The 70,600-nt window shown below is 46.6% G+C and overlaps 5 protein-coding genes across 6 annotated transcripts in view; 3 read left to right on the top strand and 2 right to left on the bottom strand.

Annotated features, from left to right (window-relative positions):
* Positions 1 to 7,734, bottom strand: part of LOC135822278 (uncharacterized) — a 25,907-nt gene extending 18,173 nt beyond the window's left edge. Inside the window, exons 1-3 of the mRNA XM_065335009.1 lie at positions 6,028 to 7,734; positions 4,203 to 4,347; positions 2,766 to 2,951 (exon numbers count right to left, since the gene is read on the bottom strand). Coding sequence (XP_065191081.1) covers positions 2,766 to 2,951; positions 4,203 to 4,347; positions 6,028 to 7,607 — 1,911 coding nt within the window. The 5' untranslated portion in view covers positions 7,608 to 7,734. The remainder of the gene's footprint in view (positions 1 to 2,765; positions 2,952 to 4,202; positions 4,348 to 6,027) is intronic.
* A 3,944-nt stretch (positions 7,735 to 11,678) lies between these two features.
* LOC135822276 (uncharacterized) lies at positions 11,679 to 25,660 on the top strand. Its single transcript, XM_065335007.1, has 4 exons — positions 11,679 to 12,227; positions 13,477 to 13,626; positions 15,677 to 15,827; positions 22,684 to 25,660. The coding sequence occupies exons 1-4, from the start codon at positions 12,015 to 12,017 to the stop codon at positions 24,951 to 24,953; spliced, it is 2,784 nt and encodes a 927-aa protein (XP_065191079.1). The 5' UTR covers positions 11,679 to 12,014; the 3' UTR covers positions 24,954 to 25,660.
* A 3,189-nt stretch (positions 25,661 to 28,849) lies between these two features.
* LOC135822275 (uncharacterized) lies at positions 28,850 to 35,935 on the top strand. 2 transcript variants are annotated; one of them, XM_065335006.1, is made up of 5 exons: positions 28,850 to 29,437; positions 31,793 to 31,910; positions 32,671 to 33,780; positions 34,195 to 34,398; positions 34,758 to 35,935. In XM_065335006.1, exons 2-5 carry the CDS (start codon positions 31,812 to 31,814, stop codon positions 34,983 to 34,985), a joined length of 1,641 nt encoding a protein of 546 aa, XP_065191078.1. In that variant the 5' UTR covers positions 28,850 to 29,437; positions 31,793 to 31,811; the 3' UTR covers positions 34,986 to 35,935. The 2 variants fall into 2 exon arrangements, with proteins under 2 accessions (XP_065191078.1, XP_065191077.1); XM_065335005.1 differs by having other exon boundaries at positions 31,735 to 31,910.
* An 84-nt stretch (positions 35,936 to 36,019) lies between these two features.
* Positions 36,020 to 39,543, bottom strand: LOC135822274 (protein FAM161B-like). The gene is made up of 2 exons (XM_065335004.1): positions 37,376 to 39,543; positions 36,020 to 36,707 (listed from the first exon to the last, which is right to left on the bottom strand). The coding sequence occupies exons 1-2, from the start codon at positions 39,361 to 39,363 to the stop codon at positions 36,446 to 36,448; spliced, it is 2,250 nt and encodes a 749-aa protein (XP_065191076.1). The 5' UTR covers positions 39,364 to 39,543; the 3' UTR covers positions 36,020 to 36,445.
* Positions 39,544 to 44,189: 4,646 nt separating this feature from the next.
* On the top strand, positions 44,190 to 58,568 carry LOC135822272 (hemicentin-1-like). The gene is made up of 11 exons (XM_065335000.1): positions 44,190 to 44,709; positions 46,689 to 46,776; positions 50,122 to 50,329; positions 51,047 to 51,276; positions 52,188 to 52,731; positions 53,173 to 53,451; positions 53,764 to 54,069; positions 55,532 to 55,855; positions 56,251 to 56,319; positions 57,059 to 57,208; positions 57,927 to 58,568. The coding sequence occupies exons 2-11, from the start codon at positions 46,711 to 46,713 to the stop codon at positions 58,016 to 58,018; spliced, it is 2,268 nt and encodes a 755-aa protein (XP_065191072.1). The 5' UTR covers positions 44,190 to 44,709; positions 46,689 to 46,710; the 3' UTR covers positions 58,019 to 58,568.
* Positions 58,569 to 70,600: the final 12,032 nt, after the last annotated feature.

The following is a 70,600-nucleotide window of genomic DNA, read 5'->3' as shown; positions in this document are numbered from 1 at the left end:
GCCCTGCGCATGACTGCACGTTGTCATAGCAACCTTGGAAACCTCAAGCCGGTTACCAACAAGCTAGGAATCAGACCAAGCCGCCGAATGCCCCCGCCGGCCCCCGGCGCTTCATTGCAATTGAATTAATATTTGTCCAGAATAGTGAGCTAGGACAGATCAAGAGGCGTGGGTGGGAGGGAGAAATTGCAAAACAGTTGGATGCACGCAGCAGCACAGCTAGCAAGAGAAAGAGCCGTGGATGGGTTTGTTCCTGTTTTTGATGGCTGTGGCCATCCGTTGGCCCAGCGGTCTCGTGTGAGTACGGTGTTTGTTCGTGCTGCCAGCTCGCGCCCGGCATTTGTTTGCGCTGGCAGCTCGGGCCCGGTGCGCGAGTGAAACCGAACCGTGACAAAAGGCTTTCGCTCTTTAGTGCTAAGGTAGACTCCCTCTAATTCGAATACGGTATAATTCGAACATTCCGTGTAATTCGAACTTTTTCGTCGTACCGATCTTCTGCAAGTCACTTCAAGTCAAAATCGAATGCATAATTCGAAGTACGAAAAGTGCGCCGGTTGGATAATTCGAACCCAGTCTTCGTACAGAAGAGCTGTTTACAGTACATTGGCTATGTCCTTTGAACGCTTATTTCGAAGTGAGATTGAGTTGCAATCCTTGTAATTCGAAGTTCATTCTTTTCTCCTTCTCTAGCCAAGAGTAGCTCAAAAATCGATCGATGGTCCGCTGCAGGATCGACTATAGCGTTCAAGAAACCCACCTTCTCTCGAAATTTGATTCAAGCCCGTGCGAGGCAAATTGCAAAGGTTTGATTGAAGACGACTTCTTCCTGGTGGCTGACTCTCTTCGCGGATCTCGATGGCCTTTCTTACCGCGCCAGCTCGTGCGCGGAGATGTTGGCGCACAACAACACTATTGTCGTAAATATTGTCTATGCCTTTGCTCCACTTCCGTTCTTCAGAACGACGTGCTGCTGTCCAACGGCCTTTCATGACGCCGATTAGGCAGCGCAGTTCTTTTCCGTTGAAATTGTTTCAGGAAAGCTGCAGTGACTGACAACTTCTTCACTAGAAGATGTCAAAATGGTTTTGTGTCGATCCAGTGTTTTGATGATCCGTTGTACATGACACGTACCTATGTTTCATTGATGCAAATAAAAATGTGCAAAAAATATTCAGCAAGCGATTTCAAGCATTTTGACATACATATCATGTGCATGGGGCTGCATTTGGATAATAAGAAGTTCTGGATAATTCGAAGTCAGGGCCTGGCAATTTGAGGTTCGAATTAAAGGGAGTCTACATGGTTGAACAAGCGGTCACCTGCTCCTGGGTGCCCAAATCACCTGGTCACCACGCCAGCAGGCGACAACTTTCACACCAAGGTTCAACTCGAGTTCAACTCGAGTGACAGGACTGCACCCAAAAAAGGTCAAACAGGCTAGTAAGTTGTACCCTGCAGGCACGGTGACCAGGTGACTGGCGTACGCAGGAGCACGTGACCGCTTGTTCAACCATGTTCGATTGGGAATAAAGGAGGAATGCTGCATCGCAGCGTTTTCGGACCAAAACCAGTCAACTCAGCGTCCAAAAGAGTACAACATATGGGCCAATCGCGGTCATCCATGCTTTTATAAGAACGAAATGGCGCTTTTAGTGACATTTTGCATACAAATCCCCATCTAGTAGGGCGCAGTCACCCAGTTTCGGTGGAAGTGCGCGAGTTCGATTGGGATTCAAGTAGGAAGGGAGCGTCTCAGCTTCCTCGGACCACGACCATTCGACTCAGCACCCCGAAGACTACAACTGGTGAAATTTTTATTTTTGCCTTAACTTCCCCTTTAAAGCCAGGTGTTCTTTAGAGCCAGGTCTCATGCATTCGTGGCATATCGGATTGTGTATGTAGTATACATACAAGTGCATGATTGTATTTCCATGTACTCGTATCGACAGGTGTGGAGCATAGAATACTTTCGTGTAGGCAAAGCAAGCCTCACTCGACTTCTCAAGTGCATGCAGTGCTAGCGCATCCTGCACTGTCACTTCTGTTGACTGCATGCACTTGCTTCAGAGTGCACTTCAACCCTGTTTCCCTGCCAGCCAAGATGGCACTTTTGGCTAGTTTTCGGTCACTGTGTGCAGGTCCAGTGTGGCACGTTGTACACTGAAAGTCGGTCGCTGGTCGCGCAAGGCAGGTGGTCGCTGTGTCCGGGGCAGATGCTGTGTAGAACTGTCGGTGCATGGAAAAACGGTGGTTAAAAGCAGGCGGTCGCTAAAACCAGAGGTCGCTAAAACCAGAGGTCGCTAAAACCAGAGGTTGCTAAAACCAGAGGTCGCTAAAACCAGAGGTCGCTAAAACCAGAGGTCGCTAAAACCAGAGGTCGCTAAAAGCAGAGGTCGCTAAAACCAGAGGTCGCTAAAACCAGAGGTTGCTAAAACCAGAGGTTGCTAAAACCAGAGGTCGCTAAAACCAGAGGTCGCTAAAACCAGAGGTCGCTAAAACCAGAGGTCGCTAAAACCAGAGGTCGCTAAAAGCAGAGGTCGCTAAAAGCAGAGGTGGCTAAAACCAGAGAGGCAGAGGTTGCTTACACCGGGTTTTACTGTATATAGAAACTTGCATGGCAAAAATGACATCGTCCAAGCATAACGGGACATACACGGCAGACTGCTGTAACACATACTCCAGACATACATTGATCGCAAACACTCCAGACATGCGTTGATCGCAAAACTCCAGACATACATTTATTGCAAATACTCCAGACATACCTTTATTGCTCTTTCACGAACTGTTGGGTCTGTAGGAAATTGTATTGCACATCGAGAAGTCTTCATGCTAGTCCTTCCGGGAGAATGAACAATCTCCTGGAGAGTAGCTGCGGATGACATTTCATCAGCATACACAGCAGATCCCAAAGAAGTGGCCCTGTTTCCAGTAATCAGGAACTCCTCGGCCTTCAACACACAGAGTAGTGGCAACATGGCAGCAAGAAGAATACATTTGGACTAAGAGTACAATAGCGTATGCTACGAGCACCTCAGCCCCTAGACACTGTGGTCATGCTTTAAATGGAGGTGAGGCAGATGAGCGAATCCAATCTGTTGGTCAAACAACTTTTACACGGAGAAAGGCACCTCAAATTGGCCAACATGTCAGCCCCTGAAGCAGTATGGCTTTGTTTGCCACAAAAGTTCTTTCCGCTGTGCTCTTTACCTGCGATTTGGTTGGGCGTCCCAACGCCTGCCGTCCACCTGCGTCTGCAGAAATGGATTCAACATAAGCCATGCTCTGTCCTGTTAACCTAGCATGCACCTCTAGACACGAGCAACTGATTCGACAAGCCAACAAAGCACGGGTTCGGGAGTTAGAGCATGCATCTCATCTTTGCCGCTTGTGTTTGGTGAGTCTGGAGGATGTGGCATCGAGGCAGCACATATTTGCCTCGAACATCTAGGCAACATGATTGCTGAGAAGCAGAATGACAAGTACTCCACAGCTATGTCCTTGATTTACTCCCTGGTGTCCTTCACATTGGTGAGCTCATGGAGCATCAGCCTACATGGCCACCGCGCCTCTGTGAATCTCTGTTGAGTGGATGCTGCCAGTGATGTTACCGTGACAAATTTTAATTCTAATTTCACAAGGCACACATGCTCCACTGCAGCCACTTGACAACATGGAAAACCCAAACGATCATCAATGCACATGGTTATAGAGGTTACCGTATTTTTCGGAGTATAGTGTGCCCATTAGATGTGCTTTTTTAGGCCCTAAATCGCAGGTGCGCACTATGCGCCGAATATGAAATGCATGTACTTCAATGCAGATTGAAGTGCGCACCTCCAATGAAGATTGGGGGTGCGCGTTATACAAAGGTGCGCACTATACTCCGAAAATACGGTATGCAAATGATTTAACCGCGTATTTTATAAGGAGCGGTTAGTGTACCAGCGGATTTTCTAATGGGCGGCAAGTGTACAGCATGAGTCAGCGGATTTTCTAATTGGCGCTATGTATGCAGAGAGATAGTCACTAGTGCGAGAGCAGCGACTTCGCCAAAGCATGTCAACTGATGATGTAATCGCATAACCTCCATAGACGTGGATGCTGTGCTGTGCTGTCTGCACTCGCACAGTGCATTTGAAACATGCTGGGGGGGGGGGGGGGGGGGACAAGGCACATGGTGCACTGTGTGCGTACTTTACCTTTGTGGCGTCCATGATGGAGTTCTGTTCAAGACGAATAGCTCCTCCTGTGGAGGCAATGTTGTTTGAGATGGTTAAGTTACCGCTGACATTGGCTCTGGCGTCACTCAATGCTAAGGCCGTTAATTTGTTGCCACTGATCACACTAAGCCAGGAAAGCACACGTAAAACGCAAGAAAAAGGAAGCAAGTCTTACGGAATTTTCCATTTGGATTGAAACACCTTGGTGCTATGTTCAGAAGGAAGTCTAGAATTGCCTAAAGATTCACAAGGTACAACGAGAGCCAGAAGTTCCAACATAGTCAAGAAATACGTCTATTCCTTCTCCTGACTAACTATCCCTGTACAAACAGACAAAGTGTCCGACATCACGTCGGTCAAATCATACACCAAAAGACGGCAGGACTCAATTTTCTCCATGGATTTTTTGTAGACAGTTCAAACTGAAGTACAAATCAAATGAAGCTTGAAATACTCGCAGCTTTCCGCTTTCAGACTCAAAATTAAAGCAGATACAAAACGGGTTCCATGTACATGTACGACCCTCTAGTGATTTTGATTAAAGGGGAAGTGCATCGATTTTTCGAGTATGGTCCAGAAGAAACACAATTTGATATCGGTTCGAATGGCATATCTCTCGCTTTCATACGATAAGCCAAACTTGCCAAATCGCCAATTGTATACTCACGTTGCCATAGCGACCAGCGCAGTGATGACGTACGAAAGGCTTAGCTCCACCACAGAGAAGATCGATCACTGCAGAATTTGGTCATTTTCAATCGGTTTATTGTATTCACGAAGTGAAAGAAGGGCTGTGTTCAATGCTGTTAGTGCAGTGAACTGTTTGTTAGTAGTCCTCTCGGTTGTGTACTGGGACGTGACACCGACAGGAGAAAGCTGGAGTGCGGAGACACCAGCAGACAAGCGAAAATAGTGACGAACAAAATGCTGAAATCTTGGTTGGGACAAATCAGACGTTCAGCATTTCCCCCAACCAAGGACCATGCCGTTTGCTCTTTCCACCTTCTGAAGATGAATGAGATGCTTCCTGGCGACTCTCCTATCTCTCGTAACATCTTCTGAAGCCAGGTGAGACGACGGATGGTGGAGATTGACGAATGAAATAATGTCGTAGGTTTGAAAGTTTGCTGAAAATGTCTCAGGAGAGATGGCGAATTCCAAGCATCTTGTCCTGGAGGAAACCATTTCCTAGGCACAGTCAGCCTAGGGAAATGCATGAGAAGGGCGATAAATAGTTCACGGCACTAACAGCATTGAACACAGCACTTCTTTCACATCGTAAATACAATAAGACAATTGAAAAATGACCAATTTATGCAGTGATCGACCTTCTCTGTGGAGGAGCTAAGCCTTTCATACGTCATCACTGCTCTGGTTGCTATGGCAACGTGAGCATACAATTGGCGATTTGGCAAGTTTGGCTTATCGTATGGAAGTGAGAGATATGCCATTCGAACCGATATCAAATTGTCTTTCTTCTGGACCCTACTAGAAAAATTGATGCACTTCCCCTTTAAGCTGTGTTGGCGGTACCACCAACAAAGCATCAGGATAGTGAATGTGCCACACCGTACTCTTCGGTTTGGCACGCCAACACAATGTTGATACCGTCCACAAGCATAGGCACTAGGAGCTGATGTGCACGGCATTCCAAGGTTCTATGGTGAGGTGAGTCAGCTGCCGGTGGCAAAAAGGACGGAATTTTGAGATTTGACTGCAGATATCTGTCTGCAAGGTATCCCTTCCCAAATGCGTGAAAACCCATCAGTGACCCATTGTCACTGTGTTTCTTGTTTGCACTTACTTGCTACCGCTGAAGACAATTGTGGTACGTACAATATGGATGGCCCCAAAGCCTACGTTGTCCAATACGGAGCAGTTCTCTAAGTGCACGATGCTGACTTTCCTCAGGCTCTGTGGCGTTCCTCTGGAGCGTGCAGGGTCATACTCTGCCACTGCAATGATGGCACCGCCGGGTGTCGGAAAGCCAAACACTCCAGCTTGGTTTTCAATGAATCGTGAATTTCTAATGTGCACTTGGTTGCCAAGCTTCGCGCTTTGACCTGCAAAGTAGATGCCAACACCACCGCCTTCATTTCTGCCTACATTGCTATCAAATACTGTATCATCAATTTCCAGTATATTGTTAGCTGCAGAAGGGGAAAAGTGACTAAGCACTGCTCCAGACTGCATACCCTCGTTGGAAATGAATCTGCACTTCCGAATACTGATGGTGTTGTCTTTGCTGTAAGCCGAGCCGAAGCTGATTCCTACTGGACTGGTTCTGGGTGAACGATTGAAGTCAAATGTACAATCCAATATGCTCAGATGATAACGCTGTGCTTCTGATAAAACAATATAAAGGGCGATTCCAGTGGCTGTGTACGGACCAGTGCGGTTGAGGTTCTGATCCATAAGTCCTGGATTGCCACCGATGGCAACAAACTGACAGAGGAAAAATAATGCAGCTTGTGTCTGTATTTTACCATCCTTACTTTGGGCCTGGTCTAGGGGACTCCACACAGTTTCTAACCAAGTTGATGCCACAGTGCTGTCATCAAGCTCCTCCACATGCTCTTCGCATCCATCTGAAATGTGCATTTGAACTGCAGCTACGATCTGCTGCTCACTGTCAAGGTGGCCACCGAGAAGTGCCAGAACCAAGCGACCATCAAACAAACATGCTCGGAACTTGAGCACAGAAGAGCACGATGTGTTGACTAGGACTTGCTGGAGACTACGTTGTGGGAAGTGCACATTGTCAAAGGAGATTCCAATGGAGGACTGGATGTCCACTAGCGCACGCAGGGCGTTATCTGGACCAGCATCACGAAATGAGAGTGTTATATGCTTGAATACTATCAAGGAGCTGTTGAAAATGTAGACAAAGCTTCTATTGGATGTCTTACTATAATATGATGGATCACGCTCGATGTCTTGATAGGAAGCTGCGATATGCGTTCTGAAGCAACCTCGGCTCTGGTCTCCCTCAATGACTACACGCAGAGAGGCACGATTCATCACCGAGATGAGGGCGGGGTCTGATGAGTTTAACGCTGTTGTCCTGGCTTCAACAGCACAGTTGGTCTCATTGCTTGACATGAGTCGAATGATGATATCATGGCTCAGGCTGGCACCACCGCTGCTGCTGCTGCTGCTACTCCGCAGTATGTATACAGTTTCCAGTGCATCTTCAAGGCTCTGGCAGCGTCGGCGGTGATGCTCAGAAGTACCACATGGTACACTGGCTGTGGTACTGTCATTGTTGGCTGCTACATAGAAGCTGTCCCCAACTTCTAGCAGAACTGGAGCAGGTTCAACATGCCACGGGACAGAGATTGAAAAGACAAACAGAGATAACAGCAGATGTGAGCAAAGCTGCATTTTCAGCACAATCACCTTAGCTGTATGTAAGGCCAGGAAAAAAACCCATCACACTCCTTTAGACTGAGTTTCCAAAGCTTGTTTCCCACTGTCAAACTGCCTAGCCTGAAGGATTTATAGCAACTAAAATCCTGTAGTGTAGGCTGCCATACTATCTATTTCTTGTTTGTTTTTGTCGAACCGAATATCAGCAGGTGTGTTTGCCCGTACATTCGACTCTCTTTCCATTGAATGACCATGCACATCTGGCTATCACTTGCACAGTTTTAGCAGATTAGCAAACTGCTCATTCACCCATGGCAACTGCAGTGTAGTAACGTCACACACATATAACGATACGTACTTCTACGTAGAGGACAAGGGTTCTGCAGCCATAGCTAACTCTGCGAGGATATATTAATTCAATTTAATTGGCATAACTCATGGTATTCATCACGTCATGAGCTACAGTACGGCTCAATGAAATCCAACCAAATAGGTTAATGTTGCCCTGGGCACTGTGCGGCCCCCAGTCTGTAAACACCAGGCTATGGAGTCTACAAGCGAAGGGTCGCGGCAAACTTATTCATGAGTTGCACAACTGTACCTGCACCCAACAAGTGTGCATGTAATGAGCTAATTACTACTGTCCACCGGGACTTTGAAAACCTAGTCAAGGTCATACATTTTGAAAGTTTGAATTAAAAAAGCTCGAAGCCCGACTATGAAATTGGAAGTGGGTTTCGGGGGCGATACACAAAGCATTGGGTGATGTAAGACTTGACCTGGCAGGAAATTGACTTCCTTCATGGTTCACTTGTCTGAACACAAATCATGACAGTCATGGCTAGGAAAAGGTTTGCCAGAAGCACATTTTGGAAAATTCAAGGTTTAGAGATCTTTGGTTAATATCAAGTTCACGCCTCTTTACTCGGACGGTGTATGATAATAACTCTCGAATCCCCATCTAGATTCAACGGATTGGACAGATCTGAATGTTCCATTTGTCAGGACTAGGTCAGGGTTCAACGGGTTTGAATCTGAGCAATCCACCTAATGATCTTGTTAGGATAGCTCGGATTCTTCCGGTTCAAATTTCTACTCGTGGAAAAGTGGATACCCTGAGAGAGCTTCGTAACATGACTCTCCACCTCAAGCCAATGAACTGTGGACCATGGTGAACGTGCTTGTGCTTGCGCTGTGGTGTCATTGACACTGCATTGAAACACATGTGCGATGACAATCCTGGAGCAAAGCCTTGGTGCTCGATATGTTTGTGGGCGTACGTGAAATCAGACCAATCCAATGCTAATCCCGATTCGACATTAAGTACATTCCCGCAGTCTCAACTCACATTCTGATAAGAAAACTCAAGTGCTTCTGGCCTGCACGCTGCCTGGATGAGGTTGGCTGGGAGGAGGGAAGATCGCAGGGGTTCTTTCATGCATTTTTTTTACATCTGAGGCTTGTTCGGAGCGAGGATGAGCACCGGCAAACAAACCGAAATAAACAAACCGAAATGAAAGAGGATAGCCAAGTCAAGCCTTCCTAACTTTGCCATACTCCGTGTTGTGGAACGCAGTTGTACATGTGTGCTGGTGGCATTCGCAATAATGCGCAGCAAAACGGATACATCTACCATCAGTAATGACGTTGTTTGCCGGTTTAGACTAAGACTAAAAGTTGGGGAACATTTCGGTAGAGCAGCGCACGCCTATGCTCGCCAGGGATACTACCATGGTTGACTAGCTTACCTTCCACGACAGTCTAGTCCCTTCTGCAGATCTACATGCCGTCTCCCGTCGAGTCGTCCAAAGCTAATGACAAGTACCAGACTTTGGGATTGCTTTGCCGCGCAGGTTTCAAACACCTGCCATCATCCCAGGCAGAGAGCAGAACTGCAAGAATCCCCTTGCTCATAGAGTCTTCCGTGTGCTGCAAATATTTTATGGAGCGGCAGGAAGCATGCCATGACGCACCAATCATTACTACAGTAGTTTAGTCTGGACGTCTGAACTAACTACCGGTATGTTACTTCCGTGTTCCGTTACTCAACACACACACATACACACACACACACACACACACACACACATACGCGCGCGCGCGTGCATACACACACACACACACACACACACACACACATTATAGAGAGGTTTTGCAGAGCGATCGTTCGCGCGAATTTTCGTTTGACGTCACGAAAAGCGAAACTTCGTGCGAACGTTCGCAGTTTTGAACGCGAAAGTTGCAGGAAACGCGAAACAAACTTTCGCAGTAATTTTCGCTCTTTGTGGACCGCTGGTCAGCCTGGTGCACGGTGGTGAGCGACCCTCAATCTTCATGTTTGTGCTGGATCTCTACTCTTGGCTTGGTCCGCGAGTGCTAGCTTTCCGATACTTTTGGCAGCCCTTGTTTCATCTCCAGAACCATTACATCTCCGATCTCCTGCTTGCTCGTCTTCTCACTGCTCAGAATCGGTTACATCCATCAATGATGCCTTTTTGAATCTCAGGTGTTGATGCGCAAGATTACGGCACAAGCCAACCCGGCCCGTTTGTCTGTGGGTCTCCGGCCATGGACAACGTAGTCAAAGAGCTCTCGTCTCAGGCCGTGACTCAGGGTACCCGGTGCGCGTGCCGCCACTCGCAACAAACAAATAATCGGATGGAGAACACTTCTCAACAACAAGCGAGTGCACACGAAATTTTCTTGGAGCGAGAAACATGCAAACGTTCGCAGTAATTTTCGCTCTTTGTGGACTGTTCGTGCGCGGTGAGCCACCCTCAATCCTCATGTTTGTGCTTGATCTCTACTCTTGCCGGGCTTGGTCCGCGGGTGCTAGCTTTCCTATACTTGTGGCAGCCCGTGTTGCTTCATCTCCGGAACCATCCCCGATCTCCTTCCTGCTCGTCTTCTCACTGCTCAGAGTCGGTTACATCAACGATGCCTTTTTGAATTTCAGGTGTTGATGCGCCAGATTACGGCACAAGCCAACCCGTTTGTCTGTGAGTCTCTGGCCATGGACAAGCCACAAGGTAGTCAAAGAGCTCTCGTCTCAGGCCATGACTCAGGGTGCCGTCACTCGCAACAACAAAATAATCCGATGAAGACCACTTCTCAAACAAGCGAGTGCACGCGAAAATTCCTGGGAGCGAAAAACATGCAAAACACAAATTTCGCGCGAACGTTCGCAATAGTTTTCGCAACCCGGAACGCGAAAATCATTGCGAACGTTCGCTCTGCAAAACCTCTCTAAGGGCCTGGTCAGACTGCGGCAAAATCGAAATAATCCTAGGATTATAATCCGAATCTCCATAGTAACTTGCCGCCAGAGCGGCAAAAGCGAGAGTTGACGCTCCAAAAAAAAAGCAAGAACGGACCACGCTTTTCCGCTCCAAACAGGATTTGACGCTGATACGCCATTGACGCTGATAATCACTGATTTTTTCATCTCGATATCGAGGAGCTAATTGGCCACGGAGAACAACAAAACTCATAAGGATGGTTGCAAGGATTGCACTGAAGGTGTTGGCGATCCCCAAGGTGAAGGAATTTGACGTTGTTCGTGGAGATTACCACTTGACGCTCGAAATGAAGTTTGAATTTTCACTCTCCCAACATGTGTAGTGTGATCGCGATTCAAATTCTGGACGCTGTTCTGTTTTCGTCAGGCAACCAAAATTTGCCGCAGTCTGACCAGGCCCTTATCATTGCACAACGACGTATTCATGGCGCGGCGATAAAAATAATTTTAAATGAGGGAACATCATCACACGCTTGGTGCTATGACCGTGATCGACTGTTTGTTGTGTCTGTTCGCCAGACGCCGGCCCTACATGTAGCAAGTGCGAAGTGGTCGTGGCGTAAGTGGTTTCCGACTTTCCGCGTTCGCACATGTAGCTGGTTACTTGGGACAGGTAGATCTACAGAGTCAGTCATGTACATCTACTATAGTATTACCAGGGAGTCGTATAGACCCTATACGACTCCCTGGTATTACGTCTAGATTCTACAATGATTGTATCCGGTAGACCATACCATATACCGGTAAGCATAATCATTTTCACATGTTCACCTCTGGATATCGTGCGTGTCCTGGGCTGGTGTCGGCTTGCAGCTAGCTAGCGGTGTCTTCGAGTTGCACTTGCAGCCTCGATACGTAGGTAGATCTACGTAAATGTACAATGTAGATCATTATTTTGCTCTGTGACTCCCTGGTTCAAATACGACTGACTTCGTCCGAAGATACTACAATTGAATTCTTCTTGGAGCGAGTGGGATATTCGCGGCCTTGTCTCCTCTTCTCCATCACCAAGCAGGACCAGATACAGTAATCAGACGACAGCGCGTACTCCGAGTACGGCTCTCATGCCGTAAGTTGCGAGTTGAGTCAGGTCTACCTACAACCCTAGCCTACAGTTCTCCGCGATGGAGCACACGGACGAAAGTCCGTTGCTGTTAGAGGAGATTCGTGCCGACTACCTCGGTCAGTTGCACACTGCGTTCGGCACTGCGGAGGACATTCGCGGACGCGTGCGAAGGAGGCGAGGAGAGCGACACGTGCGTGGCCACGACTCGGTACCTACCAGATCCCGCCTTGGTGGTTTGGCTTCCAAGCATGGAAACTCCAGCGTAGCTGTGGTATGTGACAACCTGTCTCTGCTACTTGTACAAGTCGAATGATTTTCAAGGCTCCTAAAATGGGACACGCTGCCCTTGGATGCCAACCAGAATATTATTGATATGGGCGATCGCGGCAATCTTCCTCATGTGGCGATGCTGTGCGATTGTAATGAATGTCACAAAATCAATGTTTCAAGGCATCAGGCAAGCATATAAGCCAACACGTGCGGGTTGTACTTTGCATTATCATGATTATGCTGACCTTTCATACAAACTTCCAGTCAACTTGCCCATCATGCTGGCGGCTCATACTGGGCATATAACCTCATACAAACCCCATACAAACCCCATATAGACCGCCACCATAGAAACAGGAAGAAGTAACTGTCAGTTTGTATAAAGGTCAGCATAAGTATAATACATCCCACTAGTACGCTTGTACGTGAAATATAAACCATCATACAAACCTCGGCTTCGCCTCAGTTTGTATGTCGGTTTATATTTCACGTACAAGCGTACTGTTGGGTTGTATTATATACATATTGACAATTATTTGTGCACGTCACTCAGTGCATGCTTTCATTTAGAGTGATTGTTTGGTGCAGAGTATACGAGTATAATCATGCACATTTCAAGCTGGGACTGCATGCCCTCATGGCTGCGCCGTTCTGACTTTTACCGGCCGGCTTTTCCTTTGTAAGCACTCTCAGGCGGGTAGCCATAGTAGCCTACTTTACCGCGGAAGTGGCAAAACACATATCTGCTGCTGTACAATCCTTCGTCGGGTTATTGTCGAATCACTAAAATTTAATGTCCTTTTCCTGATAGGCCAGCACTGCACAGCATGTAACTGTTGTGTCTGCAAGAGTATAGATGCCTCCCCCCCCCCCCCCCCCCCCCGTGTTGGACTGAACAAAGTCTGACCAAACAAAGAGTTCAACGCACTGCTCTACTGCACACAGATCAGGCTTTGAAGTGCCGGTGATTTTGTTTTGTCAGCAAAGCGATGTCACACAACTTTGCAAGCGCATTTCTGCATTTGCAAGGCTGATATGCAGTTGGGGAGTCGTGTGAACAACTCACGATCCTTACATACTTCAGTATGCCCGGAGTAGCATATTGCCACCCCCCCCCCCCCCCACACACAAACACACATACAGACACATCCGCACAATGTATCAAAACCAGGCAAGTAAGACCTGTGTATGTTTAGGTGAGGTTTAGTGTGAAAACTTGTGTGTTCCCTTTGCTCGCACCGTAACTGCAGGTTCTCAGTGGCTTATCAGGCGTTGGCAAGTCCAGCATCACAGACACATTTTCCAGGCAGGCTCAAGGACGGGGTCATTATGCGCGAGGTGTGCTGAGAATCAATGCGGCCAGTGCCTGTACTCTTCAGTCTTCAATCCGGGAATTGATCGTAAGATTGGTGCAGGGTATTATATCTTGTTTGTCGTTTAATTGATGTGATCATGTTAAGTCCTCTTACGACAAATGTGTTTGATACAGTGGAGCTTCAATACAATGACTCTCCAGCATGTAGTGAAAAACCCCTCCAGGTACAGTGTATTCATATTCCAGATAGATCATTTTTGCGGGATCTTTCATCCCAGGCTCAATATAATAATACTGTTCGGGTCATTGTTGGTGCTATTACACTTACTAGTACTCAGTACTGTTGAGTTACTGAAGTACACAGTGAAACCTCGTTAGGAAGAACACTGATAAGACAAATGTTTGTTTAAGAAGAACTAGTATTCGTAACTCCATTGGATAAATCACTGTGTATTCACTGGGTATACCATACGGATAAGAAGAACTCCCGTTATTGCAAACAAATATCATTGGTCTCTTGGTGTTCGTCCTAAAGAGGTTTGACTCTAAGTATTTGTTCTGCCTTGTGTAGTACGCTCTGCCCTTGTTAGGTATTGAGCACTATTTGCAGCAAGGACCTCAGACACTTTGTCTAAGTACTTGTAACCACATAAAATAGTCAATAAAGCAATGAGTACAAACTCGGATAATAAGCAAACCTGGTGTGCACCTGTGCACAATTAGCAGTGCGGCACTGTTACGACAGACTTTGGTAAAACAGACCTTCTGCACTAATCATCCTGCTCAGGTGGTCTCCAGAAGGAACAGCCCCTCATAGCACATGTATACATACATACCAGACCATCTGGTAAAAGGAGAGCAATCGCTCTTGCGCGCCTTCGCTCTCCTTATTTTCATTTTGGGCGCACTTTTCGTCGCGCTCCTTGAGAATTTCGAGCGCGTCCGCATCACTATGAAGTCCATTCTGCAAACACTCAAATATCTCGTAACTCGGCTTTCCCTGAACGGAATTGAGTAATGGAAAGGTCTATTCGCATTAGAAAGTTCTCAGCTGTCGGCTCCCACAAATCTGAAGTCGATCCGAGGTGGAGTCGCGGCACTCGCGAGGTATTTTACGTCCCGTTGCAAATTTTCACTTCCGCACTAGGGTGGCAATCATAATTTTGACATAAAGGATTTCCCTCTGTTGCGTGACAGTCCGCGGATATCCCCGGATCCGGGCATGCATACTATACCTGTGTGACGTCAGGCACAGGTCTTTAGCGGTTAGCTACAAAAGAAACGGAGTGCTAGCACTCTACGATGAATACTACAAAAAAAAACATGGATCTTAGCGAATTGTCTCAATTTTCCGTTGCTCGTGTCTTCCCAGCTCCCTAGGCTATAGTGCCATTGCAGTAACACTCCAGCTGGTGAAAATCCCACTGGTGTGTTCCTCTTGCCAATAGCTTTCCAGAATGCTTGAGATTCATTGTTGAAATTGATGAAGGGAAACTAAAGTTGTGGTCCGAACAGCTTCCATTTGTAGTGCGTACGGCGATTTTCCAGAACGAATTTGGCAGCTATTGGGTATTGAATCCGATTGGAGTATGGCAAGATGTTCAAAAAACCCCGTATTGTGCTCGCCTTGGATAGATAAGGCGAGCAATTTGGGGGGGGGGGGGGGGGACTGCTCTCCCACCACTCTCCTTGAGAGGATAGGGAGAGTGATTGTTCACTCTCCTGGATTTTTCTTACACGAAGGTCTGCATACATGTGTTGTGTCTGGAGTAAATCTACCTCTATAGTGGCTGTCAAGATTCAACTAGTCAAGCTGTGGACAATTCTACCAATACCTTAATTGCATACATACGTTGTGCTCTATGTACTTGCATGTAACACCAGCCACAATAGTCATAGCAGTCATCTAAAAAAAGTATGAGTCATTTGACATAGTGGATGCATAGATGAGTCGTGTGCGAGGCTCGTGAGACAAACCTGGCCTACAAGTACCCCAAGTACTCAGTAATTCTCCCCATCATTTCCCTGACAGGATTTGTTGTACCAGGGCTGCGTTGAGTTAGCAATGTCACTGTACATTGCACCTGCAACCAAGCCTAGCTGTATTACGGTAATTTTCTCTGATATGTTTTCAGATCTCTGCTGGTGCATCACATCTTCTGCGTAGCACTTCTGACATAGCAAGTGACAGGCACTGGTCTCAAGTTCTGGCTGCACTGCACCCTACTGCTGGTACGCTGTTCATAGTGGACAATGTGCAAGATGAGAACAGTATGAGGCTGTCTGGTAAGGCTGGCTTGAGTATATTGGTGCTTGTATTGGTGTGTGCATGTGTGTGTGTGTGTGTGTTTGTGTGTGTGTGTGTGTGTGTGTGTGTGTGCATGCGTGTGTGTATTGGTGTATGCGTGTGTGTGCGTGCTCGCGCACGTGCGCGTGTGTGGTTTCGAGTGTGCTAGCGTGCGTGCATGCGTGTGCTGTCAACTTCCATGATATTATAGTATCAGATTTGGCCTCATTGCTCCGTGTTTCGGGTATTATTCCACAAGGGAAGCGACACGTTGTTTGCAGATTGAAGTAATTGTTCCTGGTCAAAGAGTGCTTTTTGGGCACTAGGAGCGGAGGGAACTTCCGTTGTCAATCCCTGCGCTGCAATTGCATAGGAATGTATTGGGGAGAGGGGGGGGGGGGGGGGAGCGGGAAATGCAGCACCAGTGAGGGCAGGTGCAAAAACCACACATGGAGCAAGCAAGCAGAAAACAGGTAACATGGCAAACCTGCAAAAACCAGTAACTTGTACCTTTTTTAACATAATAATCGCTTCAAGTACAGTACAGGCTAAGAGTGCAGTGTAATGGTGGAGGTGACTCAACATTTTCTTCAATGGCCGAGAGCTCTGTCGCACCATGTAATAACACTTCAAGTACCTTAAAAAATCTCACCAGAGCACCCCTACCTCCGCCACCCTTCGAGTAGGTCCGGGTGGGGAGGGACGGAAGGGCGAGTCCTACTTGCCGCATTCGGTACTACAGTTGAACATCGATTATCCGCACATCGACTATCCGACCATTCGATTATCCGTAACAGTTTTTTTGGGCGCACGTGCCGTAGAGTACGCACTGTGCATGTAGTGAGCCATTCAAAAAATACGAAAATTTTGAAAAGTAAAAAAGTAAAAAAGGTCGTGCGGCTAGTAATAACCACTGAAAGTGTGTGAGTGACAGTTTTTTCTTATCCAGAACATTAGCCTTATCTGAACACCGCCTGACAGTTGTCTGCCCAGAGGTGGTCGGATAATCGATGTTCAACTGTACATGAAAAAGTACTCAACCTTCGATAACTGTGCGTGTGTCTCGTACACAGACCGAAGGTCATGAGCAGGAAGTCGTACAGACCCATCAAAACCGAGGGTTTGTGCGATCCCTGGTCAAGAGGGTGTGGACTGTTGCGTACGTTTCCGACCGGGTCGAGCAAGCGTCTGCAGTGCGGTACGGCATCACACTTCACAGAGTCATACGAGGATTTTCATTTCCCTGACAAGAAGTCAGGGAGGGGCGCATGGGAGAGACTGGGCACTCTGACGGGATTTTCCGGTACTGTAAGACATGGCTCCTCGTTGGAGCAACCAACTTCATGACTGTAAGACATGGTATTATAACGAGTCGCAAATTTAACGATTGTCCAAAATTCATAGGTTAATGAGAAGATATGCTAACGATCTTGCAGTATTCCGCCATATCCACACACGACATATATGAAGCCACACGGCCTAAACAGATCTCATTATAACGAAGAAAAGCGTTAGAGTTACTTCCTCGTTATATAAACATGTCTTATAGTATATGTTTTCATGATGACTCTTAGACAAGAGGTCGTCGACCTTCTTTTGAGGGAACGTTGATTATCGGTTTGGGCAATCTTCTGCTAAATGATAAAAACATGTCTTGCAGCACTTAGTAGGGAGTGATGAGGAGAGCAGTGCCTTGTTATAATACTTCAAAGTTGTTCACTCTTTGCCTCGCTGAGAACAAATTTTATCTTTTGCAATTTTGTTCTCAAAGTCCCGGGGAAAGTGCTCGTAACCATGGAACCTGCCTCCCACTTGATTGTGCCGGGATCAATTTTTTTAAGAACTGATGCTACTTGGCTCCTGGCTCCCAGCTTCCAGCTCACAGTATCTTTGCCTGGTACATGCATATGCACGGTGCACCAGATTTCCTCCTATAGCTTTCACCTCCTCACCTCAATCCCCATTTTATGTTCAGATCACCTATTTTCACACTAGTCACCGGATGAGCTTGTACGACATTAAACACTTTGCGAGCTCTTGATCTTGTATGGCTGTCCACGACAACACCATGCAACATGATAACTTGTTTCGCGTTTAGGTGTGTTGTTCGCTTTGAAAATTGTTTTTCTTGTTCTAATCACCGGTGGGTAATGCGGATCTTAAGCCAGCCATTGAATTATACGAAACTAAGGCTAAATTCAGGAATAGTGCTACAGTTAACATTCAGGTGCTGCTATAGCCTATAAGTGCAGTAGATGCTATAGCATATACGTGCAGTAGCCGCTATAGCCTATAAGTGCAGTAGCTGCTATAGAATGCTCTTGGTCCGAGGAAGCTGAGGCACTCCCTTCCTCCTTTATTCCCAATCGAACTTGCCACTTCCCCTGAAACTGGGTACTAGATGGGGATTTGTATGCAAAATGTCGATGAAAGCGCTATTTTGTTCTTATAAAAGCACTGATGAACGAGATTGGTCCAAATGTTGTAGTCTTTCGGACGCTTAGTCGACTGGTTTTGGTCCGAGAAGGCTGCAATGCAGCGTCCGGCCCTTATTCCCAATCGATCACGGTTGAGTAAGCAGTGACGTGCTGATGCGTACACCAGTCAGCTGATCACCGTGCCTGCAGGCTACAACTTCCACACCAAGGCTCAACTCGAGTGACAGGAACGCACACAAAATAGGCTGTAAGTTGTAGCCTGCAGGCATGGTGACCAGGTGACTGGTGTACGCATCAGCACATGACTTCTTAGTTCTTACTCAACCGTGTTCGATTGGGGAGAAGGGTCGAACGCTGCATGGCAGCCTTCTCGGGCCAAAACCAATTGACCCAGCGTAAGAATGAAATGGCGCTTTCAGTGACATTCTGCATACAAATTCCCATCTAGTAGGGCGCAGTCACCCAGTTTTGGTGGAGTGGAGAGTTCGATTGGGAATAAAGATTCGAAGGAAAGGAGCGTCTCAGCTTCCTCGGACCAAGACTATTCGACTCAGCACCCTGCAGACTACGAGTAGTGAAATTTTGATTCTAGACCATACTTCCCCTGCAAAGGGGAAGTGCACCCTAAAATCAAATTTTCAACAGTAATCTTCGGGGTGCTGAGTCGAATGGTCTTGGTCCGAAGAAGCTGAGACGCTCCCTTCCTCCTTTATTCCCAATCGAATTCGCCATTTCCACCGAAACTGGGCGACTGCGCCCTAGTAGATAGGGATTTATAGGGGTGAAACAATTATACCGAATACTCGAGTACTCGCTCGGTTTTTTCAAAAATAATCGTACTCGGAATAAATCAGAGTACTCGTTCATACATGGTACATGCATTTACCACAGAAATCTGCAGTTTCAGAGCAGCAGTCGGCAGATATTGACGTGCAGACTGTGTGGTGAACATTTGTTCACGAGTAGAGAGAGCCCAAATGACCCACCAACCACTATACCCGAGAAAAATGACTGCCACTCGGTTCAATCAGGGTTGTATCATGTGATTTTAAGGCCCTTGGTGTGCAATTTTTAGGAGATGAAGAATACTCGAATACTCGAATATTCGATCGGAGAAAATCAGAGTACTCGAACTCGGGATCTCAGTGCCAACTTTCACCCCTAGGGATTTATAATCAAAATATCATTAAAGCGCCATTTCGTTCTTATAAAAGCACGGATGACCGCGATTGGCCCATATGTTGTAGTCTTTTGGACGCTGTGTCGACTGGTTTTGGTCCAAAAAGGCTGCAATGCAGCATTCGGCCCCTATTCCTAATCGAACGTGATTGAGTAAGCGGTCACGAGCTCATGCGTACACCTGTCACCTGGTCTGAAGAAGCTGAGACGCTCCCTTCCTCTTTTATTCCCAATCTAACTCACCACTTCCACCGAAACTGGGTGACTGCGCCCTACTAGATAGGGATTTATATGCAAAATATCATTAAAAGCGCCATTTCGTTCTTATAAAAGCACGGATGACCGCAATTAGCCCATATGTTGTAGTCTTTTTGGACGCTGTGTCGACTGGTTTTGGTCCGACAAGGCTGCAATGCAGCATTCGGCCCCTGTTCCCAATCGCACGCTACAACTTACAGCCTATTTGGGCGCGTTCCTGTTACTCAAGTTGAACCCTTGAACCTTTGAGGCTTTAGTACCTTGATATTCACTGATGGTTATAACGAGAAAATTGATTCTGGAAGCAACAATAGCAATACACCTCAACTCCAAATAAGGTGTCAGGTCATTTCCCCCAGGATCTCATCCTTTACTACCGATTTTCAGAGCATAGGACCACCCGTAGTGCATTAGTTCTCCCTCGTGCCTCAATGCCTATCTACCTAAAATCTCCAATCTTATCTGGGTCCTGCATGCTTTGGTCTGCCTTCATGTTTGTTAAGTCTTGCACTGCTATCCATGTGTTTATCAACCAGCTCTCCCGCATAGACATAGTTAGCCCACGTGATAGTGTACAAGGCTTTCAAGCCTGATTTTTATCTTCGTATATTTATCTCTATCCTCCCTCTCTGCAAATTCTGTGCTGCCTTGTTTGGCTCACACCCTTCATCGCAACTGAATAATATTACCCATCTTTAGAGGTACCAGGAGGTGCCAGGAGATGTTGTCAATGTACAATACCAATATATATAATGTTGCATAGTGATATCTGCGCCATTCATTCTCTTTAGTATATAACTTTGGTTTAGTTTGGCTGAAAGCTGCTAGCTGCTTACCCGCCTATTATCAACTTCAGGGCTAGTACTTGTACAGAAACACGTGGGCGCCATCTTGGTTCACGTGACATGTGTCACACCATGCTGTGTACAGGGAATCTTGCCGTACTTCGCGTCGACTCTGGCCTGTTCAAATCCACGCAAGTGAGCCACAGTTCTCTCTAGCAGGCTGAGATTTTGCAGGCACCGAGTTCAGATGTGGGCAAAGGGATTCACCGAAGGATTTTTTGATTTTCGCAATTTAGACTTCAAATAACACCCTCAAACTCGGTAAACGTGTCCCACCTCTAGGATCGTTTTGGCGAAATTCGCTTCGGTGAAAGTATGGAGCATCTTCTACTGAAAATTTTGAGCCATCGATTGTCAAAATCGGCTGATGTGGAGCTCACTTGTGTCGTTTTGAAGGACGCCGCGCCACGCGACTTGCGCTGGTTCTTTCACAAACGGAAGACACCAGTCAGAACTGCAGACTGTGACAGTGCAGTGCGCACGGCAAGGAAAAGAAGGACTGGAGACGTGCATTTTCCATTCGTTGCACTGTGTCCTTTGCTTTTATTGTTCACTGATACCATGTTCGCAAAATCTTGAGCTAGAGAGAAGACTGACTTACAATCTTATTCATCTAGGCTTCAGCGTGATGCACGTATTCCAGACCATAGGAAATATTGGGAAAGGAACCGGGAACCACGAGAATAATTTTTCTGGAGCGAATCCAATTATTACCATGGTTCCTTGTTCTTGAACACCGCGCTCCACCACATCGTCAATGTTTCTGCGACGGGTAAGGATTTCAGGACTACTGTCGGTTTGTTCGACCTCGGGGCGATCTGATCTACGTCCAGCTGGCCATGATACTGAGCCGAACTGGCCACTAGTTCGCTTCTTTCTCGACTCGGGATAATCAAGCCGGTCAGAGTGCGATTTCCTACCCTGGATGCGATCCATGGTGCGGACTGAAAATAACTACTGAACACCTCCTTGTATAAGCACTGACATACAAGACCGGTGGTGGATACAAACTGACCACAGGAAACCCTAACAGCACCCGCTCTGTCAAAGAAAGTCGAAGGGAAGTAGTTCGAACTAGTTCAAGCACCACCAAAAAATAAAAACTACAAAATAGCACTTGCTCTTGCAGCTAGGTCAAAGATCTGTACTGGCAAGTACACTTTTGCGCAGTCGCGACCTCGCGGCGATGACGTAGCGTGATTCAAGATGGCCTCTGACGTGTTCCCGTTTTGTGATCCCAAATACCAGCCCTGAACTTTGGCAGGGAGGGCCTTATGGCTAACCTGAAGGGCACGAACAAGCCATAAGGCCCTCCCTGCCTTGCACTAACTATTTTAGAACGAGGTTACATGCATTATCTCAATTGCATTATGCGTGTGTACTCTTATATTGGGTAGTTGTGTAGTTTGTGTGCAGAGAGAATTGGTGAGGCAACTCCGCACCGCTGAGGATTACTAAAAAGGAGAATAAAAGCGAATGAAATGCTGTGCTCTTATTGCGAGCTTCGTTCTTATTCTTAGCTTGTGGAGCTATTTAGGGGCCTCAAGAGCCCCTTTTCGATACCTACCGGTATAATGACTTTGATCTTCGGTTTTATAGGGTTCCGCCAGCTGTTGAAAAAGGAAAATCGTACGGATGGCAGAGAACGGGAGGCAAAAACCGTACACGCTTCTGAAATGCGTAGCTTTTTTGTAGTACACCGTACATTTTATGCAGAGTTCATTATATGCACCGCACCATAATGCGTACAGGGAGTTGTACGCACCTGTCTAGAGTATGTTCAGCGGGCTTTAAACTAATCCAAGGCCCTCGACGCGTCATCAAAGAGTAGTAGAATTACGATTGATCGGGCTTTAAACTCTGATAAGGCCCTTGGCAGGAACGCCACTGATTGGTTGTCTCCTGGACAACGAGACAGACTTCATCAGTCTAGTAGATTTAAGAAGGCACTGAGGTGATAATAACAATAATATTTGAATCACAATGAACAGAACTAGCTGAATCAACACTGGAACAAAGTCTGTATCAGTTGTGCCACGAATGAATGATGGGGAACAAGTGAGGTCGATTCAGCACGATTGTTAAATTTTCTGTATCTTGTGTTTGTCGTTTGTTACTCTTTCTCTTCTCCATAGATTTCTCGTTGTCAGCAATGTGGAAAGTACTGCTGCCAAACGCCAATTTTCAACATCATTTGTTGATCATCAGTCAGTGCTCCAATCTTCCTGCTTGTCTGTCTAGACATATCAGCCGTCATATTGAAGTCCTGCCACTCACGGGTGTCCAGTCTGCCTGGATGTTGGCCAGACTCAATCGATCTCTGTGTGCTCACTGCGCACTGGTGTCCACTGGCCAGGAGCTGTGGTGTCAGCTCTACCAAACCTGCCGCTCCGGCTGCAACATGTTACAGGCCCAGTGGCAGTGCTGCACACATTGCTTGGCTGCACCGCTGCGAAACGCAGAGTCCATGGCATTTGCGACTCAAGTCCAGTCGGATCGATCACAGCGGCGCTGTTGCACGCATCGAGCAGCAGTGGAGAGGAGTGGAATGAACTGCAAGTGCATCTTTAGACTATTTTCTGAGCTGTTTGCCGAATCTGAAAACGCCAATGGAATGCCACTGCTTATTTCTTGCCTCGCATTGCCAGCATCTGATGAAGCCGCGTCAATACCAACACCAGTCAGTTCTCAAGTTGATGGTAGAAGTCAAAAGACTGGGAATTGCGAAACAAGCTCCGAACAGGACATTTGGCGGATGAGCTCGCAGCGGTTGTCGCAAGCTGCGAAGCAGCTACTATGCCTGTGTGCGTTCTTGAATCCCGATCGGATTTCTTCTACTTTGTTTTGTAGGGATGAGATATGTGCACCAATGCCCGGTGAGCTTCACAATGTCCTGTCAGGGAAATGTCAAAATCAAGCAAGCAGCGCAGGTTGTGCAGGGCGCAAGGAAACGCTAGATCTGCATGGTGCTTCCCATGTGCTTGCTGGACTCCTGTGCGAGCTGCGCTCATTATCGCTGGTTGGGTTTGTGAGCCCACTGAGACACAGCAGCAGGTCGCTTGGAGTCGCTCGACATGACGTGGCATATGAGTTTTGTCTTCATCGTGCCGTCCGTAAGTTGGTTCTGTCCGAGTTATATGGCAGCGCCCAGGCCGATGAGTATCTCCGTTGCTGTCTTAGCCTTCTCTGCTGGAACACTGCGTCATGTCAAAGTATCGTACATCTGGAAATCAACGTATTCCCTCACATTCTACAAGTCAACCCAACATCAGTGCTGCGTATGGCTCGGTACTGTGGTTATTACCTGGCTACACCCAGCCTGGATGCAACTGTTCTGCTTTCCCTGATGCCCTCGGAAGAATCACGGCTTTCCTGTGCACATGTTTTGAAGGAACTGCTAGGCCACCTTTGGCACCACAAGTTCATGTTGAAGTATTTAAGTGAAGATGTGGTCACTGACTTGACTCATCTCAAGGTGACAACTCCCAGTGCTGTGTCTGTTGATTTATTTGACAGTGAAAATGAAAAAAGAATGTTGAAGCTCATCGCTGAACGCAAGTGTGGGAGTAAAGAAGAAAAGTGGTGGACTGTGGCTATAGCCGTCTTTTGCACCCTGCCACGGGACATCGTGGTGGAGTTACTTGCCATTGCTCTACCTTACTTGATACAACTGAAAGTGAAGGAAAATGCTCACGATGGTTCTGAACACGCTACTAGCTGCTCTACCTATACCTATGCGTTTGCCTTCAGCACCGTGACACGTTTCCTGAGCAACTCTGTTGGCACTGACCCCGCATTGCCGGCTGCAGAACTAGTAGGCAATGACCTCCTGAAGTGGATAGAGGATTGCATGAAACTGATAGTGTTCAGTCGGTGCAAGGCTGAAGTCATCAGGCGGGCACTCCACAATGAGCGATTTGGCGAGCGTCTCACTCACCTGCTAAACGTGGTGTGCAGGACAAACTTTAATCTCTACAGTAGAGCTAGTGTCGATACTGGTGATGATATCGCGGTTGCTGATACTGGTGATGATACCGCGGTTGCTGATGCGTGGTCTGCTCATGGCTTTTGCAAGAAAATGCCAGCGGCAATGAAGAAGAGTGTGATCAAGGACCTACATCATGCCGACATCCAGCTGGTGAGATTAGTCACAGCGGTGGAAGAGATGTACGGGGGCTCTTACATAAGTGGCCAACTGTATGTACCTCTGCTGGCTATCGTCCTTTACTGGGTCGGCATGGGTGAAACACGCCATGCCATTCCTGCACTCAACAGAGCTATTGGCTATCTACCACTGCATTTCCCTTTGAATGGGTCGCAGCTACACGTTCTTATGCTGCGCTTGTTGGCAGGTGAATCACGTTCGGCTTGCCAGTTCCTTGTAGAAACCGAACTTTACGACTGAAAAGCATTTGCTGCCGAAGTATCGGTGCAATGATCCGTGGACGGGAATTCACTAGTCATTTCATGAGTCTTGCTCTGGCTGATCAAAACACACACTGATGCTGACCACTTTGTATGCTGAAGAAATCCAGTGAACATTTTCTTTACTTTCCAAACAATATCTGGTATTACCTTGTTCCAGATACTGAGTGTACATCTCTAGAACAAAGTGATTACTATGCAGTTGAACCTCCAAATTGCATGTCTTGTGGCACTCCAGATTCTACAATATTTTTACTGCCTCTCTAGTGACATAACGTGTTGACCTCACTATAGCAGGGCATTTTTTTTTAAGATCATATCATACATAATGTATGCGCACAATACTTGAATAGAAACTGATAAGTGCTTATGTTCACAGTGCCCAGCAAGTTAACCTGACCTACATATTTTGGGCTGAGCCCAACTTTAAAAGTTGACCATTGTGGTTACTGTGATTGTGGCTTGAAGCTTCTGATGCTTCATGGATGAGCTACCTTCTATTTTCAGTACCTGGTTGCTTCGATTCACATCTGAGCACTGCAGGTCACTATAATCATAGAACATTTTCATGGAATTCTTTCTGTTGGTACTTCTCTGCTGTCAAAATGATACAACCTACAACAATTGGCATTAAATTTTGCATTTAGCAAACATCAATGTGCGGTACATTTTAGATTTCTTTGGTCACTGGTGTGCGAGGTTAATTATTGTGTGTGTGTGTGTGTGTGTGTGTGTGTGTGTGTGTGTGTGTGTGTGTGTGTGTGTGTGCGCGTGTGTGTGTGTGCATGTGTGTGTGTCCAGTATTGTTGGTATGGGAGAGAATCAGTGGGTGTATTGAGTTCACTTGCATACTTGCATGCTACTCTTACAAACTGAACAAGGCGATATGGCATAAGATGTGTGTGTGTGTGTGTGAGAGAGAGAGAGAGAGAGAGAGAGAGAGAGAGAGAGAGAGAGAGAGAGAGAGAGAGAGAGAGAGAGACAGTGTGTGCGTGTGGGGGGGGGGGGGGTTGGGATGGGAGGATCTGGTACATACGTGATTGTATGTTTGCAAGAAAACAAATGGGAAGGTCGTTAGCGAGTGGAGCTGCATCTAGACCATGTGCTCATAAGAGTTTTGTGTTATGTTTTGGCTTTGTTCGGTCAGCATGATGGGCTGCCATGATGCAACAAACCCGAGTCTGCTATGACTTTCTGTACATGACTGATTCTCAGCATGAAAACAGTGCTCCTGGCTACAGCCATCATCGGTTGGCAGAGCCCCGTACTGAGTCTTGCGACCATTTGAACCGCCGGTATGGGTCTAGCCCCGGTTCGGACTCTTATTACTTGTACACTACTAGACACCAGGGAGTCATTAGAGAGGTTAGGATGAACGTTATTTCCGACATGATGTGCAATTTCACGTCAAATTTGGCGTAAACGTCCAAATTTCGACGTGAGCTGCAGGTCACTCGCGTTGTTTTTCGACGCGCGCGCCAAATGACGCGAGCTGAACTTTCGCTTCACGTCAGAACTAACGTGCATCTTAACCTCTTTATTATTATATTCCTTGCATGTATTTGTACTGGACGTCTGGTATCAGTTACAAGCCAAATGATTAACAATTGAGAGGAATTACACAAGACTGACATCCAACAACGAGCGGCAAGAAATACACAACTGACACCAGACTTCCAGTATTAATAGGTGACTCCCTATTGTAACGAGGGCTCGAACCGGGGCTAGACCGGCGACCCGTCCCCATACGTCGTTCGAATGGTCACAAGACCGGGGCTCCGCCAACCGATGATGGTTGTAGTCTGATTCAATGTAGGACTGTTTCCAACACAGTACAATCATCCTCCGCCTTGTAACATGCTGTCAACCGATCAATATTGACAAGTACAATCATGTACAATCAACTTCGTTAGTAACGACTGCGGATAATACGACAATTCGCGAATAACGACAGAATTTCCATGCCCAGAGCAAAGTCCCATCTAACTGTATACATTTAAATACAACGACTATCTGAATAACGACAATTCGCGAATAGCGACATGCTTTTAGTTTTAGTGCCCCAAGGTCATAATAATATTATTCACTGCTTGAATACCAGCTAACGACTTTCTAGGCTTTTGACAGCTATTTCAAGTACCTGCCATGCAGAAGTACCAGAACCCATGGCGATGGATAAATGCACGCATGCAAGAAGATGCAGGGGGCGGGGGGATTTTAATTTTTATTCTGCTTCAAAATAGTTGGAGTGGTTAACTACAATGTACATGACTGATTGTACTAGTACTAGTAGATGACTGTAGACTGTGTAGTTGTAGATCTACATGATTGTGCATTTTAATCATCATACATGTAGTCTACATGTACGTACATGTTCAATGTACATGTCCCTGCAGATGGCTCCAAAAGCCAAACTTTTCAATCTTTTTCTCTTGCATATTGACTTCAAGTTATGCTAGTACTTGTTCCTCAGAAAGTTTCAATTGTAATAATGAAAATAAAGTACAAGAGTGTCATTGATTATTCTCGAAGTGACTGTAGTCTTCAATCATGCACTCATATCATTAATATATTGACTAATTATTATTTTTGTTTAATTACTAGTACTACCGTACCTGGTTCGAGTCCTGGTGGTGACGGTCAACTGTTACTTTTTCTTCAGCCTCGGACTTACCGTTTGAATCATTCCCTCAAACCAATGCCATGGTCACTACTCGTAGTACTGTACTGACTTGGGCGAAGAGTGTGAAACCTCACTGAAAAATGTTGCGACAGAGCTTTTTTTCGGCCATACGAGTTGGTGCGTTTAACTTTATGCTTCGGCCATTGCTTCGGCTATGATCGAAGAGCGCATGGACCTAAGTCATTGGTGGTGGGTCCAGGTACGGCACTTGAAGTTAGTTGTACATGTAGGTGCAGGATCGATTGTAGTAAAGAGTGTGAAACCTACACTACATGTACTAGTTTTAACCCTTTGAGGCCCATAGTACGGATATATCCGTACCAGTGTACAGTGCATACTTTTCAAAGCGCAACCTGGCGTAACTCGGCCGTGACTTGACCAAATCGGACAATCGAAAGGGCTATCGACATTAGAATTGTCTCAGCTATCGGCTCGAAAACACCCGAAAGCGATCCGAGTTCGGAGAGTGGAGATACGAGACTCGAACTAAATTCCCTCAGCAGAGTCAACTCGAGCGCGTGCATTTTGAACTCGTTTTTAGGGGTTTTCCCGGACTCGCGGCCCACGCAGCTACAAATAAATCACAAAGGCATGTTTCTCAGCTCTCCAGTAAAAACAATTTGAGCGATCTGCGATGCAATTTGTTGAAATGGCAGAGAATTTGAGTTGGGCGCTCGCAATGCTGGCTTTGGAGCGCCGTATCGCGCTGCGGCGCTGGTTCTGTGGATCGAGTGATGTATTGCTGGCTGTCGCTGTATTCCTCTGGCCAAGAGCTTTCCAGAAAGCCCAAGATCACCAAAATCGGCCAAAGGACACCAAAGTTACGACCAGATAAGTACCCGGGCTCGCGTATGCAGTGCATTTCTTGAAATAATTGTGGGCCCTAAAGGGTTAACTGGTTTGAGGGAAGTAGTACTGTATAGCATCCATGCTGTGCATGTGATGCATATGTGTGCAGAGACAGCTGATCGGAAGTGTTTGCCGATAGTTTTCAAGTGGTGCTCAGGCTCAAGCTTCTCGAATCTGAACATCATGGTTCTCACGCGTATCGCAATGCGTTTTGCAGGATTGTTGTCCCAACTTTGAGACCCTAGCAACGCTGAGAGACAAGACTGAACTAAGTCTAAGTAAAGAAAAAGCACCCGAGTTACAGTAGCGGAAAATGGTGAAGTGAACCATCGTCATCGAGCCCCGCGGCAACGCACACGTGTAGTTGTAGATCTACATTTTTGTTGCGCGTCGTGGCTTGCTGCTCAGTCACCAGTCCACGTGTAAATCTACCTTAGTCCACACATTGTAACAATATTGTTCACTACCGGCACGATCCAGCTAGTCACTTGTGTGCTCTGCGGCGACTGTCCGCAACATCACGATGCGAGTAGTACTATCAGCACTTGCACAGTTGTCGAAATTACGGACTGGAGAAAACCCCTACTATTAGACTATGGTCGTCGAGTTGTGGTACATGTATCCCCACAGACTAAGTCATGGTGAAGAATCAGCGATGTGAACAATGAGCTGCGGATGCTGCCAAGGCTTGATGGTGGACGGAGAAGAAGCATTCCGATAGCATTTCTTCTGGGAGGATTTGGTGACACGTGACTTGGTGGCCACTGCTAGCTTTCTGCATGTGCCATTTCCTATTCAAGTGTTGCGTCCTCACTTGAATCCCTATGCACGATTGACGTTTTAGAGCCAGAGTGCATCATTTTACGCGATCTTGAGCTGAGGTTCCATCGACCGATTTGGGTGGCGTCGGTTCATCGCAATCTATGATAACAGTAAGTCGTGCTTTGTATGACATACTTGTAGGCAATAATTTAGCGACTTCAGTCCAACATTTTAAAATTGGAATTATGGCCAACACATTACTCGACTGGACAGAGGAACCTCTGCAGAACATACACAGAAAATATGATGGGAATATTTTTGTTCCCTACCGGATTGATGAGGTCACAAAGTTGGTATGCAATCGTCGGAGAACATTGTATGGAATTGTATGCAGAGAGGTGGCACAAAAGACAAAAGTATTCTCCGACCGGCTCATGAATATCATGCATACACAGCGGATGTACATGTATGTGTGATATGTGGGGTCATGGTGTGGTTGAGGACTGGTGGAGAAACCGAATAATCAGCTCCTGCTCGAGCACCTCCACGATTTCTACACGAAGAACAGTAGCGGCCATGGATTTACAAGCCAAACTGAGTCTTCTAACAGTCTTGCCGAGCCCCTCACATCGTGCACTTCAGCCGCTGGGCTCACATTCTTCAAGCGGGTAAAAACTAGGGCCCTGGGGTGAAACAATTATACCGGATATTCGAGTACTCGCTCGGTTTCCCCCAAAATAATCGTGTACTCGGAATAAATCAGAGTACTCGTTCATACGTCGTACATGCATTTACCACAGAAATCTGCCGTTTTAGGGCAGCAGTCAGCAGATATTGATGTGTAGACTGTGTGGTGAACTTTTTTACATGAGTAGAGAGAGCCCAGATGAACCAGCAACCAATATACCCGAGAAAAAATGATTGCCAATCGTTCGGTCAGGATTGTATCATGTGATTTTTGATAGCCCTTGGTGTGCAATTTTAGGAGATGAAGAATACTCAAATACTTGAATATTCGATCCGAGAAAATCAGAGTACTCGAACTTGGGATCTCGGTGCCAACTTTCACCCCTAGTAGAAACGGCTACAGAGAAGAACCCTACCGTGAACATATCTAAACTAATTTGAGGATGCTGAACACAATGGTGACCCGGTCATTGACTGGCAAGGTAGCTGAGATGCCGAAAATTTGCTTTGAAAACTAAAAATATGGGGCGCATACTTGCCAACCCAGCCAAAGCAAATCCCTTACTTGGAAGTAGTCACACACCGAGCAGGGGCGTAACACCCGCTACGACTGGTACGACCATGGCCGTACCACTTTTCGAAAAGTGTGGTCCGTCCGGAACATGCAAAACCGTAATTAAAAAAATCAGGATCCATTGATGCATATACGCATCAGACTTTGACCTTTTTCTACAGTAGACTCGTACTCGTAGATCTGCCATGTATTTGCAGTCGTACTGAGTACTAGTTGTACTCGACTCGACTGCACCGTGACTGAACAGTCCCAGAACGCAGGATTTTGTGTCTTTTTTGTCCGAGATGCACCAGTTCAAAGCCCAATGTCTGAGCAAAGATGTCCAGGCATTTTTGATTTAGGCCAGACCTTTCCTTGTTTTTTCAAAGAGCAATATCTCAAGGTGTAATCTTAATTTTAATTTTAATCTCATTTTTGAATTTTAATCGCAGTGAAGAGACCGTTTTTGGAGTTGAGAAGTGAAGTTTGCTAAAAGCAATATCTCAGCGATGCTTGATATGCCACTGATACTGCACAAGTATTTGAGAACTGCTTTTCCTTTGGGCATATTGTGACATTGCTCTGTCCCCGTGGGAAATCGCGATGCCACGGCCGCGCGAAAATCCACGATTTTCACATGTTTCGTGAAACACCACATTTTTGACAAAATTCACCACGGTATTCCCGGAAATCCGCCATGATTTGGGCCCTGAAAGCTGCTGTACATACCTGTGTGGAGACGGTAGTGGGGTGCTAGTGCATGCACTGTGCAGCGGCTAAGAGCCAGCCCCCCCCCCCCTCCCCCTGTATCTCTGTAGTGTTCCTTGCCTGATAAGAGCCTGAGAGGTGCAAGAAAAATCACAAAATTGAAATTCTGTAACATCGGACATCCTGTGACAGTCTGGTACCCCCTCCCCTCAAATGAATCCGTTTTGGCTTTATAAGATGTGACTTGAAGTGATGTTACGAAGTCATTTTTGTTGGTGTCTTCACTTACTCCAGTAACAGAGCGCAACGATATGTTCAAGCTCTGATTTCTCACGAAAATGAGAGGATTGTGTTTGTCCTGCCTTGCCCATAGCCAGGATTGGTCCATGACCAAGTTTCTAAGGGTCTTGGGGATTATTTAAATAATGGCATTATGTTTAATACAAGGCTTGAGTTGTCAATGTAATTTGAAGTACATGTGCGATGCACGTGCCATGCCTTTATGATCGGGTATTCCAGACCTAGCAATGCTCCAGGCAGGACAACAGCAAATGGTGAACGTATCTTCGAATGTCAGTACAGATGGGCTTGGCGGCATGGACAATGAAGAAAGCAAACTGGCAGGATGGACGGTTGCGGTGATACTGTTGGTTTCAATTGCCAACATTGCCTTGGTGCTCATCATTATTCGTTTGGTAAGTATCTAACTGACAGCCGTAGTCAGCTGAGCTCGCACTTGCTTAGCACGCCCCAAAATATTCCTTGAACGGATAGCGGGCTCACACCCAGATGTATCTTATCATCGGCATAGGCAATTTGTGCTGCACTTTATCTTAATAATTATAATAAAGTGCATTATTTTATATGCTGGTCAGACGATATGCAGGCGGTCTATTTATGGATCAATTACACAGCTGCTAGCCACGTCAAATAATATGAGGTACTATAACCTGCTTTCATAGGAATTAGTTGCAGATTCACCTGTCGAGCAGGCCAAGTGAAAGCTGTTACTTCTCATGCACCGTATCCTGCATGCATTGGCGGCCTGCTTCTCAAGTCATGCCTGTAACACAGTTCACTGCTCTGTGCCACTGCCCACTGCCCTGTGCCACTAGAGGCCAAGATGCCTGGAATCTGCCCCTACAGTACAGTAGGTCGCCGAAGAACGGGGGGGGGGGGGGGGAGGGGAGGGGGGGGGGGGTGGACAGAGCATCCCAGCATAGACCGCTCTTATTTTCATGTATCACCGTCTATGTGAAGTGACAGCACTATACCAACCATCCGTAGTATAATTATGACCGGTATCCGTTGAGGGGATACACGTGCGTGTGCGTCTGTGTGTGTCTGTCTGCACGCATTTGTGTGTATGTGTGTTATGTGTGCGTGTGTGTTTGCGCAAGCATGCATTGCAGTAATGCCCACGTGTCTGTGTACATCTACATTTTCTGGCTACAGTGTAAAGGAGAAAAGAGGGCACGCACTAAGAGATCTAAAGAGCAAGAGCAGCAGGAGCAGCATCAGCTGCAATACCAGCAGAGAAGATCAGCAAGCAGGAGCACAGTGACATCGACTTTGGACTCAATCCGCACTTCTTCAAACCCATCATATCAGAAAGGCAGCACTAGGAGGAACTCCCTCAAAGCAGATCAGAGTTCACAAGCACATTCGTTGAGCGATGATGGCGAGTCTATTGCTGCACTGGTGAAGAACTCATTCAAGAGAGCATTCTCTAAGCCCGACGGCAGTATTAGTAGTGGATCACCAAACACTGCCGCCGGTGTTAGCCCACACGCTCCTCTCAACCTCAACTCGGCACAGCCATTCTCTCCACCGGAGAATAACCGCTGGTCTCTGCTGATCAATGGTGCTGAGTCACTGACGGAAGCACCCAGTCAAAACTACCTGGACATATCATGGCATGGAGAGATTACCCAACACTCCCTTGAATACTCGCCTTATCTCTCAGCAAACATTGTTTCAAATCCCTACTGCACTGTACCAAGGGCCTCCTTTGCTTCTGCCCGTGGTAGTGGTCGGTCACGCAGTCAGCTGCCCGATGCCTGGATGAACTGTGCAAACAAGTCACTGTCAAGGGTGCACCCTAAAACCAAGCCGCAGACTATCACAGACTCGCCGCTGCTTGGCAAGAGCACTATGACTGACTCAAGCACACAGCTCTCAGCCATAGATGCTTCACGGGACACATTGTTGACAGCGGTCGGCTCCATGGATGATGATATAGATGTCCAGGCACCTCTCAGACCCCTGGTTGGTGCCCGATGCATACAGTCCAGTGTTGGTACAGATACGAGCAGCAATGCACCAAGAGTACGACGTATGGCACCCCGCTTTCAGGGGAAAATGCCTCGCTCACTCTCCGTGGGCAACTTTCAACAATCACAGCCAAACATGAAAGGCTACTGGACCAAACGTGTGGCCATACCAGCGACTGAAGAAGCAACGCAATCACCACCTGCTGTCATACTGACGAATCCTCACGATGATGTGGTGATGGCTGGAGTACCGAGCACTCATGATGCAGATATTCTACATCCGATTGAGCAGGTAAACATTCAGTCACCTGATTTTGAAGCAACAATTCAATTCAGAAGTTTATTCGCTGGTTTGAGGGAAAGATGCAGAAGTTTATTGCCAACAATGAGCCATACATGCACGCTTGGTCCTTGTTCATTCACTGAAAGTTGGTCGATTTTCATCCCACTATCTGCATCTATTTGACCCTGACAGCATAATAATGTTGCAGAAGCATAGAGAATTAGAGATGTTTATTTTCTTTTGCAAGTGTGTCTATCACATGTAGCTACATTCAGCTGAATGACTGTGATATCCTGTTACAGAGACAGTGTATCTAACTGCCAGCAGTACGCGGCGAACCCTGGGTCACTCTGCAACTCGTATTAATTAGCCTTGTGTATCAAGTGTCTGTACCTGTGTGCGACTTGTTCTTGTGCCTTGCAGTTCGATGCCTTCAGTCAGGCAAGCAGGGCCGAATCAGTGTGTCAGCATGCATTGCACGCTAATATTGCTGTGTCATCCCTGGAGAGTATCAATACAGCTCATGCTCAGTCTGAGATCATCTCCATAAAACCTCTGGCTGATGTAGCAAAGAAACTCAACTCCGCACCAAACACACCTGCAAGACGGACCACGAAGACCATGAAGGTGAGTTATCCAATGCCGCCACAATTGTGTTCATTGCCACATGTCGCCAAGCTGCGGCAGCAAGTCACACCACATCAGTTATTTGTAGCTTCGTTGCGGCATATTTTTGCCTTCTTACCAGAAGAAATTTTGTGACCGTGCTGAAACCTATTTTTCATTAGTCCATCTATTCCGTGGCCAGTACGCTTACATTGTGTGGGCATTGGTCTAGGATGTTTTCCATGGAGCACATGTACGTTGTGTGGTCATTAGTCTGTCTGTTCTGTGTGGCATATGCATACATTGTGTGCCCCCCCCCCTCCTCTAACCTTATAGACATGTGTTATCCATGTGTGGGTGTTGTCCACTATCATCTGCAGGGGTCAGTGCAGTCAGAGTCCGTTTCAAACCTGATGCTGTACAACTTGGGCTGTGACAGCGCACTATCCAAGTCCACGCGCAGCATCGACGATTGTAGCTTGACTTTGGAAACGGATGCGCCCTCTTCGCCTGTGCAAGACGGCAGTGACAAAAATACTCCCATGCAGTCGCCACCTCCCTGGACAATCGCAAACTTCACCTACCAGTCAACAGACACAAGCTTCTAACTTCTTTGCCGGCATTGCGTAGAGACGAGCATTTCTTGGAGTAAGGTGATAAACTCGATGTCAGTTTCTCTGTGTACTGAAGAGTTCAAGACTAGTGTACTCCACTCTATGTACCAAATACAATATGGCTGATATCGGCTGGCGCAGCAAGTGCTGGTTTAAGTTCTACCGCAGTCGGAAACCATCAAATTAACGTGAAATATCTAACCTGCTAATGCTCTTGCCATCAACTAGAGTCTCTTGCACGTATGCAGGTCATGGGTTACTCAGTGGACAAGCCACTGCCGGTGGAGTTGAACTGGTATCAACGTCTTGTTTAGCCGCCGTCTAATGGATCTGGACGTGGCAATACATAATGTCGTAACATGTAAGGTCGTGCTATCCGGCAAATATCGTGGAGTAACGAGTCGAGAAGTAGGTCACCGACAGGAGTAGATTACTGGTCATGGTCTTGGAGAGAGTATTACAGTAAACACTGATTTACAGTGTTAATACTAAGTCTTCAAGAACGCATGTTGTGTTGTTTCAATTTAACAGTCAAACCTTACTAGTGTACTATCATAAATTGTTAGTTTCATTTAAAGAAAATAGTATGATTTGCTATCACAGTGCATCGTTTTCACCTGAATCGTGCCCTTCTTTCTTAAATGATATTTTTTAGGAGCACGTTTAACCATCCAAGAACATGGGCTATAGAAGGAACTGTTCTGCTCGCATCTCATGCAATTCTGCCTTAATCACTACTCAACTTGTTCTTAGCTGTGTATTTGGGTTACTGCATGTCTCAACTGCATCCCTGATCACTAAACAGTTTCACCTCACGCTAACATAGTCAGTGCACAATGCCTTTCTCATCTAGGATATCCTGTAATGTAAGCACTGATTCTGTTGAATAGGCCTGGTAAATTCTTTGAAATTCTAGGTACTGTAATAACATTTCCATTTCTAGCTTTCATGACTTCACACCAGTCATAAAGCACCACTACCATCTGTGCCCCAGCAGCAGGTCCAGCCCAGGATGACTGCAACCACTGTGTATTGAATCGTACTGTTATTGCATGAATGCGCATTGCTGTGACGCTGTTGCCATGCTGGATCACGAATTCACCAGGATTAGCCTGCGGACTACCTTAATCAATATCAAATTGGGTTCACATCACTGAAGCACAATTTATGACAGCAATAGCAACGTGACAGTATCAACAAACGAATGTTTACCAAGCACACACTCCATTTTAATTTTTAACAGATTCAAGGAGTCGTAGTGTTGAAGGTTTCTGACGTGCAGTCAGAAACTATACATTCTGTTATTCAAACATGAACATGAGTCCCTCAACCTGTCTGTGAATACTTCGGAAGGCAAGAATGTCGAGGTTGATAGTGTGGATAAATGGATGTTTCAATGCGGCAGAAATGTCCCGCCTCAGTGGGAGTGGAGAGATTTCAGGCACTTGTAATTCCTAGTCACTGATTGATGACAAACTTGACATCCTTTCCCGGCCCTGCATTCGGGAGGATTTTGCAGGTGGACTATCACGGATGGACAAATGCTCGAAGTCCTTCACGCCAGCATTCCTCAAAGTGTTATCAAAATGATGTTCTGCCGCTAATCTGGCATTTGTTTGCGCGGTACGTTCAAGTAATAGCGGCCGCTCAGCCAGCCTCTGCTCCATCTCCTCAAGTTCCTGCCGGTATTGTTGTTCGCGGGCTTGTTGAGCAGCTCTGAAATGCAAGTAAAACATACACACACATACGAAAATGACAGACACAGATACCATACGCACGCACACACACACACACGCACACACACACACAGGGATGGGAGTACATTCTCTAATGTCATCTACATATGCATGTAGGTAGTACTTGCAAGTATGAAAATAATGTAATTTACCGCATTTCCAATGTACTCCCTGCTGAAGTCCCGAAGGCGGAAAATTGGAGAAATAATTACAATGATTGAACTGCCGTGTAAGGCGGTAGTGGTGTTGGTGGTTGTTCAAAGATCACATTTCAACGACTTCATACACAATGCGTGCCTATAAAACTTGGTCAAAATTATTTCATGTGGTGCAAATGATGACATGAAAGCAGAATATGGCTATCCTTTGTAGGTGTATGATCACACCATCTTGAAGCCGCTCTCACATTTCATGGAGTAGACATGCCAAGACTCATATAGAACGTTTCAGTATCTCCTGCAAATGAATTGGATCTCCATTGGGCTTTGATGCATCATGCAAAACTTCTGTGGCTGTATACTCCTCTCACAAGAAGACTGGTACCCCACCACCTCAATGTACACTTATTAATGAAATTGCTACAAGTGGTAAACGTGCAGGAAAATACCCGTGACCCAAGCCAAGCAAGTATTTCTCTGATAAACTTACTGGTTCTGTTGTAGTTTTTGATAGGCGTCAATATCCATTGACATAGATGAACGTCCACCACTGTCATTCATTGATGCAGCCAACCGGTCACGCACATTTCGCTCTCTGTCCTCCTTCTGGGACTGCAGAACTGCGTGGTCCATTGCCTGCGCCTGGCGTTTACGCAACTTTGCCTGCGTGTGATCGGTACGCAGCTGTGAGGATCGTGTTACTCTGGTGTGGAAAGAGTCGGCAGATCTCACGTACGTACTGGGCGGTGGTGCGCTGCCTGGCCTAACACTAAGCACACTGCTGGATTGCCCGTGCTCCCGGTCCCGCTGTTTCTTCTCCGCGACGATCTCCGTTCTCAAAAAGAATGGCTTGATAGTCGTTGGCTGGTGCTGCTCCCGAGAGACCTGCTGGGTCGAATCCAAGCGACGATGGAGCTCACCGAAATCAGGCACACCGGAATTGATCCGAGGCCTGAATCTGTGCTCTCGAGTGACAAATGCTCGTGATTCGTGACGCTGGCTTGTCTTGTGTCGTAGGTCACCTTGTGTATAGCGGAGGCTTTTCTGTCGATTTGCCATGCTTTGTGGCAAATGAGAATTGGCTAGTAATGTGTCAGATCTGATCTTCATACGAATCTGTCTGTACAGTTCCTCTTCCAAAGTTTGTTCTTGTGATGATGGCTCTAAGATATCATTTGGCAATGGTTTGGCACGGAATATCTTCTGCTCGGCTGGTTTCCGTGGCGCTCGTTTCCGCCGGGCCTCCTTTTTCTTCTGCTCGCGCTCTAGAAAAGAAAATGGTTGCTGGTCAGCCAAAAGTCGTTTTGCATACTCTTCCCGTGACTTCTTTCGTCTCTCCTCCTCGGCTAAACACATGGACTCATAGATTGGACGTTTCACAAATCCAGGAACATCCTTCGCAGAGAATCTGACACGCATCGCTTCCAATTCTTCCTGTTCACGTTGCAGTCGCTTCTCTTCAGCTTCCAAAATGCACCGGGACTGATTCTCCCTGTTGCGTTGCTGCCGCTCCGTTCGTCGAGTCATTTCAAATGGCTCAGGAATAGTGTAGGTTGGTGACCATGCCCCTTTCGCACTGCGTTTTAGCTTTCCCCGCTCCACACGGAAGTCATCCCACATGCTATCAATGAGATGCTGGTGACGGACACCATTTTCTGACTCGTTTCCACTGTTTTGTTGCTGGTCGTCACTTGAAGATAGTCTTTCATCAGTTAGGGACATATAATCATCATGATGCAGCGATGGGGGTAGATCTGCCCCTTCCAAATAGCCAGCTGCAAACCCATCCACTTCCACCACACTATTGGAGCGGAGTTGCCCTGGGCTACCAGACTGAGCCGACTCAGAGCTGCATGCTGAACCAGTGTCGCTTTCCAGGTCTGCGGAGGATTCCTGTGGCACATCCTCAACACGCCCAACACCAGCAGAGTACTGTGATCTGCTATTATGTGGCAGGTGTTGCGTGACTGAAACGTTGGTGCTACTTGGCTGCCGCTGATCAGCTGCTGTGGCCTGATAGGCAGGGGTTTCATCTTGCACTAGACACTCTTCCGTGCCGATGCTTGAATGATGATGGTGGCCACCTTCCTGAACGTGCCTGTGATAAAGCTTCTCCACAGCTCTCAGATTCTGCAGGTTTCTCTCCTTCAGCTCCAGCAGTTTCTGATAGTACACCTCATCACCTAGCTCAGTCTCGCTCTCATCGCCTTCACTGGCCCACGTAACTCTCTGCTCTCTGTCAGATTTCATCCGCTCACCCCTTATATCGCTATCATCTCCGCTGGCCCAGTTATCGCTCGTCAAGCGCTGCACTCTCCTCAGCTCCTCTGCGCTCAACACAGACGGCTCGTCTGGCGACTGCATGGTGTCGACAGGGTCTGCATGCGATCTAGCACAACGACTTGGAGACGGCATCTGTGTTACTGGATTACGTGGCATGCATACTTGCACGCCAGCAGCAACAGGCATTCCAGCCATGATGGACAGCCTCAGACCGATCTTGTGTATAACCGTCCTCAAAATATTTCAGCCACCATTTCAATTGTGCCCAGAACCGAGCCCAGCACCGGTAGCGATTTCCAATAGAGTTTCCTCCAAATATTCGCAACATACAAGTCCCCTTCACTTCTTCAGTTTGTTCAACAGCGCTCAGCATCGTTACAAAAAAAATAATACTAGCTCTCTGCATGACTTTGTGTACCGCGCCGCGTCGATCGATGAGACGGACGTAACCACGTGCACAGTCGTTCAGGCGTTTGCTTGTTTGTTTGTTCGCGTTGTCTACGTCCACCACGTTGCTATGGAGGCGCATCGACGGTATAGGGCTTGAAAGTGATGACGTCAAAACGGCCAGGGGGTAGTAACTTGACATCAGATTTCTATTTTTGGATCCACTAAGGTGTGACTTTGCTATTGCCTAAGTATGTGGGTGCATAGCAACCCACTCATGTCGCATGCAGGTGTGACTTTTATTTCGCCACTAGTTGTAACCCCGCCCCCAGTAGCCAAATCAGTCAGTTTCACTGGCTACATCACCATGCTGTGGGTAAGACCGCTTGAAATTTGCTTGGATCCATACAAAAACTGGATCCAAGTGGATCCAGTTTTTGAATTTTTGAAATTGTTGCTATGCTGTGACGTAGCACTTTCAAGCCCTATTCTGTGACAGCAAAATATGTTTTTTAGTTTTTTTACGAGAAACCACGAACCTCGATCGAGGACATGACAGTACATGACTTGCAAGCTTGTGTATTTACGTTATACTTGACTAGCAGCACCACCGGCCAGCGTTGCCTGGCCGAATGTGGCATGCGCGGGTGAAGCAAGTACATGAACAGCACACGTGCTCAGCACGTGGTGGTGGCCAGACCGCTGAAGTCCTGGCCTGGTGATCGTGAGGGAGGTTCTTCATCGTTGGAAGGAGAAGGAGGGACGTAGATCTACGTCTGTTACGCCTTCGGGAGGCTGGTCAGGGTTGTCCATCACCTGGTGGCGGATGAAGCGGCTCAAAACATTCATAAACTTACGAACAAAAGTGCGATGCGCTCTTCACTGCAGATCAGATGCAGAGTGCAGTCAGTGCAGATCTTTTGTATCCTTTTGTTGCAGATGTTTCTATTTGCAGAGAACGGCTCACGTGGTCCGCAGCGCTTGTGCGGCTGCTAGTGCTACCTATGCATATGGCCTAGGCTAGGTGGCTACATGATTAGTGACTTTACTCCCTCGCACCCAGACGCTGATTTTTTGGAAACAAGTTTCTATACTTCCGATGGGAGAATCCGACATGGCAGTGCATTTCGGCGTGGCCAGGTCAAATTGTAGAATATCGCATCGAGTGAATTGCTTTATCTGAGAGAGGAGATGTTCGTGCCCTTGAGACCCGAAGTCCCGTTTCCATACGACAAAATTTAGGAGCTCTGCGCTCAGCGCTTTTTCAGGGTATGAATTTCGGGTTGTTCTGGTCGGGTCGCAGCGTCGCGGATTATTCCATCGTCTTCAGCATCGAAAAACTACTGGCCATGTGAAATTACAAGGCGGTGAGACGCTTTCGTCTTCCTCTACGAGCGAATTTGTTCTGCGCCAGCATACCTTAAGCCTGGTTCACACTAGGCCGATTTTCCGGCCGATGCTCCGACACCGACTCCGACATGGAGTCTGCCGACTGTGTCGACTGAGTCGGACGGCCTGTTCACACACGGGGAACGACTCACTCGCAATAGAGTCGCATCGATTATCCATAAAAGCAAGAGTTCATGGGGGTTATGAAATTTTGGTAGGACTTTACATTTCATCAAGAGTACAAAGTACAAGAGGTCATGAGCTCGACATCGACGCTCTTTGCTGTCATGGTGAAAAGCGTACCGTGATTGGTCCGAATCCCGCTCCATCACGTGCAAGCAGTAAAATCGGCCGGCTTTTCGGCTAAATATCGACCAGTCGATACTTGGCCGAAAACTAGTGCGACAAGAAAATCGCCGCAGTTTTGTCGGAACCCTGTACGACAACACAGTTCACACTACGCAATTTTCGCCCCGATCTTGAGGATTTTTCGTACGAGTCCATGTCGGCCGGAAAATCGGCCTAGTGTGAACCAGGCTTAAGTATGCAATTTCGTACGCGCAGTTCGAGTGACGAGGCGTGTGCACTGTACACTGTACTGCATGCACGGACTGTGCGGTCGTTCTCGATTCTCCCATCGCTCCCATTCATTTCTGTTTCCAGCAAAAGTCCAACTTGGCGCACTTCAAATCACTATAACTCAAGAATGGCTGGGCCGATTCGAATAATACTTACAGATTTCCTATGTACTACGCCTGGGAGAATCGAATGAGACCAAAATCGAAGCGATCGGAGCAAGTTTTGGAAATTGGGTGTAGTCACTAACATGATTCTCACGCTTCGCGTGCTCAGTGCTTCTGCGCGCGGCTGCTACTGCTACTCGTACTGATCGTGTCTGCTACCACCTACACTGTTCGCACGCTTCGCGTGATCAGCACGTGGTGGCCGTGGTGGCTACACGATTCGCACGCTTCGCGTGCTCAGTGCTTCTGTGGCTGCTTCCGCTAGCGCTAGCTACACGATTCGCACGCTTCGCGTGCTCAGTGCTTCTGCGGCCGCTAGCTACACTGTGCTACACTGCTCGCACGCTTCGCGTGCTCAGGGCAGCGCTGCTCCGCAGCGCTTCAGCGTGACACAAACACACACGTCACAGGTGCCTCTTCTTTATAAGGAGCGTGACACACACACACACAGACACACGTCACAGGTGCCTCTTCTTTATAACTATATAATTATAATTATAAGTAAAGATAGAGGTGGCTGCAGATGCAACTGTGCACATGTGGTGGTGAAACTGGAGCATCTCCGGCGACCTGAGGCTCGAGGTCTCGGCTTCAGCGACTGGTGGATAGTGCCTGCAATGGTGAATGTTTTGGTCGCTCGAGGTCCCGGAGTCAGTGCAACTACAACCTGACGGAAATGCTGGCCATGGCGATAAGGAGTACAGTCTACCACTGTACCACTGTACCAGCGAATCACATGCCCATACATGTACATGTACTGTAGTCATTGGGCGCTTTCGATTACACGTTTACACAATTCTGGAACTGTTTTTTTTTTAATTCTGGAATGACCAGAATGAGCGGATTCCGGCCTTGTAAACGAACAACTGGAATTCACAACGCATTATTTTTATTCATGTCATGTCACAAACGAAATTTATGAATCGTAAAAAGAGATCACGTACACCCTCGCGCGCACGTGGACCCAGCATCGCGCACACGCCGGCCAGGGAGGTTCTTCGCGCGCTTGAGTCATGACCAGACCGGTAACACACCGACTGTGCAATTCTGGCGCCAGAGAAATTCCGCCCTCTCGAGATTCGACGGAATTGGATAAAATCAATTCTAACCACGGAATTTGTCACTTTTTGTGTAATCGAACTGTGCATCAACAATAACTAATTCTAGAATTGACCGAAATGCGTGTAATCGAAAGCGCCCAATGTTGTTTGTTGATGGAAATGACTATGGCTTGGACAGAATTCCCAAGTCTTACACATTATTGGCTTGCTCTCATCCTACAATGGCTCCATGACACAGGACAAAATAATTACAATGACTATGATTACTGTCGTTTGAGTAGCATTTTACTTCAGGTGTGCTGCAATGACTTTGCAGCAGGGAGTCGTATAAACCAGCCCTCCAGTCCCTGCTTTTTTATTTTATTTTATTTTATTTTTTATCACATTGCACATACCTACGGAAGAAGGGGAGACAAAACAAAGACAAAACAAAAAAGACAACAATGGGTGTGTAGGCGCTACATGAGCTGCGCTGGTGAGATGCAGTGGACTCCCCCGACCAAGGGTCTCGCGATCGGCGTACACAGCAAGCACCATGGGAGAGGGCGAGAGGAATGGCGGAGAGAGAGAGCGAGAGAGAGAGAGAGTGAGAGAGTGAGTGAGAGAGAGAGTGAGTGAGAGAGAGAGAGAGAGAGAGAGAGTGAGAGAGAGAGTGCGAGAGCTTTGCAATGATTATGTGATATGGACTGCAGATCTATACCATGCAGGGACCGTGCTAGCTTTTCCTGCATGCAGCTTTTCCTCTACTACTGATTGTAGTACGTCCAACGAAGCAGCTGGCGATAGCTACTCAGAATAATTATTATGATTCGTCCGGCACGAACGATTAATCAACGGTGGACGCTAAATGCAATTAGAGATACTCAGCGGAATGGCGTCCTAGGGCGAGTTGAGAGTGCAAAGCACCCCACTTTCCAACTGAGCCAATAGCGGAAAAGTAAAACCGGCTCCAAAAGGCCGATGTGAAGATAAGCATCTTGACATATCGCTCTCTCCATTCCGAGCTAACTGTCTAGAAAGTGGGACCATGCTGTGACAGGGAATGCGTCCAAGCCAGCATCATTTAGCATGCGGGACACTTTACTTCAAGCCGCGATGATTTCACAGCCCTCGAGCCGTGAGTATTGCGCAGCTCGACTCAAACTCAAAGCCAAAGTCCCAGGATCGGTCGGTCCAGCTGCAGGTCTGCTGAATAATTAGACCTTTCTGACCGCCAAGCAACGTGTTGTACATATCCGCGGAAGGCATGCAAGCATCGCACTCTCCCTCCTTACCTACATGTACATGTAGCTTCAGCGGATATACCGAGTTTGCCTTTGGTCTGTGGCTTCGACAGCTCAAGGCTTGCATGAAACACTTGGCACGTATCGGATAGTGACGGATTGAACAACTCGATCATGTTACTACTAACTTGTGTGATGGGATTGGAAGCAGCTTTCCCGCGTCCAAAGCGTTTTGCACTCTTTCTACTCACTTTACTCAGTCTCTACTCTTTACTACGTATACAGTACTACAGTACTACAGTGGTCTAGAGGATTGACCTTGACTTGATAGAGGTCACGCGTTCACACTGACAAGCCGGTACATACGGAAAGATAATACAGTCTTTGCAGTGTAGATCTGCGTGTGTGGGTTGAGACAAGGTTTTCAGTCGTTCCTTTTCCAGGCGTAGCACGGCGAAAGGGAACACTAACCTTGCCACCTTAGTTCAGCAGTTTCGGGTGCCAACTACAGCACGAGCATACCGGATGCTGATTTTAGTGTCGTTGAAGAGGTCAGCGCTTGCTCACTCCACTCCACAGGGTCAGTGGTACACTTGCCGGTCACGCGGTTGACGAGTTGTCCGCGGAAGCGACCCAGCCGAGAGTCAGGCGACCTCCGGTGGCAAATAGCTTACCGGTTCTCCAATCAAGGACTGAACGAGCACAGCCTAGCCAGGGAGAGGGGGAGACCGCAATACGGTAAGGGTTTTTCTCCAAATAATTACAATTCCAAGCATTACAGAACTTGTTCCTTATTTGTTCGCTGGAAGTATGCTATTGGCGTGGTTTTTCCACAGCTAAAAGGGAATCAGAATGTCTTCGACCAGTCTGTAAAGTCCAGGTGAATGTCGGTATATAAACACCGTAAAGCTTCAACGAAGTCGGACACCATCACTGAAAATGGTTTGAGACATGGTGAAATTGTTTCAACTCCCGGTGAATCTCCTCACTCCTTCTGAATATTCGAATGTGCATTTACAGCTGTTGTGGGGGGATGGAGGGGTCATTTTATTCTGAGTTCGCCGTTGTTTGAGCGGTCCTTTGCCGAAGAGGTACTAGTGTTAGAGTGAGAGGTCTGTGCCACGCAGATCGTAACTGGGTGTAGAGCGGCCCTTTTCAACCAATGGTGTTTAGTCACTGCAGCTGATCCGTACAGCATGTGCACTCGACGGAGCTTCCAAGTTGGCAGTGTCAAGCACAGAAGGAGTAGGAAACGGGTAACAGGACATACCATTGAGGGATCCCTTGCCTCGCATGCGCTTTCCATCACACTTGTTCTGCACCAGACCACTACAATGTGGGAGCTCAGGGCAGACAAGATTGCCCCTAGTGCAAGCATGGTCAGGGGTTTCGCTGCTTCAATCTGCTCGTGGATGGCTTGACATGTGGCTGCAAGAGATATGTAGTCCACCTGCGTGATTGCTGGCACTTTACCTAGTCAATGCATGCCTATCATGACGGCTGGGTGAAGCACTTCTTCCCCTAGTGGGACTGGATGGAGAGAACAAGATCCCAAGCCAGCCAGCACAGCCAGTTTCTTCAGTATCTCTTCGACCACCCTGAGCACGTTCCATCACGCGGCTGAATCACAGGCTCTGTGCGGGGCAACAGTTATGAATCGCTCATGGGTGATGGCCAGCATGTCTGCCGTTATGTGCTCCGGTACAACTGGTTCACACTGCGTGGCAGTGTCGAATATGCTGCATGAAATGATCAGCTGGATTGCAAGATTGCCATGTCTGAACAGCAGAGCATTGGCACACTGATTTGCACTGTGCAAGCTGCCCCAGAAACAGCATATCCTCAGCGCTATTCCTATTGGCTCTCTATCCCACATTTCCGCAGATACACATGCACAATCTCCTGTGCAGGTTAGACGGTAACACTTCAAATCAGGCAATTTAAGCATTGTTGTGTCGCATCCTGTCCTCATTTTGAGAAAGATCACCTTTGTAAGATAGTTAGTCAGGGATGCGTGTAATAGAGTGAGGTAATTCTGTGAGTACAGGTGAAATTTTCACCGACGAATACATGGTAACAATCCTAGTTCCTGGATGAGACTGTGCTGCTGTGCTGTCGGAATTGCTGTGTAACTTAACCAAAGGAGACTGGTTAGTTTCAGGAATGACAGTGATCTCCATTGTACAGTAGTGCTAGTGACCTGGCATACTACCAGTAAAATGCCACAAATGCCCTATCTTGCAAAGAGAGCTGGCCCAAGAGGAGCAAGTCAGCTTTGGGCCATGTGGTATCCTCAGCAGGAAGATCGGAGATCTGTTTTGTCCAGTGGCTTTGAAGTTTGACAGTCCTGCTCATCATGACTGTTGTTGCTAATGAGAGGAATTACTTTGCTCTGAAGTGGGTATTGAAGCCTAACACTTTCAGTGACTGTTTTGTTCATACTTTGCACACAATGGCTGAAGCTGATAAGGAGCCTCAATCAGTGACAATGTGACTGAGTCAAGTGTAACTTATGCCGGCTGAAAAGCGCATGGGAGGGTCTTGGCTCAGTGCATTGCAGTTGAGTGCAGACGATTACTATGTCTGAGTCCCTGCTGCATGTGAGCTCGTGTGTGCGGGTGGGCCAGCAGGTGTGGAGACTGTGGACTGCACCCATGGTTCTCATCTTCTTGATAAAGCGATGGTGATTTTTGGTTGCTTGATTTTGTCCTGTTCAGAACGGATCCAGTTGCAGTGAGAATGGCGTATGCTCTAGGTGTTCTCTTCCTGTTAACAGTACTGGGTGCTACCTCTGTGGTATGTCAGGTAAGCAGAACTTGTGTGTGTAATAGAGGTGTGGTGTAGTACTGCATGGCCTAGTCGGGTGTCTCTCTAGCTTCCTCCCCCCCCCCTCCCACACACAACTCTCTCTCTCTCTCTCTCTCTCTCTCTCTCTCTCTCTCTCTCTCTCTCTCTCTCTCTATCTCTCTCTCTTTCTCTCTCTCTCCCTCTCTCTCTCTCTCTCTCTCTCTCTCTCTCTCTCTCTCTCTCTCTCTCTCTCTTTCTCTCTCTCTCTTTCTCTCTCTCTCTCTCTCTCTCTCTCTCTTTCTTTCTCTCTCTCTCTCTCTCTCTCTCTCTCTCTCTCTCTCTCTCTCTCTCTCTCTCTCTCTCTCTCTCTCTCTCTCTCTCTCTCTCTCTCTCTCCCGGCATTGGCAAGGAAACCAAATAGTACATTCCAGTGGCATAGCTGGTCTACTTTTTAGAAAGAATGGGCGGGGGGGGGGGGTACGGCCAAAATATTATTGAACCGGTTAGTAGTTACTGAATATTGTACGCGGTTTGTAATTGAAATTTCACTGTTTATGTATACAGCTATACAGACAATCAAGTGGACTTTGCACGCTAGCACTCGATTCCGGCTGCACTGCAGGCATTGAACTAGGATCCCTAGGCCACATGCCCAACTACACACATGCTGAACGAAGATCAATAGATGTTGTTGGGGGGGGGGGGGGTGTACATGCCCCCTATACCGATCATAGTCTATACATACCTGCCTTCACATGCATGTCTCACTGACTCATTCAGCAGTGCAGGAGGTGTGCAGTGTGAAATAGTACTGATGATGGATGCTGTCACCACCAAGGGGAAAGTTGAGCATCAGCAGTATGTTTGATCTCAAGTTGAGTGAGATCCGCACTTCACTAATCTATGCTCACTCATGTGTATTCGTGGTCTTTGTGGTGAACTTTCACAACAATAACACACACAGAAGTCTCTGCTCAGTACAATCTGCACGTACAAAAGGCGGTTAGGCACTGCAAATTGCTGCAACAAAGGTTTAGGAAAATCCCAAAAAGTGATTTTGCTTCCAGGCAACCTGAGCACAAATGTTCTAGCCGACTACAAAGTTACATGCTTGCTAACACTCTGTGGCCGTTCAAAAGCGTACCTTCATTGTACTTACAGGGTACACGGGGTATTGTGTGGAATCAGTGTCGGATATGTCCCCGTCCTAATGTGGCCGTTTTCTGACTGTTTGCATGCGTGCTGAAGGGAAGAGAAGGTCTAGGGAATATTCAACAGATCAGAACCCCTTTCCAAAATTGGGAAATGTCACTGTGATTCTGTATGACATTGAAATGGGAGTTAGTGTTTGTCTTTTCCCTGCAAGCCATGTACATTTTGTTGGTACATGAGCATATTAATGGCGTGCTGGTGTCAGTTCTCATACTGAATCGTTGGTGTTGAGTTTGGGTTTCCGTAGTACGAGAGTCTGTTCATTCGACGACGCACTTATAATTTCAGTTTTACCACCTGATTGTGGGAGGCTTGAGGAATGATTATGGGCTAGCCATTACATTGCCATGTTGGGTAGTTTGAATCAGTGTTGTCAATCACACAACACACTGCATATCTGGGTTCAGTGGTAACCATGGAAGTTCTTAATTCTCGGCATTCAAACACCTTGATCAAGAAACCAATAGCTTGTCCAAATGTCGCCTCTCCTCTAGTACTTGTTATGTCTTGGGTGATGGCACTGCAGGGGAAGTATAGTCGATATGCATGGTGTGACTGGCTGTTCTGTACCATCCCTGCTTTTAAGCTAGTGACTCTTGTGTACTGTATATTCACATGGAATATGTGTAGGACTAACGGGTCAGTCATCATCAAACAGGCACTTTTCTCTTGATTGCAAAGGAATTCCAGTCCACAGGCACACGGTACACTAATCATGCAGGGGGTAACGCCTTCCGAAGTGGATCATCAGGACTAGATATTCTTTAGTTGGTCGGTGCGCGTTCCCTGCATGGCTGGATGTTCTGGTGGTTGTTTCTGCATGGAGTAACCAAGAAGTCATGCATAGGTAGTGAAAGGAATTGGCAAGCTTGAGAGATACAGTGTCACACCTGAGCTTTGTAAAGTTCAGTCTGGAACTGCCATCAACTGCATCAATCCATTGCCAGATGTCAAGGATAGTAGGCACTATGGATACCAATTTATCTGTTGAACCCCTGTGGGTGATTGCTGTTATCAACTTGGAAACTTGCTAATATTAATAGGGAAGAACTACAACAGGCAGATGAATAGACGGGCTCCAAATTACCCAAGTACATACCCCGTACCGTACAAGTTTGCAATCAAGCGTTAAGTGGTGGTTATCTGTCATCTCCGCCTGGCGGCGTGCATACAGTGCATTGCCAGAGGGGCTGGGGCAATGATGACACTAGCATGGTGTAGATCTAGTCCATGACTGACTGCAACATTGTGTGAAAAGCTAACTGCACTGTCTAGGGTAGGACATATCAGTGAGTCAGTCATCTAGATTACATTCACAACATGCCTTCTGTGAATAGCCCTCGGGCCGATTAGAGAGACTCCTTCAGAGAATTTGCATTGACAGCTTCGATGCAAACTAAGTACAATGCATAATTATACTGCTTCACAGTGGAGCCAGAGGCAGGGTGAATACAAAACAAAGGACACACTTCGGACAAAGGATAAGTGATAAACATAAAAATTGCTTTTGTAGGAATAATTTGAGTACGCCAAGAACCCATCACCACTGGTATGCTCCCTCTGAAGTGAGCCAATACCGGTGGCAATTGATATTTGTATGTAGCTAAAAAAAACCATGCACAGTGTATCATTCTTGGATAATGTCCAGTGGAGTGGGATTACTTCTGTATAAATTTACAGCCTTTGTATACTCAGTATTTGTGCTTGTCAATGGCCCATCACCTGGAATTATTGCCAATCTTTCTGCAGGTCTTTGACCACTTTGTGGTGGGTCTGATCTACTCATCCCCACCGATTTAGGAGCTGCATCTGTGCCTTGATTGATAGAGGGTGGTGGTGCTCCTACGGATTCACTTGAGCCTGACTCGGCCTGCAGCCGAGTCTCAAGTGAATCGTGAATTTCGGCACTTCACGATTTTTGACATTTCGGCGGCGATTTATTTTCGGCGTGGGGTAGTGGGCATGGTATAGTGCGACAGATGCTGTGAAAAATTTCATCGGCGTTTTAATGTAGGCGTTTTGGGTCGGTGCCGAATATAGCCGAAATTAAATAGCTGCCGAAAATTTGTATATTACAGTAACCGATATCGAGTCTGCAGTTTTGCACGTTACACGAATATTGATCACTGCCATTCATGTTGGGTTTTCTAGGTTTCACCAGGTGTGCAGGATTGTCCCCACTGCCAGAACAACTGCAATGGAGATCGGTCTGTGGCGTACGTCATTGACAACACAGGGAGCATGCGCAACGACATTGGCCAGGTGTGCGAGCGCACACGCGAAATGGCAATTATCGCGGAGCAGCATCAGCTACATGACTCCATTCATCGTTGCCTACTGGTGCCATTCGGAGATCCAGGTAAGAGTGGAATTGTTTTTCAGTCGAAGGCAATATTCTTGGTGATTAATACAATCATTCCTTTAAAAATCAGTGACTGGAATACCAGTAACTAATTTTGTTGGGAGCTCATAATCACCATGCCGACTGAAAACTATGTCTTGAATTGCCACTCAATGCTATTTTGCATGCCGCAATGGTGTGCAGAATTACCTTTGGCTGATGCCATAATTAATACAGAGGTGATCAGATGCATAGATACTCAATGCTGATTATAGCATTTGCCATAGCACAACACCACACCATGATCCATCTCCTGATAATCGGCGGAAAAGGATATCTTGATGTATCTTGATGTATCAAAATTTAATATCTTTCCGTCATCATGATAATGTATGGCCATTTTGACCTCAATAGAAGTGATTTCTATCTCGAACTGATTGCAGATCACTATTATAAACCCAGGATCAATGACTAGCTTCGTCCAATCCATGGCACACCAGGATACAGAGGTTTTAGTAGCATGTTGCGGGATTATTTATGTGCGCTAGAATAGACCGCCACCCCATGCTCTGCTCATGACACGATCTCATGTGTTGACAGCCTGTCGTGGAGTTTGAAAGTTCTGAAGAAACTTGATTGTGAGAATCTACAGTTTGCTGTATGGCCTCATTCCAATGAGCAGGATATCAGCATACTGAACATGCAACCATTGTCTTGTGTTGACTGTTGGAACAGTGATCGGCCCACCGCAGTTTTTCAACCACCTGAATCAGCTTGCTGATGCCGCCTGTAGTCTGCGCCCCACTGGAGGAGTCGATTGCCCGGAGAAGGTTCTGAGTGGTCTGCTGATGGGGCTGGAGAGTTCCTGTCCAAAGTCAACCGTCTATGTATTCACGGATGCCGTTGCCAAAGACTTGGAGCTACTAGGACGTGTCCTGGAGGTCATCCAGAGCAAGCAGATCAAGGTACAGAGTCTTGCAACAGTTATTGTGGTGTCATCTTACATTTGAAGAGGGAAATAGTTAGTGGGCACACCCATTCCCAAAACAAACCACATCTGAGCCTGGTTCATTATCACAATGTTTTAGTACATGTACTTGATCGTTGGCAGGTACATGAGACAATGACTTCAGCAGGTACATGAGACAATGACTTCTTACACTTAACATGTCATACACTATTTGCGAACTTTATCTTACTTTTACAATGGATTAGGTTACTTCAAAGTATTTGAATAGAAATTACAAATTTGGACTTCACAGAGAATTTCAAAGTATTAGGAATTTAGAGGCCGCAGGTCTCACATTCTTCTTTTTCCTCTCCAAAACTCAACACTTGCAAGCCAGATGCGAAAGAAAGAAAGAAATGTGGATGGTATACATGCGAAGCATGCGGGAACAATGTCAGCTCCATTATGCATTTATTTTGCTACCTTGCTTGAAGTTGTTGGTCAAAGGGTGCACACTACCGTTGTAACTTGACAAACTCCCTACCTCCTCTTCTCTTTACCAGGTCTATCCTACTCATTACCTTCATGAGCTAAGGCAAAAATTATTAGCCTCATAGTAGCGACTTCAGTCTAAAGGTTGTAAGTTGAAATTACGGCCAAGTTTAATTATCAGACATCTGTATGGAATCATAGTGTTGAGTGAATTCAATGCAGGGGAGGGGGTGGGGGGGGGGGGGGCAGAAGAAGTCTAGAAAGCTGTATACTTGAATTGTACCATAATTCAAAGTGTGAAAGATCTCACCTGTAGTTGGGCGTGGACTCGTATTATACCGCAGATAGTCTGTGAGTGACAAACTGCTTTCAAGCGGAGTATTTTGCATAGCCCATATCGGTCTCTGTCTCATCTCCACTGAATGTGTGTTTCAGGTTGTTTTTGTCCTCTCTGGATCATGCGAATCATCTGACTCTTCCTACTACGACACCATCACTGCCATATCCGGTGGTCAGCTGTTCCGCATCGGCAAGGATAATGTCGGCGACATACTCAAGTTCTCACAACTCTCCATCAACAATGAACCACAGGTGCTGCTCCTCTGGGAGCAAACTACGCCGCCATTCTGGAGTTCAGACTTTGTCGTCGAGCCGGCAATGACATCTGTGCAGGTAGTCGTCAGTTGTGATAACGAGAGCCCTACTGTGGAGCTATATCAGCCCGGTTTCCTGGACCCCATCAAGCCACGACAGCAGTCTATGTTTGTTGATTGGAAGACCTATTCTAGCTCGGTGCTTGCTGTCCTGGACACACAGTCTCTGCTATCATTTGGAACGTGGCAGCTGCATGTGACAAGTTTGTCAACGTGCCGCGTCAGCGTCACTGCTCACGGAGTGGAAGAGATGACCTCTTCCTTTGCCAAAATCACTGAGATCAACGAGTTTGGTGAGGAGGTCTCGCTTGTCTCGCCAGAACAAGGTGTGTAAGGATCATTACACTGTCATTTTCCAACTGTATCTGAGTCGATCCTGTATTATTGCAGTCAATAAGATGCCTTTGTTTGTAGCTACTTTCCTAGATGGTTGTCCCTGCGGGATACTGTCAGACAGTATGAGTATTCGTATTTCGAAGTGTGATTTTGCATGTTTTCTACGCAGGGTTTTTACTACAATTATTCTCCAATGCAAGGGTGGAAGTGAACATTGCAAATTGGAACATTGCAACCTGCACTTCAGATATTTGAAATCAGACACTCCTGTTCCTACGTACTCTGCCGGCACATACCGATCCTGATATGAAGCATATAGACAAGGTTTTTTGCTTACAGCAATTTGAGCAGTTATTGCTAACGTCGGCATCATTAGCGGCAGTGTTTTCAATGTGATCCACTTTGTTGGTTCTGTGTTGTTGTTGTTTCAGGATCAAATTACATAGTGGTGTCAACGCCAGATTCGCACATCGTTCAGTATGTTGAGCTGGTGGGTATGGATGGCAATCGGTTCTCCTCATCGTCTCCCACAGACGGTGGTATGTCCGAAGGTGCAGCCGGAGCAAAGGATACAGTTATTGGACCGACCACCGTGCCCGGCGAGAGCTTCTTCATCCGCTATCGGGGGCTGCAGAATATCAGTGACAATGGAGGGCATACGGGTGGACAGCCGTTCAAGAGATACTCTCCCACTGCACTGACTCCTAAAGGTAATCATTAGAAGTAGTGTCTACGACTTTAGTCTCCGGGAAGTTAGCTGTTGGAACCTGCGGTTGTTGCATGGGAATGAGTGCTAGTTCTCTGACCTGTGCCAAATTATCATGAAATAGCCCCAATAGGCTAAAGAATTGCTCCCTACAGATATGATCACCTTCTTATCTTTTCTCCAACATTCATTTTTTACCTACTTGCCTGCATACACACGTGTTACCAGAACAGAACGATACAGATACTCTTCAAGTATGAACATTGGATGTAGATTTTGCGCATGTTTTCTTTGCCTCTGTGTACTTTCACTGTAGCCACTGCCCCGCTGGCAGGCTCCAGCTCATCCATTTCAGCAGACCATTGCCAGCACCTGAAGCTCAAGTGTTCTGGATTGAACGGTTACGACCAAGGAGAGTCAGAGTACCCAGTGACCTGGTTCAGGAATGCACATGCTCTCGTACCCGGATCCCTGGTCGCCAATGCCAGTATCATACAGTCAGGTGACATTAGTGTACTGGAAATCTCACAGTTTGCACCGCACCACGCCGGCCTCTACTCATGCTTTGTTGCCAAGCCAACAGGCCTGGCTCTTGTTGCCGAGTATGATGTCATTGCCAGAGGTACGTGTGAAGTGGGTTGTGGTACTCGAGAGTGCACTTGATACACCTCCGTGTACTAGACGTAGTACAGCCTATACTTTTAGAGAGAGTGGGAAATGGAAACTACAGTCGACTCCAGTTATAACAAACTCGCATATAGCGAATTTTGTGATATAGCGAACCATTGTCCATATCACTGTTTGAACGCATACAAAATTGACCCTTTGTAGCGAACAGTTTTCGTTTAGCACGAACCTAATCTTGTAGGGCTGCATGTAAACCAAGTGCAGTCACACTGTTATGGGGCACATGTCAATCAAGACTTGCTGCTTTGTATAGTACTCAATGAAATCTGATCGTCTTTGTGCTCCGCTCGTACAACACCGCAAACAACAACAGAGTTGCATAGCCAGTGGCTGGCAAGACAGGTTATGTCTGGTGATCACTTGCATGTGAAACTCAGAATTCAGTGCCATTCATGTGTTCGAGGGAAAGAAAGGGATACACTCTGAAAAATTGTCTGTCATCCCCAGGAGTCAAAACCAGGGATATTCGCTAAAGACCAGCGATGCTCTAACCACTAGAAAGTATGCTATGGCCTGGTTGCCCTGCATGCAGAGACCGTTCAACATCTCCTTCAGACTTAGAAACTCCTTTTCCTGTGAAACTACACAGGCTGGTGGGAGGCAGCACCTTTCACTGTGCCCGCATACTTCATGCACACACTACAGCGCGGGGAGCTTCAAAGGATCACATATGCAGTGCCTTTGTTCTTCCTTCTCTCCACCCGTGAACAGGGCTCAATGCTGTATGGGGCCATGGTTTGGTCTAGTGCTGGCTGGATCTAGTATTACCTGGGTTCTATCTCACATAATATTATATTTAAAAAACGGTTCTAGATGACATTGCGGGACATTGTGTTGTCGACACTCTGGAATGTATACGTGAAATTGCACTCTGTCGTGTACTGGGATGATACCGCGATCTTTCTCTGTACATTCCCCTAAAGACACAATTCTGGTAGATTCCTGTTTATCCAGTTTTACAGGATCTAGTTGACGAGAAGGAGTAAATTTAAAATGAACATGAAAAGAAGTTTGCAAAGCCATAATGTACACACTCCTATCACAATGAATATTTTTCTTCATCAGCTCACGACTGCATGTCGTTGCCGGAATCACAAGTATGTTAGTCACAGTCTACTGGTTTGTGATCTGTGAGTGCCCATTGCTCACTGTAATTTCACAAGTTTTTGGTGTACTTCTATTTCGGTACTTTCGGTGCATCTGTTTCATACCTAAAATTTCAATACACCGAACAAACACTAACATACATAGTCCAATAGGGAATTGCTCCTCTGTACCTAAAATTTCTGTTCACCTAACGTGGCCTTTTGCCCTCATACTGAAAATATCGAGCTCCTAAAAATTTCTGAAATTAGAGTATTCCATTGTTTTACCACCCTTCTCATGTGTGCTCATAGAGAACACAAGCAGACCATGTGCAGGTGAGCAGGCCGAAAACAAACAACCAGTGGCCAGAACTCCATCAATCTGGACAGCTCAGCACGCTGTAATACATTGCCTGATGCTGCAATGCATTGCGCGTGCTGACAACCCACAACCTGAACAGGTGCAGTGGGCCAACACTCAGACAGGTCACCGTTTCACACGCAGCACCGTACACAGACACTTTGCTGTGCTCAGCAACGGCTCACTGCGTATTTGTGACCCGCAGCAGCAGCACCTTGGTTGGTACATGTGCAGCACTCCACACAGCACACGGCCCAGTGCTGTACGTGTAAAAGGTAAATGACGTAGTTACCGGTTTCATGGCTAGTGTATATAGCTCTGTGTGCTGGGTACATAGGACAGACGATTTTATACCAATCTCAAAGTTTGAGATTGGTGGGATATGTGTGTGTGGGGGGGGGGGGGGGGGGAGAGGGGGGGGGGGGTAGCCAAATTCTTTAATTTGGCACTGGATTGATCCCTCCTTTTCTCCTCTGCAAGTCTGTATGCCTGCACTGTTTCGAATCTCCTTCATTGTAGTCTGATGACTGGTTGTCTAACCATGGAACTCTCAGTTACAACAGCTTAGTCCTAACCTTACTTTGTAGAATTGATCAATCGGAGCAGATAAAGGAATTCCAAGGCCAAGTCTTCATAATGTTGTGTTTCTGTATTTCCTTCTTGGTCACAGCTTCCGACCTGAACTTCCAAACAGGTGCCAATGAAGAAGAGGTGGATGAGGAAGAGGAAGAAGTTCTGGGTATGTACTATCTGAGTGTGACCGCTGCATGCTGTTTGTATATGTGCACATACAAATACAGGGCTGTGCTAAAGTCCACGCTGCAAGAAAACATGGCAAATGCGGCTTTGTGATGCATGTGAATTCATAAGCATCGTTGCAGTGTAATATTTTCTAACCAATGTCCGCAGAGTCTCACACTAGATGTACAAAGCAGGTGATATGGTCCATTCTGACTTACAAACTTGCTGCCCTCTGTTCTAAGTACTCTCTCTGCGCATCCATCATGACGCTAGAAACAGTTCAAGTGACTTCGGCCATTTACCATCAGTGAGCCTAGTGAAAAATTCAAAGTAGAGTTGAAATTAGCAATAAACAGCTGTGTCAGCACTGAACATATCATGCCATAATTATGTGTTTGTAACAAGAGGTACATGCATTTGACAAGCCCAAACCTGGTGAAAGAAGCAGTTACTAGCAATGCAAGTTTAATCCTAATCCAACAGTGCAACATGTAGAAGCATTGCCAGTCCTACCTCCACCAACTCACTAGCACTCACATACTACTTTGCATGCCACATGAGTGGCATGACGTGTTCAGGTGCATGCGTTGGATTGATGAACAAAGAATGATTTTCTTTCTCATGTTCAGGCAATGCACAGGTGTGTAGCTGCAGGAGTGTCTCCGCTATTACCAGCCTGAGTATGCTAACCAACAGTAGAATGTAACTGACTTTCTTGTTGTTTTCTCTGCTAAAAGATATCCTTCAGAATGAGCGGGATGAAGCCAAACAAGCAGCGACTGAGGCCAAAGCAGACGTCAAGAAGCTACAGAGCACAGTGCTGAGCCTGCAGCGCCAGCTGCACAACGCAGATGCAGAGAGGCTGCGCACAGCTGGGAGCAATGAGGGTAAGCCTAAGTGTGCTATGAGTTACTAGTGTGATTGTGTCTTGATAATTGTGAAGACGTGGTGCACCTACATAACGATTATTATTCCCCATCGTCCAAATCGTATATCGTGTCGCATGTCCCATTGCAGAAGTTGAGCGAAGCTCATCTTCTGCAATGGGACAGTTGCAACACTTATGTGAGCCGCGCAGTGGATTGGATTTGAGGATCTCCAGGTTGTGTGGCCGTCGCATCGTGCGTCGCCCAGCAAAAACACTTCTATGAAACCCACTTCAGATTGATGACTAGGATAGAAAGCAAAGCAGTACTTCGAAGGTTTTCATCCCCATTTTATTACTAATTATGGCCTTGTATGTCATTTGGGAATATGCCAGTATTGCTAACGGCAGTTTTGAAATTACTGAATACTGAATTTTGGCACTGTGATTTTCAGGACGATCTTTATCCTCAATATAGAAGTAACCATAGTGTGAATTGTAACGGATGCTAAATGAGCTGGATAATGAATTAAGCTCTCGCACTTTACAATTCTATTCATCTGCTGGCAGTGATTGGCATAATATGAGTGAACCTCAAGGGCTCATTCATATGGATAAAAGATGAATCTCCACCGCCAGTGTAGAATGTGTGAGGTGGTTGGACTATATGGTACATAAAGCCATGGTTGTTGTCGATCTCATGTCGGTTATTGTCCCTCATGCTGTGTCGTCGTTTCCAGTGTGCCATCGACGTCTTACGAGGATTCGCACCACTCTCGGACTATTGAACAGGAATGATGATAACATTAGCAGCACTAATGACAATAGCTAAGGTGCGGCGACGATCAGCATGATAACTGCACTGCGGTGTCCACGGTGTATTTATCTAATGTGTTGCACTAACGGCATGGCTACACTGCACTGCCTGAAGTGCCCAGGGTGAGCACGTCTAATGTGCCGACTAATCTGTAATATTGACACTCAAATTCTGAGCACCTCAATGGTGAAGTAATGTTAGAACGAGCATGCCATACTACTAATATTGACTTTTTGTATCACTCTATTTGCATGCGGCGCCATTTAACTGACAATTGCAGACTTACATCATTGATGATTTCTATTGATACGCATCATTTGTATGGCCAAGGCAGAACTACATGCGTGACATTATTGCTCATTCTAACATGTCAGCCGCAATTTGGAGCAGCCTACGTGTAATACAAATAGTTTTATTGTGGACTTGCTGTCAGCCTAGATTTAGCAGATATATAACATCTAACTTGTGTAGCAGTGCCGGAGTTCATAATGTTGATTACATGTATTCTTTACCTGAACAGTTGCATACATCATAAAAACGGGTGCCCACTCACGCTCACGGGAAACCGCACTGCGCCACCTTTCATTGAAATACAGTGGTCAAGGCATGGAGCACCACGCCTGAACTGAAGTAGGCAAACTACCTGTCGACGGTCTGAGTTGCTTGGTATTGTTTGCTGTGATGAATTTGAAAAAGCACCCACTGCATGGAGGCCGTCAGGGGACGTAGCTCGCACATTTGTGGTGTGGTGACCAGGGAGTACTAAACAGGTTTTTGTACTCCCTGGTGGTGACCATATGCCAGAAACAATCTGTGGTGTGGTGACTACTGGCTGTCTCATAGTCCCTACTTGCCTATTTTTCCTATGTAGTAGATCTACCCATGATGGCTATTTGTTGTTATGGTGACTGGTCTGGACTACGCTGACTATACACAAGCTACGCTCCTGGTGGAATACAGCACTGCACTGTTGGTTGTGTCTGCATCCACGTACATTCTTTAGCAGGTTTGTTACATCATCATGACTGTTTTGACAGGCATATTGTGCCTCCCACGTGATATCACGTGACTGACCTCCACAGATGAGGAGCGGACGGGGGAGGGGATGGATGTTGCATGTCACACAAACACTTGTGCCTTCAAACTGTCGTAAAGCGTCTTGCATGGTGCTAAATATGCCACAGATTACTGCAAACACATAATTTTCAGAAGTATGTCCTTTTCAGCATCCCTGGACCCCTTCATTCTGTCTTTTTTCGGTGGAAACCAATTTCCCGTGTCTTTTTTTGGCATCTACGATATAAACGAAGCACCGAAGTGGATTGGAACCTACTTGGACAAAATAAAGTCCAAGAAACATTACTATAATGCTCTTGTACTTCAGTATAAAAAACTACATGTCGAAGTGTTGGAGGCTTATTGTACATTATGTACCGGTATGTACAACAGGTCACCATCATGTTCCGTTGCACTGAATACTATACAAGGTACAGTACTCCGTAGACGGTGCAATGTTGTACAGTCTACGGTATTTTGTTTTTGAAAACTATAAAGACAGTCACGCACTGAAAGCAGGCCGAAGTGCTCAATACCGAAGGCAGACACCACTGACACAGAGGTCACTGCAATGAGAGTTGAGACAAAATCACAACTCGGAGTTTCATGCAGGATTGGCAATCATCAGGTGACGGAAATGACACAGAAAATATCTGGACTATTCTATTTGCATAGTAAAGTGCTCCAGTATAGCGCGAGGCATGAGAGTGGTGCTGTCTACATTGCATACATGATCTGTAGCAGGAAGTCATAAATACCAGTCGTATAAATTCGCATCCGTTTGTACCAGACTACATGTAGGGTGATACAAGCCTGATGTAAGCAGAAGAAACATGTACTTGTAATTGCGGTGAAAGACTGTTTTCGTAGGTTCACAGCATGTTTGTCTCACTGCACAGTTCAAGCGTTCGTATAAATGTCATTGATATTTTCTGACTCCCTGGTCTGTACAATCAACACAGCAATGGCAGAACTACATGTGCTAGACAGAATAACACAGGTCTACACGTACATACATATACATCTGCACTCGTAGTGTGAGACTCTACGCCTTGGTCAATCATCATGGGCATACCCAATAGATGCAGCAGCTTATTCACCCATGAGAATAGCTATGCGCCTGTGTAGAAGGCTGTAGCCGCACTGCACACGTCCCCAGTTGTTGAGAGAACAAGAGGAGTGAAACCCGACAACATCTCCACCTCCCGCACTCATTTCTCATAGTAGTGTCGCTTCTCGGTTCATGTTCTTTTTTAAACTGATCAGATGTAGACCGATTCAAACTGCCTGCTCCACACCCCGCTTGCCACAATTAAATGTCAAGCCGTACCCATTGTCAATGTGTTGGGCACTGGTCAGTGCGCTGTGGCTATGTGCTCCACGGGGCAGCAAGTTAGCCACCTGGAAGCTCCAGGCTGTGAGGCTAATCGACCAGAATAGGGTGATACATGTAGCTCTGTATACTGCAGCAAAGCAATCCAACACTGTGGCTTGCTTTTAGTAGTGTGTCTCACTCTGTTTGCTGCAGATAGCTCTCGTTTGGTAGAACGAATACGGGCGAAATAATCACCACTTCAGGTGGCTGCTTGTGAACCAGAGGTGCAGTAACACATGCAGTCTTTGATGAGATATACTGGCATGAAAGGATCGGTTGGGTTCATTATGCCTAAGCCACCATACCGGCATGGCAAAGAAATAATTGTCTTCTCCATTCAGTGTATTCTGGTACAGACGGTAGCAGCTCACGGTTACTTGTTTCCTCCATTGGCTTCAAAGCTGCTACAGCATCCTCAACCGTCCGGCAAAGAAATGTCCTGGATGATTTACTGCCTTCATTCAGTAAAGCATGGTAGGCTGCCTGCGGCTCTATCGGACTCAGCGAACTCACACAGCTTGTTCAGTGGATGACGAATCAGCAAAGTCTGTCAACCACTGCGGCATGGGTATTTCTCCACGAGCTTTGCCGAGGGCTATGCCAAGATCGAGGCCACCATCCATCCTGACCTGAACACTTCACCTGTGTCTGCGAATAATACAGGAGCTTCATCATAATATAATTACTAACATCTGGTTTTACTAGTGAATAGTAGTGATACAGTATTGGTTTTATTAGATTCTAAACGAGCTGATCTTTCATGTGAGCCGTTGGGTTTGACTCCATGACCATGACTCGAATCAGACGACTCAGCTGCAACCTGAACCAGGAACAAGGAACCTGTATCTGTCTTTGCGTTTGGTTAGCTGTGAAACCAACTTTTACTTGCCAAAGCCCAATCAGCAATATCGTTACCAGAGAGTGGTGAACTGAAAAGACGTGAAAGACCCTTGGTTTCACGACTCTCTGATCAGATAATCTTCGACGAACTATACATAATACACCCATCATCATTGTTCTGTTCTAATTTTTGATCAGTATTCTGATATCAAAGGGTCGAAAGGTCAGGAATGGCGCGCCAAAACACTCCACAAACCGAAACAGTAGCATCTGCACATAATTCAACGACCTTCGTCACATCGCTCAGCCAATCAGTGTCAAGCATGTGATAAAAAGAAGCTAATGCGCATGCTCCCGCTAACGGTCCTGCAAAGCGGTCGTCTTCCTCGTGGTTGTTGTAGATGTTCTTCTTCCTTGAAGAGAGAAGCCGTTGTGGCTCCTTACTCGTTTGGCCCTCGCTTTCCCATGGTTTGGCTGGCGGCAGTATAACAATTTTGTAGCATGGGTTTGGCAGACCAGTTCGCCTATCATCGGCTCTTCTTTCATGACCGGCGCTAGCAAGCAAAGAGACGGATTATTTTTGGGAAAGAAATGGTGAGTGTTTGCTTATCCGAAATGTCCTCAGTAGGAATGGAATGCAAATGGCAAATAACGTCGTTTGTGTAGTTGTGTCTTCCAATAGCTTTCCTTCCAAGGTGGCTTGGTTTGAAAAGCACCTTACCCGTGGTTGAAGTTTTTGATTAGCGCACCTGTGTCCGACATTGCAACAGTTATTAAATTTTTATCATTCTCATGCTTCCCACCATTTTGAGGGTTTACTCCTGATTTGGTCTCAATGTTTTCTATTTTTCCCGATCGTGTGCTCTGCATTCTTTATCTGTTTCAGGTAGAGTCTACATGTAGTACTGCTAGCCGCTAGCGGTTTCTCACCTGGGTCCTTCTCCGACAGCGAAATGGTCCTGGTACGCAGCAGAGAAGACGGGTAAACTGCACAGACCTTCTTACTCAGTGATTTGAAGCCTGGAGTGCAGCAATGACCTAATTGACCTCGACATCATTCAGCCCTTCCACTGGTGTTGCCTTGGCTTTTATTCCATGATTTGGCGGCTCGCTCGGCACGCATGGCTCTCGCGCGGGCTCGGCTCAAGCAAGAAGTAGGAACTAGTATTTTAGTGCTTTGTCGTAAAAAAAACAAATTGGCCGTTGGACTACGCAATCCGCAAGACGAAGCATCGTGGTCGTCTTCGTGCCGTGCCGTTTCAGTAAGTCTGGAGTTTCCTGTGGTTCTTATGTGAAATGCTTGCGAGGGGAAAGATATTTTTAATGTTTTGTGTTTCCTACTGGTCGCCTTGCATCACGGTATGTAGGAGGTTGTTCCCAGCTAATAATTATAAAGTGACAGTGACATAGTAACGCATTCTCCTTTTTATTTTTTTATTTTATTGGGAACACAGCCCTACAACTCTTTACCAATATACTTCTCCTTATTGTTTGTCCAGTGCTATTTCGGAAGAAGGCTACTGTTGGGCAATAACCGCACTCAGAAAGGCATTCTATCAATAATAATTTGTGATGCTGCCAATCACTATCATGACTTTGTGTAAGTCATTCGTGTTACTCATGGTCTTGAAGTTGATGCTTGCTGTAGCTATGTCGGAGTTTTAGCCCTGCTCACCCTCACAGACCATTTGATGTGGTTGGTACTAAACACGAGTCTTGTCCCTAAACAGAAATTCCCACGCGGATTCGAACCATTGAATTATGACTCAGCAGTGGCCGTGGTAGACTTGTCGTCACGAGTGTGTTTACCCCCGTTATGATTTTATGCTTTTGTTACTTGTTTTATGCTTTTCTTTTCTTCCGTTCTTTCTGCGTGCGTGTGAACACATTTCTACCCTGCCACTGCTGGTCCTGTTGATCGATTGATTGCGTTGCGACTTCGCGAGGCTGGTTATGCTCTACTTTTATAGCTGCTATGCCATTTCCGGTGAAAACACCCACTAACGACCACATCATTCGGAGTTCTGGTGCAATGTCCGAAAACCGGATGGTGTTTATAAAGTTGTTGTTCCTAGCTTGGAAGGTGTCCTCTCCTCCCCTGACCTTGCGATGCATGTTGAAAAGGGTCTGCAAACAAGACTAATGCAGGCCACAATAATTGGTCACACTGCACAATGAAGTGTGTCATGTTGCACAGTGTCATGCATGGCATTTTGTGATACATGCCCATGGCATCGCTGTGCGGGAGGTCGGGTAAATGGAAACATGTAGATGATGCGTGTATGCCTGTAGGGTAACTGGTGCGATCATGTTGGCCACACCAGTACCCCTACTGGCTCTTTGGCATGTCGCTGATCACAGTGACTAACCTGTGCATTCTCTTCTGGTGTGTACGTGCATGTCACCATCGTGGAATGTGAGTATGTTTGAGCGTGCCAGTGTGTGTTGGCTGGGCGTGGTGGATGCACTTCCTGTTATCCAAGTCACCATTCAAGACTTGCTGGTGTACTCCTGCAATACCAGCGCAATGCCAGAAGGACAATAGTGGACGCAAAGACATGGAAAAGATATGCCGACTTTTGAACTACATCCGGTAACCCAGTATGCTATTGTATTGTGCCTTATCTCCCCTCCCTTTTGGGCGCTAGGTTGGCAATGGTTGGAGCATCGACGTACACAACATGAGTTGATAGGTAACAATTTCCCAGTTTGAGCAGTGGTTGTTTTCACCCCTGACAGACCTATCTAGGATTGCGTACCTGACTTCAGTTGTTGAGGAAAAGGCAAGGAGGGGACACCACCCTTGAAATAATGCTGCTCTGCGGAATCCGATGGCGTGAATCAAGTTTGTACCTGCACGAGTTCACATCCCAGTGTTTGCAGGCCTAGGGCTGCACTGCGCCGGGCGTGGCATTCACTGGCTTGATCAGTTTTCATTGAGTAACACTGTATGTCAAGCTTAGTGAAAAGAAAGGGCTCTAACATATTCTGCCTTCTGGCAAAAACTGACTATGGGCTAGCTATACCTATATTTTACTTGTTTTTTTAAGTCTTATCGGAGCTTGTCACTGGCCAAACCCAGTTGAATGAGGTGTGGTGAACACCTAAGCATTTTAAATGGCTCAAAGCATCAATACCATGGATTTACCGGGTGTTAGCGGCCATCGTGAGTTCCCTCAGACCTGATAATTTACCTTTATTCCTAAAGCTATGCAAAAAAGATGTTACTTTAGTAGCGTCTGGCGCTAGCCAGGGTCCACGCCCTTTATATCGTATCTGTAAGTGTGTGTGTGTGGGGGGGGGGGGTCGTAGGGCCATCATCACGTGAAGTGCGAGGCCTGGCTCATTATCCTGTACATGTCCAGTGCTGCCAAATAATTTTCGCCCAAAATCGGACACCCTTCATCGCCGCTTGCCAAGGCTGGCCACATGGTGCGAAATTTTCTCCACAGCAATTTTTTTCCAGAGAAATCAAAAAATTATTTAGTTGTAGAACTCAAAATATAGCCCAAAATACCATGAAAATTCGCTTCGTTTGCCATGGTAACCGATATGGCACCCCGAAGTTGTCATTAATTTGTAATGCATGAGTGTGGTCACATACTGTACAGTATGAATGCCATCCAGGCATGTTACTTTGAACTTCCACAGCCAAGCTCTAGCCTTTTTAGAAGTTCATGTACAGTGATTTGTGTCTTCAGTCGGGCTGAAAAGTGAAGAAAAAAACAGGACTTCTAGGAAAGTACTAATCCCTGATATTTGGCTACTTTTCGGACGTTTCCTTTTCCGGAATGATTTTCGGAAGAGCCTTCAAAAATTGGACACAGTCCGAAACATCGGCCGGTTTGGCAGCACTGCATGCCCCATACCGTACTGTCAAAAACACCTGGCCACATATTCTTAGTTAGAGTGCTTGAACTGGGGGAAACACAAAAGGCATTGCTTACTTGCTGCCTTCACGTCCCTGGGTGGACGCACCCATTCCCACAGCACTGAAAGTCCCAATCAGTTCCATTAACTTGCAATGTTTTGGCACTCTGTCATCACCAGGCAAACGGAATAATGATACTGTGAGTGAGACAAGGAAACAGTCTAGTTACAGGGAGGTGCGCCTAAAGCTTTGTTCCCAACTGGTGCGTTGACGCGGTACGCTTGTGGTAGGGACTTCAGACCATTTTTGCAAATCGGTTTTCTGTGGCTTACGTTTTGCTTTTTGGATAGGTTAGAGCTTCCTGAGGAGTTTGGTCTTTAGTTTTTCTAAATCGGACAAAGGAAACTAACGTTACAAGCAAAATAGTCATCGCCTATCACCGGATTTTTCCGACAAACGTCCCACACATTTGAGATCAGAGAGATATGTCAAACTGAGAGAACCGACTTTCCTTAGCAACGCATAGCAACCGCAGACCAGATCCAAAAACAATCTTGATTCTCCGCATGAAATAGCTGAATAGCATGGTTTACAATGTAGTGGTTAGTAACAGGAGACATTGATAATACAGTCCTGAGATAGCTTCGGACTGTTGGTGTCAAGAAAAAGAATGATCACGGAAGAGGCACTGACTAAGCTCAACACGTACATGTACATGTACAGGACATTGTATTGGCTGGGATAATCGTAGCACGCACATCAGCAGAGATACAGCAAATAGCAACAAGAATATACAGCAAATCTCCCAGTTCGGCACTCTTTCAGCTATTCTTGCCGAGCTCAACCAGATCGAGCGTAACAGCATTGGAGACAAGAATGGGGGCATGGACCGAAACAGCCAAGAGCAATGCAATTTGTACATCAGCATCATTTAGCGCAGGATACTTCTCGCTGCTTCCCATACCGACTATGGCGGCGCTGCACGGCGAAGTACAAAGAGGAATAATGCAAGAAATAGGTCTTCTGGAAGGTGAAAACAATAAAGATTACCTTCTATCTAGACTAATTCGAGGTCGTAGAATACGAATATCACATTTTCAAGAAGGGGACCCGGACGGATCATATAGTTTCTCACCTTTCCCTTCCATCCGCATACGTATCTCCGTCAAAAATGAACGTAACAGCTCCATTCTTGCTGGTCCCAAACGAAGGCAAGCTCCAACAAGACAAACCGAAACTTTCTCCAACTGTACAAGACTTCCTTCATTTCGAAAAAAAGGTTCCACATTTCTTTACACGACTTGACATATGACCATCACACGATTTGTGCAGGCGTCGATTTGCACGCTTTTGGGCCATGAAGTCACGTGGTCTGAAGTCCCTACTTGTGGTTCATGCGTGCCCAAACGCTCGCTCAGGCCTTCACAAAAAACAGCAATTTGACTTGTATTTAGGACGCGCGAGTGCAAATTTTTGACCCCGCCAGTCAAATTGAATCACATGTACGCTGGTATGCGCCTGATACACGCTGAAAATTCCAACATGTTGAAACTTCCATTTCAGTGAGTTTCCGTACGCATGGCACCCCAAAAGCCAGCCAAAATACGCACAAACGCGTGGTTTCACGCGTACACCCGCCAGTTGTGAACACAGCTTAAAGGAGAAAATTGCCTGGTGATGACAGAGTGCTCGTGCGTACACCAGTCACCTGGTCACCGTGGCTGCAGGTTACAACTTACAGCATGTTTGAGGGAGTTTCTGTCACTCGAGTTGAACCTTTGGTCCTTTGAGTTGAACCGTGATGTGAAAGTTGTCGCCTGCTGGCGCGGTGACAAGGTGACTGGTGTATGCACGAGCACGTGACCGTTTGTTCAGCCATGTTCGATTGGGAATAAGGCCCGAACGCTGCATCGCAGCCTTTTTGGACTAAAACCAGTCGACTCAGCGTCCAAAAGACTACAACATATGGGCCAATCGCGGTCATCCGTGCTTTTATAAGAACAAAATGGCATTTTTAGTGATATTTTGCATACAAATCCCCATCTAGTACGGCACGGTCACCCAGTATCGGTGGAAGTGCGCGAGATCGATTGGGAATAAAGGAGGAAGGGCGCTGTCAGCTTCCTCGGACCAAGACCATTCGACTCACCACCCCGAAGACTACAACTGGCACTGGGCCACTCTGCAATTTGCCAACCAGTGGTGTATGTATGTATGTATGTATAATCCATAACCATTCTGGTCGTAGGGGCGCCATGTGTGTCATAAGGCAGCAGCATCAAAAAGAAAGAAAGAAAAAACCTAACTACACGGATAAACAAGCTGCCTATACCTATCACGACCAGCAGCAACGAGAAAGAGAGAATTGTAAGATTCATTGGTCCAGTCTTTCATGTTGGCGAACCAATTGTGACGGGGGCGACCACGGGGTCTTGATGCAGGCACCATTCCAACCAAGAAGTAGTGGGAGTAGCTATCCTGATGCCTTGCTACACGTCCAAACCACTTTGACTTGATGAGGTTAACACTTGAATCAAAGTGTGTGACCGGGCGATAGCATTCTTGATTTCCTGCAGTACTGACTCATTTTTGCGATGATCATAGTATTTGATGCCAAGCAGCTCACGCAGATACCTGAGCTCAAAAGCTCTAATTGGATTTAGGCTAGCTTGTGAGATGGTCCAGACCTGGCAATGTCAGAGTGCGCCTAAAAGATGTGAATTGGGAGGTTGGGATGGGGAGGCAGAACTGACGTTGGGCCACTCTGCTTGTTGCTAACCAGTGGTGTGAGAGAGTCGTTCACGGTTCACATGAGACTCGGCTAGAGGTTGAGTTTTCCGCATCCGTTGGAAAGCCACCGCCCTTAAGGATCAATGAGCAGATGCAGCGCCTACAGAGGTAGGAGATGAGAAGATCAGACTTGCCACCAACGTCGTCAAAGACTGAAAATCCTGTTTGCTGCATCCATGCATGGATGAGAGCCGTCATCATAAACTTGACTGAGGATTTTAACACGTAGAAAATCTTAGATCTCCAGTCAGGCATTCTGAACTAGGGATACAGTGATGAGTGAAACCACTTATAACTCGCTCGTGTCTCAAATTTTTCAACCTCACCTGTCATTTCCCTTGTCGCTCCGCTCCACTCTGTTTGACAGCATTATGTGTTCTTGTGCTCTCTGGTGCATGCCGATGCATGTGTTCATGACTGGCAGGAGCGTGTGTGTGTGTGTGTGTGTGTGTGCAGTATGCATGTGCTGGGTGTGTGTTCTCCGCTGTACTGTCTCGTAATGCATCTACAGGAAGCTTCACTATTGTCAGCATCATCGTCGTCATATTATTTCCATTTTTTCACCCGGAACCAGCCATGTTTTGGGTTTTGGGAAATTTGTGAAAGGGTTGTCCAAAAATGACAGGTGTTCTGTTCAGCCCATGGGGAAATATAGGGAGGGGTGCTGCTGGTGATGACAAGCTTGGCCGGTTCCTTGACTTGCCACAGGATATCGCACCAAAATGGCGCGATATCCAGAAAACATGCAATATGTTTGTGCCCAGTGCGTGGTGCTCAATGCTTGACATGCCTTCCGTTTAGCAGCTCGAGCTTCGCCATGCCAGTGGACAGGTAATCTTTGTGTTATGTGATATGAATCACCGGTGGCATCATGGACAGCGATGCTCTTCGGAGCTAAGGCAGCGAACGCGAAGCAGTGAACATCGTTATGAGTAGGTTTTCCTCAGATTCGCCAGCTGAAGTGAGTATGTGTTTGGGTTTGAGCAACTTACAAACTTGCAACTGGCCCACTTAGCGACAAAGCGTTTGACAACTCCAGTGATGACTCCATGCGGAGTCTACTGCTAAGGTGTATTTGAGTTTGGTCACGTGATGCAATAAAGTGATTTGCACAATAGCCTGCATCATGTCTACACTTCCTGTTGCCTGGTTTTATAAACAGTGTTCCTATGCTGCATGGCCTGCTGCATGCATGCTGCATATTATGATGTAGTCACCAACTGATGAGATGAGCAGTTTGGTCTCATCCTATCATGTTGAGTCTTCCTGTTCGCATATAGTTATCTCTTGGCTGTTTTCCTATTTTGCTTTTTCTGCCAGCTGAGTCTTTTGTTTTGCTCTGTTCCATCTTCTTTTCCAGGGAGAATGGCGGAGGAGAGGATCGGCTACCATAAACCCTAAGTATTCCTGTGATGTTTGCTTGGATCAACTTCCTCTCCCCATTTTGCCAGGCGACTAGTTGCCATATTCTTTCACTCTCCTCCACGCCTTGAAAGTTTCCACATATAGCTAGAAGTTGTAGTGAGAGTCTTACACTCTTCACTGTCACAATATGCCATAGATTACATTTTACCATGCTTTCTTCCTTACTGAATACCTCTGCACCACGCTTTCAATAAATTTCAAATTTTGCAGGAAATTGAAATCCAGAGACAAGCAATTCCGAGCACTTTGAGGAATTGGACTAAAAAGACCTATCCGTACAACAGAATGGGGAGTGGAAGTGATTCAATAGCTAGGCAATTTGTGCATGCTACCACATCATCATCATCCATGCATGTTCATCACATTTATGCATAGCTCTGCTGTCTAACAATTCTGTTTGCTGTGCTTCCCTCTAGTCCAGGACCATCAAGACGCTCAACGCAACCGGTCAAGGCGGCGGACAGCGCTATCAATTCAATGGACGTCGTCCGGAAGTGGTCTAAGTATCCCTGTGCTGTGCATGGTTTGTCTAGTTATTGTGCAATCCTGCAGAGAATTGTTTGTCCCAGCACCCGCATCTCCCAGCATCTCCAGCACCCGCTTGCATGTCCAGGGCTGACTTCCTGTGCAGTGCATGCCTTCTCCACCCCGGGCTAGCATTGCATGGAGAACCTGCATGCCCAGCAACTTCTCTGCAGATTTCTTATTGGCATTTGGTTGTGCATGCTTGATGTGGTCCCTGGTGCATGTACTGGGTGGGCAGGTAGCTAGGGGACATGTAGTCGTAGTACAGGCTCATCCTGTGTTGTTTTCTGCTGTGTGGTTCTCCTCCTCAGCCCAGGTCAAGCGCAGGCCGGACGGGAGGACGTGGTGATTGTCGATAGCGTCGTGCAAGGTAATTACTATAATAATATTATCTTGTTCAACGAGTCGTGTACTCCAGCAGTGTATAGGTCAGGTTCCCTTCCAGTGAGACTTCACCACAGCATGTAGTATGCCGCTGCTGCTGTCTATTTGCATTATTTCATGAAAAGGTGGCGATTTTCATAGTCGTTGGGTTTTCTTCATTACTGGGTAGGTTCCTGGAATTACCGAGCGCTGAATTTCAACTCCTATTGTAGCATGTAGTGATTTCCAAGAAGCTTTTGAATTGGCTACTTGGATACAGTGTCGTATAAGTGTATCAGTTGGTGATACGGCTGTTTAGCCTCAAGGGCGAAGTATGTTTTGTTGCTGGTTC

This window comes from Sycon ciliatum, chromosome 8, assembly GCF_964019385.1.
Source record: "Sycon ciliatum chromosome 8, ocSycCili1.1, whole genome shotgun sequence".
Lineage (NCBI taxonomy): Eukaryota > Metazoa > Porifera > Calcarea > Leucosolenida > Sycettidae > Sycon > Sycon ciliatum.
The sequence above is the reverse complement of the archived record's forward strand: the minus strand, read 5'-3'. Positions and strand labels throughout refer to the sequence as shown.

What these genes read in the sequence shown, in the direction of transcription:
- LOC135822275 (XM_065335005.1), top strand. Translation starts at nt 31,743, where the DNA reads ATGCTCCAGGCAGGACAACAGCAAATGGTGAACGTATCTTCGAATGTC. An exon ending in TGCTCATCATTATTCGTTTG is followed by an intron (nt 31,911 to 32,670) that starts GTAAGTATCTAA and finishes TTCTGGCTACAG; the next exon opens with TGTAAAGGAGAAAAGAGGGC. An exon ending in TTCTACATCCGATTGAGCAG is followed by an intron (nt 33,781 to 34,194) that starts GTAAACATTCAG and finishes TGTGCCTTGCAG; the next exon opens with TTCGATGCCTTCAGTCAGGC.
- LOC135822276 (XM_065335007.1), top strand. Translation starts at nt 12,015, where the DNA reads ATGGAGCACACGGACGAAAGTCCGTTGCTGTTAGAGGAGATTCGTGCC. An exon ending in CTTCAATCCGGGAATTGATC is followed by an intron (nt 13,627 to 15,676) that starts GTAAGATTGGTG and finishes ATATGTTTTCAG; the next exon opens with ATCTCTGCTGGTGCATCACA. An exon ending in GAACAGTATGAGGCTGTCTG is followed by an intron (nt 15,828 to 22,683) that starts GTAAGGCTGGCT and finishes TCTTCTCCATAG; the next exon opens with ATTTCTCGTTGTCAGCAATG.
- LOC135822272 (XM_065335000.1), top strand. Translation starts at nt 46,711, where the DNA reads ATGGCGTATGCTCTAGGTGTTCTCTTCCTGTTAACAGTACTGGGTGCT. An exon ending in GGTGCCATTCGGAGATCCAG is followed by an intron (nt 50,330 to 51,046) that starts GTAAGAGTGGAA and finishes CTGTTGGAACAG; the next exon opens with TGATCGGCCCACCGCAGTTT. An exon ending in CAGTGCTGTACGTGTAAAAG is followed by an intron (nt 55,856 to 56,250) that starts GTAAATGACGTA and finishes TCTTGGTCACAG; the next exon opens with CTTCCGACCTGAACTTCCAA.
- LOC135822274 (XM_065335004.1), bottom strand. Translation starts at nt 39,363, where the DNA reads ATGGCTGGAATGCCTGTTGCTGCTGGCGTGCAAGTATGCATGCCACGT. An exon ending in CAAAAACTACAACAGAACCA is followed by an intron (nt 36,708 to 37,375) that starts GTAAGTTTATCA and finishes CTTGCATTTCAG; the next exon opens with AGCTGCTCAACAAGCCCGCG.